Source organism: Musca autumnalis, unplaced genomic scaffold, assembly GCF_047663935.1.
Source record: "Musca autumnalis isolate F117 unplaced genomic scaffold, ASM4766393v1 scaffold_5, whole genome shotgun sequence".
In the NCBI taxonomy this organism is placed as follows: domain Eukaryota; kingdom Metazoa; phylum Arthropoda; class Insecta; order Diptera; family Muscidae; genus Musca; species Musca autumnalis.
Window position 1 is genome coordinate 196,406,183 of NW_027412088.1, and position 72,089 is coordinate 196,478,271.

The 72,089-nt window shown below is 35.5% G+C and overlaps 1 protein-coding gene and 1 long non-coding RNA gene across 3 annotated transcripts; one reads left to right on the forward strand and one right to left on the reverse strand.

The window, feature by feature from the left end:
* Positions 1 to 26,997: 26,997 nt before the first annotated feature.
* LOC141406565 (uncharacterized) lies at positions 26,998 to 34,982 on the reverse strand. Its single transcript, XR_012413432.1, has 3 exons — positions 31,804 to 34,982; positions 28,035 to 31,733; positions 26,998 to 27,967 (listed from the first exon to the last, which is right to left on the reverse strand). It is a non-coding gene; the product is annotated as an uncharacterized lncRNA (long non-coding RNA).
* A 17,466-nt stretch (positions 34,983 to 52,448) lies between these two features.
* Positions 52,449 to 62,316, forward strand: dila (centrosomal protein dilatory). Of its 2 annotated transcripts, none has more exons than XM_073989515.1 (9): positions 52,449 to 52,727; positions 52,783 to 54,777; positions 57,138 to 57,396; positions 57,560 to 57,980; positions 58,037 to 58,254; positions 58,579 to 59,016; positions 59,079 to 59,250; positions 61,912 to 62,033; positions 62,093 to 62,316. In XM_073989515.1, exons 2-9 carry the CDS (start codon positions 53,280 to 53,282, stop codon positions 62,223 to 62,225), a joined length of 3,261 nt encoding a protein of 1,086 aa, XP_073845616.1. In that variant the 5' UTR covers positions 52,449 to 52,727; positions 52,783 to 53,279; the 3' UTR covers positions 62,226 to 62,316. The 2 variants fall into 2 exon arrangements, with proteins under 2 accessions (XP_073845616.1, XP_073845615.1); XM_073989514.1 differs by having other exon boundaries at positions 52,462 to 52,727; positions 52,803 to 54,777.
* Positions 62,317 to 72,089: the final 9,773 nt, after the last annotated feature.

Below are 72,089 nucleotides of genomic sequence, written 5' to 3' on the forward strand. Positions count from 1 at the left end.
CGAAGACCTTTGGGAGTGTTTCGCCCATAAAATACCTTAAGGGAGTGTTGTTGCGAAAAATATATATTGATCGGATAATTTGTTTAATATCACATCTATGATAACTCCAATATATTACACTGTGCTACAGTGAAAATTTGCAGGGGTTCTAATGCATAAATTCGGTTTTGTGGGAGTCCACAGAATACGAAAATACCTTTGGTTTCTTTGGGTCACTTCGGTTTTTCATTTTATAACGATAAATGTAGTGAAAATGGGCTTTCTTGGATTTTCAACTTTAAACGGACATTACTTCTTTTTTCCACAACCGATTTGCATACACACTTATAAAGGGGAGAGTAATGCCTTTCGAACAAGCCATAGATTATTAAAATCGGTTACCAAATGGCTAAGTAATAGTGGTTTAAGTGTGACAAAAACGCATTAAAAAACAGCAAAATGTTTTTCCTTATGCTCTAGGCGGCGTAAACGACACCTAACAGTATAATTATTTACTGTTAACAAGTAGGAAATTTAGTTGGCTTTCCAAAATGGGGAAAACCAACGAAATCCGTTGAAAAATAAATGCGTTATGGCATTTTTTGTGTTTCAACTTTTTGGTTTTTTTCATATTTTCCTTTATAAAACATTTATACCTTGTGCGTAATTGATAAGCAGGATAACCACAATTAGAATCATACATGCTAAGATACCCATCTTTTATAAAGGAAAATATGAAAAAAACCAAAAAGTTGAAACACAAAAAATGCCATAACGCATTCATTTTTCAACCGATTTCGTTGGTTTTTCTCATTTTGGAAAGCCAACTAAATTTCCTACTTGTTTACAGTAAATAATTGTACTGTTAAGGCTCCCACTCATTAGTCAGTCACACTGCCAGCATTTATGGTAGTATGTGTAAATTTTTGAAATTTTGAGAATGTATGTGTGAGTTTTCCAAGACTGATGAAAATCAAAATAGTTTTGATTTCAAAATGAACCCCCATCAGTCTGGGTGAATTGTGTTTATTTTCAAATTGTCAATAAATAATTTTGAAAAACAGAAAATAATGTTGGTGTTGGAACACAAAAAACGTAGAATTCATTCATTTTTGGAGGAGAAATTCAAGATTTTTAGACTTGACTGATGGTACGTGCTACACACTTGTCAGTCACACATACATAAAGGGTTCATCGGACTGACGGCACAGACTGATAAATGAGTGGGGGCCTTTAGGTGTCGTTTACACAGCCTAGAGCACAAGGAAAAACACTTTACTGTTTTTTAATGCATTTTTGTCACACTTAAACCACTATTACTTAGCCATTTGTTAACCGATTTTAATAATCTATGGCTTGTTCGAAAGGTATTACTCTCCCCTTTATAATGAAAAATAGTGTGTGCAAATCGGTTGTGGAAAAAAGAAGTAATGTCCGTTTAAAGAAAGCCCATTTTTCACTACATTTATCGTTATAAAATGAAAAACCGAAGTGACCCAAAGAAACCAAAGGTATTTTTATCTTCTATGGACTCCCACAAAACCGATTTTTTGCATCAGAAATCCTGCAAAAAATTTTGTCCACTTTTGTATCACAGTGTTATCATTATCGTAATATCAACAATAATAAGTGGAGACACCAAAACGGAAGGATCTCAAGTTATAAGTCAAAAGTATGCTTAAACGAGATGGTAAGAAAACAACTGTTTTAATTTAATTTTTTATTAGAGAGGGGTTTATTTTTATTGTATAGTTGTATAGTTTTTTTGTAATACATACAATTTTAAAAACGATTTAAAAACAAAAAAAATGTTCTACAAAAAATAAAAATTTATTTCTACTTGAAGAATAGAGACGCTCCCAGTTTTATTATTATTATGTTTACTGTATATGAATATTATGTAATGAAAACATATTAATAAAATTTAAATTGGGAGATACAGACAATGTTTTATTTTTCTATACATTTAATGGGGCCTATTGCATTTTTATTGGAAATAGAGAGTCTCTAATAACTGGGAAACTGCTGGAAACCGCAGCAGAAGAAAAATCGATTTTAATTCCATGTCTTGAATGTGCGATTTATCAGTCTTTGCCAATCATATCATTCTTCCCATTCAAATCACAAAGCAATTCATTGAAAAGATGCCGTTGTTGAAATACTATTGGGCAGGGATCATCAGTTACATAAGATCATTTTTCAAAGTGCAGTTTCGGAGGAGATTTTTCAAATGATGGCTTTGGTAAATAGTAATCAAACGCAGCTTCTTGGATATGGAGTATAAGGACGCAGTTTAAGCTGAAAATTTAAAGTTACTTTCATGTTCCAAAAGACCATGTTGAACATATCAACATACATAAGTATGATTTAGAGGTCTACAATTAATTTTGTGACATACATACATATGTACATAGACATAATATTAATTACCTAAAACCTCCTTAAATTAATCATATAATTACTAGTGACCCTAGGTTAATGTAACCAGTTTTAAGCCATGGTGCAATAAACAGCTGTTTTTAATGAAACACCTTATTATTGCACCCTGAAAAGCCCAAATGGACATAATAATTGTTTGGTATAATAACTAAAATGTACATATGTAAATATGTAGACTGATTTTTCAGAAAAATTAGGAATTATTGCATCGTGATATGAAGCCATTTGAATCGCAGCTCCTATTTCTTATCAACCAATGTCACACTCGCGGATTTTCCACAATAAATCCTCAGTATATTCAGAAATCAATTAAAGGTGAAAGTTCCTTTTTTTGTTGCCTCCTAACAGAATTTCCGCCATTCTGATTGATTCGAGAAAAATATTCTGGAAATAAACTTTGTATTAAAGAACAAATTCTTGAGGATTAAAGAAAATATATTTCCATTGTTACCTTCCATAAAGAAGTTATAATCTCTTTACCAACGGACGAATTCAATAAAAAAATTTTAGGTCAGTTTTCTTCATCTTCAGAGATAATACAGTTGCCACGCTGCCTATATTCGCAGCCTAATTCCAAACGTCAGTTCCATTAAACTTTAGTTTTCTCAAATAAGTGTGTATATATCGCTGATCCTGATTGATGTTGAACGGTCGAATACCACACCAGTATAAGTAGGGTATAAATAACGCAAGCTTTGTGCACATGTTTGGGACGTTTATGCATTCTCTGGCGTTATTCCGCTTAGTTATTCAGATTGATTAGGCTTCATTATAACTTAGCAGGAGGAGGTGGACAATTGAGTTTGAAACATCGCTGGCTGGTAAACTGAAATACCAAATGCTATGTTGTCATAGGATATTTGAGTTACATACCGTATTCCACAAATGAATGCTAAATCACAAGATTTGTTCTGAAGGAATAAAAGAGTTCTGAACGTAGAATGGATCTTATCATTGAAACAGAAACTTTGAAAAGCATGGATAACCTGGTTTCCATATTTATGCTGGAAAACTTAGACAATTGGGGATAAATAAGCATTTTTTCGTGGATGTGTGAAGTTTCTTGAGGTGTTCCCCTTTATCTGTCTCTCCTGGTGGACTTTGAACATTTAATATATGGAAAATAACCTCTTGTATTGAATTAACGAAGACTGAAGATAATACTTTCATATGACTGCAAGGGACCCCTGCATTAGATTTGAATTTTGTAAACTAATGACCACTTCATTTCCTGTCGCCTGGTATAAATTTCAACAGACACCCTGTCGTTCCTAAAAATGTATTTTCCAATAATTTTTTCGAATAATCCTTGCAGATATCCAAATACTGAAAGGAAGTTTTGAAGATTATTTTCAATATTTTTGCCATTGAAAATCCTTTACTTCTTACCAAAAAAAAAAAAAAAAAAATATTGCAGTATTAAGGACCAATTTTCAAGTGTATATTAAGAAGTTTAATTGAAATGTCCTAGTGGTTCCAAGAATTTCGGAAAATTTCCAAATCGAAAGGAAAACTTCCTTGTAGCAGTTGTTTGATGTAATCCCTCCTGCTGAAGATTGCTTCCCAATGGGAGGTTTGAAGATATTTTAAAGTGGCGACAAACTTCCGACTGCACATCTTACCAAAGCTTTTGATTGACATACCAGTGGCCATCATAGAATTGCCATAAGAGATGTGATATAATCCAAAACAGAGAACTTTGTTTAGCATTTTCCACTGCTACACATATACGAACCAAAGTGGCGCCCAACGTGGCGCTAAGCAATGGATAACATCCAAAAGGGAAAATTATTTTTCGGAACTGATGATTTTTCGTGCCATCAGAGATGTGGCGCCCAACTTATGACTGCACGAAAGTTTTGCATTGATCTACCTATGGTCATAATAGATTGGTGAAGATTTTCCTGTGACCTCGTTTGTTGTTGAGTTGCAATTCCAATCCCCAAAAGAAAAGTAGAGATATCATCCAAAGTGGCGAAGTTTGTTTAACATCTGTTATATTTTGTAAAAAAATCTGTAATAAAGTGGGACCCAGCCTGGTGCTTAGCAATGGACATCATTACGAAAATTATTTTTTGGAACTGTTGAAAAGTAAATATTAGTTTTGGGAACACTGCGCATTTTCCGCTCAAGTCTCACACTCCAGTGGACATCATTTCGTTCATCTCACACAGATGATTGTTTGTGGAAACTGCAGTTGTTGAAGATGGGACAATGTGGCAGCCAATCTAAGATATGAAATCTTGGTATATTAGCTGAATTTTCACAAGTTTATTGCAACCAGAATCGGAAGGATGATATAACGTTAGCTTTTCGGAACACCACGCTTCTCCCGCTTAAGTCTCATCACACTCCAATTGATATATTTCTGTTCATTCAACTCTGAGGATTGTTTGTGAGATCTTCAGTTATTGAAGAAAAAATTGTTGAGAGTCCGAAAGTTGATATAAAATTAGCTTTGGGAACACCACGGCACCCTTAATGAAGACTCACGTTAAGACGTAGACCAATTAGCACTGCAGCCTTAGACTCTATGCTTCACATACAACGGCTTGTGTTAAAATAGCTGGCAGGTAATGCACCTTTCTATTCGAGGCACCCCGTTCGTCTGAAAATTGTTTGTGTTTTGTTACATACCAAATATTTCAATACTCCGATCCCGATACAACGTTGGAGGTAGATGTGTTAAAATAAGCTTCATCATACAGAATAATTATCCAAAATTTCAATTGGGCGCCATTTACCTATTGATTTAAGGTTATGGAGCATTTGTGAGACAACATTTATTCTCTGATAATTTTCTGAAAATTTAACTGTTTTTATGTTCCAAAAATGTTGTTTCGTTACATACCAAAGAGTTGGAAAAAATTTAGAATTCAATCTTCTATTTCACGGACAGGTCGTTGTTGAAGGGTGTAATGAGGAACCACATAAATTCCAATGCATTACATGCATTGATATATGAATTTGAAAGAATAGCTGCGTTGAATTTTCCAATATTTTTAAGTATTTTCTCGAACAGTCACTGCTTTGATTATTAGGTTTTTAAACTACCCATGCTTGGTGCTCCATTTCAGCTGAAAGTTTCAATACCGTGAAGTTATGGAAAGTTTTCTTTACATACCAAAAAATTGGAGGATGTTTCCGAACATTGTAGCTCAATTTAATGTTGCCTAGTTACCCTTAGTTCACTTGCAACGTGCGTGCATGCAATTCTTGACCAGAAACCAACGAGAATCAAAGTGATTTGAAAATATATCCAATTTTGTGCTATTTAATTGGAGGTTACAACATTGATATCCTTTTCTTTAATATGCGAAATCTATTGTTTCATCCTATACTTATCCTTAACGGGAAATTTGTATTTAATCGGTTTTGCTGTTTAAGGCAGTTGAATAACTGGCGAGTGGGCATTCAAAAATCTCCAAAGAAGTTATCAATTTGCCATTTGCATTCGCATTCACAGGATCCAATTCAATGCAAAATCTCTTAAACTTCTCAGGCTTTATTCTTCATCTGAAATTTCAAGACATAATAAAAAGTCTTTCTTACATACCCAAAAACCATTTAACTCCTTCGGAAAAATTTAGCTCAACTTGTTGATCCAAAAACTGTATTCAGCCTCGGTAGCTGCTATATGAGTACGGTGGTTAAACGCAATCGGTTCGTTAAGCATCGCGTTACCACCAACCACATGAACACTTTAAGGAAAAACTTGTCATCACTTGAGATACTTTCTTGTGTTTCATTGTATTAATGGGTTAACGCGACGCTTAATGGAGCGATTGTGGTTGGCACTTTCGCGATTCAAATCTTTGATATATTATGGGAGCGATTTTAAAGTCTTCATGTCCAAGGGAAGTGCATTGCAGATCCGTGAGTTGTAAGAAAATCCAACCTTCTATCCAATCCTAGCCTTTATTGGCATTTATTCTTGATCTGATCACTTCCGCACTGCTTACAGTTCCAATTTGACTTGGCAGTTTAACAAGGCATTAACAGCTAAATCGGAAATTTAAATCGGGTTACGGGATATAAAGAAGTTGTTTGCAGCAAAAGATTGCTTTCAAGACATCCACATCATAAACTGCGATATTTAGGGTCTCAACTGCAACTTGATTCACGAGACTTCATAAACCTTTCCCAGCTTTGGATGTTGCTCATTGAATCCCAGGCGAGGAAATGTAGGCAATAAACCGCCAGTTGAACCAACACATAGACATATTAAAATCACCCGATTGCCATAAGTGTGCAAATCATTACAAGAGAGGGAAGCCCAGTTATATCCACTAGCAGGGAGCCTTCATGTCGAACCACATTTTCAATTCTAAAAATATTTAAATTTTTCGCAATTTAATATCAAAACTTTATTGTAATGTTTTAAAAGGTATCGATACCTGTGTTCTATTCCAAACAAAACATGATCCGTTTAAGTAAGCAACTTTGCGGAAAGAGGGCACAGAAAGCCCAGAAAGTCCAACATAAAAAACCACAAATATTAAGGATTTTAATTTATTTGGGAGTGTTCAATCAGCTTCTTCTTGATGCCTGAGAACGCTTCTCTCACTGCCATTTTGTATTGGAAAAAGCTGCAGTTTGTTCCATGAAAGCTACCAAAAAGTTGATTTCGAATTGAATGCTGAAGCCCGTAAGATAAATGCTTTTGAAGAATTTCCTAAGCAACTGGTTAGGAACTGAGGGTTGCATACAACATCATGGAAGTTGTGACCTCTACCAGCTTCTTCTTGCCTGGGATGCGTTTTTGTCACTGTCATTTATATTGGAAAAATTCCTGGGAACCATAAGCCATTGCTTTTGAAGAAATTTCAAAGGGGCTGGACAGGAATTCAAACCAGACATACATAATGGAATAATGGAAACTGCAGTGCCCAAGTTGAACTAAGATCTACTTTGTCTCTTTTATATTTACCAAGAATGCCAAGTATGTCTCCGCCTTCGTGGTTGCCTAAGTCACCATAGTCATTGTGATGTTAATCTGCATCCCAAGTTGTTATCAAGTAACAGTTTTAAAAGAACTGCGGCTGCACCGATAATACCCATACTTCCGAAAAATGTCCAAAGTTGATGGCCAAGAATTAAGTGTTGCATACGGCACCGCGGAATTTGTGACCCTCTATCAGCTTCCAAAGAAAAATGGTGCCAGTCCATACACCCATACTTCTGAAAACAAATCAGAATGGCTGGCCAGAAAGTCATGGCTACATATGGTACCATGGAAGTTTCGTCCTCTAAGATGCTTCCCTGAAACATGGCGGCAGTTGTTAGATCCACGCTTTTGAATAATATCCCAAGCGACTGGCCAGGAACTGATGGTTGCGTTGGGTGCCAGAAAGATATTGAGTTTCCGCCACAAGCATTTTATTTATGATATCTTCTTTTTGATAATTGGAACCTGTGGGATGTTATGAATCTTCAAACCTTTTTTCTTTGGATAGTTGGAACCTGTGGAATGTTGTGAACATTCAAAAATTCAATGAAATATGTTGTCCACTAAATGCAGGCTCTATAGGTGGAAGCTGGTGATAGTCCGAACGGCTGGCTAGAAAGGCATGGCACCATGGAAATTGTGACCTATAAAAGCTTCCCCAAAAGTTGGCGGCAGTACTAAGATTCATACTTCCGAAAAATAGCCAAAGCGACTAGCCAGGAACTGATGGTTGTGTTGGGCGCCAGCAGGATGCTAAGTTTCTTACACAACCATTTTATTATGATATCTTCTTTTTTATATTTGGAACTTGTAGGATGTTGTGAACCTTAAAAAATTCAAAGAAAGATATTGTCCACCAAATGCAGGCTCTATAGGTGGATGCTGGTGATAGTCCGAACGGCTGGCTAGGAAGGCATGGCACCATGTAAGTTGTGACCTATAAAAGCATCCCCAAAAGATGGCTGCATTACTTAGATTTATACTTCCGAAAAATATCCAAAGCGACTGGCCAGGAACTGATGGCTGTGTTGGGCGCCAGCAGGATGCTAAGTTTCTTAAACAACCATTTTATTATGATATCTTCTTTTTTTGATATTTGGAACTTGTAGGATGTTGTAAACCTTCAAAAATTCAAAGAAAGATGTTGTCCACCAAATGCAGGCTCTAAAGGTGGAAGCTGGTGATAGTCAAGTGTTTTCCAAGAACTCCTTTAAGGTGCCATCACTTTTGAAAAACAGATCCAAGCATGAGGTTGTAGTAACGCTGATATTGGTAGCCATATTAAGTCACACAAGTAATCGGTTACTGGGAAGTCACACGACGAAATATTTTATAAGCAATTCTTGAGAGAGAGAGAGGAGATAAGGAAGCTCATGTCTCTCCGTATGTCAGTAGTCACACGCACATAGTTTATCGTGAAGAAAATTGAGATTTTTGTGAGACAGCGGAGAGAAAAGAGCTACTCCATACTCGTTGCTATCCGCTCTCACCTAAAAACTAAATTTTCTATAGGTAAACTGCTGACTTATGTTGGTGGTCAGGTATACGTGAATTATGAATTTAAAGGTTAGAAGGGAGCCGAACGAGGAAACTTTCACTTTCTGCCAAGAGTAGCGTATCGCCATGTTGATACCAGCTGCATCTGATCATAGTAAAAACTATAAAATTGCTTATGAAATATTTCACCGTCTGACTACGGAGTAGTTCAGCAAAATATACGTGGATTTGAAGTTGATGTTCTTTCTTCGATTTCCATTTCAATGGTCGGTATTTTTTCCAGGAATCTTCGTGGGGCTGAAATTTTCAAATTTCGAATAGTAAATGATTTTCATTTTTGGTTACATACCAATGCAGGTCCAGTCCAAAATCCAAGACAAATTTCTAGAAATGTCGGGTTAATAGCATGATCATTATCCGCATGAATAAATCCCAAGCTAAAGGCACTGAATTTAGAATTCGATCTATAAATTAATCTGATGTGATTTATTCAGAATACGAAGAATGGGAACGAAAGGGGTTTCAGCGACTTCATAGTATTGCGGTGCCTCCTATCAGACAGGGAGCCAATGCTGGCCTGGTTCTTAAGTACCAAAATCTGCATCACAATTTTGGAAGTAGGCCTTTTGATGTTCTCTTTGTGATTTCTCCATTCAAGGAAGTAAGAATCCAATTCTAGCTTTCGCCAGGCAATTTAAGTTGCATATCAACCAAGGGAAAAGGTTTCCGTGGTAGTAAAATGAAAGCCAGCCTGGATAAGATACCCAAAACCTCCATGGCATATTTAGAATTGTTTCCTTTGTTGTTTTCCGTGAAAATGTCTCCATTAAAAGACTATCTGGGAATTTTATGTAACGACCTTTGGCGACCTAAATGAGATTATGAATTTATTTCATAACAGGATCATTACCTTTTAATGGATGGACTCCATAGTGACATCATTCATTTCTTCGGAATATCCCACTTCAATAAAGGAATTATTATGATTTTAGTAGAATGATTGAAGGTCGCATTCTTAACGTTGACCTTATTTTCAGCAAAGGTGTTGAAGATATATAATTTTCGGATATGTTATTGGATCCACCACATCACAAAGTATACTCCGGACAGGCCAACGTATTCATATTTAATAGCCCTTTGTGTGTTTCCGTACACAAAAAAGTTGGTTCATTTTTTCAAATTGACTACTAATGGAGATTTTATTGTACTGACTAATATCTGAAATTAAAATGTTTTTATTTGGAAAATTCGGGACATCTTTTATTATTCCAAGTCTTCCTTCGTCCATATGTTTTTTTCAGTTGCCATACACTGGTATATACATTGGCGCCCCTAGACTTCTTTTCGTTAATGCTGCGGTTGAATAGGAAACCATTCACAGATGTTCCTTAACTTAAAACATAGACACTCAAAATTAGGCATCGTCACGTAGGACCAACATATTTATTCATTTTCACGCACTAACACGGTGATTTTGAAAAGAGGCGCGATCGCTCATGCTCGTGGCACGCATGTGTACTTTAGTTTTACACAAAAGTGCAATTAAATACCCAAGAATCTTTTGGCACACGTGAACCGTATCATAAATTTTTATTAAGATGGCACGACACGCACTACTCACGACATGACACGCTCGTCATCCAATATTGGTTTTTAAGGTTTTCTGTCTTCATCATTGAGCAATCATTGCTGAGATTCACAAAAGCTGGACAGACCTCCAAATTTCCTTCACTTGGCCCTCAAGTTTGAAAATCCACAGTTAGATTGAATGAAATCCATTGTCAGATCTATGAATTAGAAGCATCCATTGCTTCGCACAACGAAGCATCATTTCATCTACTGCTGTATTTCAAGGTATTTAGTCTCCATTCACAAAAGCCACATGATTTCAATATGAAAGGCTGGACAAATATCCAAATTTCCTTCACTTGACCCTCAAGTTCGAAAATCCATCGACGGATTGGTTGAAATCCATTGTCAGATCAATGAATTAGGAGTATCCGTTGCTATGAATAATGGAAGTGCTTAGTGAGAATTTCTCTTCTCACAACAAGGCTACTTTTCCACCCATGACTGAGTTCCAAGGGGTTTCAGTTCTCCATCATTGTGGAGATTCAAAAAGGCCAGGTGTTTTCGATGTTAAAGGGTTTGGCAGGCATATCTTCATGTCTCCCAATCTCCATTGTTTGACCCTCAGATTTGTCCAAGATTGCCTGCCTAACATTGCCAGATCCAAGAGTTAGACGTCCTTTCATCCCAAAACCTTGTCCTGCTGGACGAAATTTTTGATAATTTTTTTTTACACCACGATGTTAACACGATCACGACAAAACACAAACTGATGAAGATTGTGAAAATCGTCTTCTTATTTATACTCAAAAATTGTCTTTGTAGTGGTCTCAATTTTTTTCACAAAATACAAATGTAAACATCCCTTAATTAGCACAGCTGTTATTTAGGCGCGCCTTTTAGGTTAGGGTGAGTAGGTAGAGAAACGAGGTTTTGTTTTTCTTTGAAATTTCAAGATTATAAATTGTCTGTTTTTATTTAAAGAACAAATGTCTGAAAGAAGGAAGCAAGAAAATCTGAAGGCAATTGGTGCTCAGGTAAAAATATGTAACTTAAAATATTCTTAGGGATCGTAAAATGCACTTAGTACATATGCCTACATTTGTATGTTCATGTTTTGATAAACACATAAAATGTATGTATGTATACTCACATCCGTGCATCTATACAAATAAATGGGTATTTAATGATTTACGGTTCTAATTTGTACCTAAACTACATATTCGCGACAAAACATGATAAGAAGTCTTTAAAAAATATTGAACAATTAAAAAAAATGAAATTGTTTAGAAAATCTCAGATGGACTCCCTTTTCTCTATTCAAAAAAGGAAAAGGGCAAATTTGATTCGGTCATTCTTTTGCCAGACATGACTTAAGCAAGAATTCCGAGGCCTTAAGTACCGAGACCTTTAGTCTTAACGTCTTTAAAATAAATTTATTTTAAATCAAGGCTTTGCTGCTAATTCCACGATTTTTTATTGAAATCACCCGAGAACGGATTTTCATGAGTTATTCACCAAAATATGTCGTTCAAATTTAACCCTACAATCACAGTTTCCGTATGAGGCAGATCTTTGGCTAGAAATTGAGACTTTCATCTATCGATTACCGGTTAAAGAGCCGAAATCTTTTTTGCCATAAATTATTTGTTTATGGGTATGTATTTCAGAATTTTGTAACCTTGTTTCAGGAAGTATGAACTTGCTAAAAAATGGTGGCATGTCATAACGTCCAGGGTCATAATGTCCATGGACGCTATGACACCAAAAAAAGTGTCATATCGTCCATGGACAATGCGACGCTTTTGCAAAGGTCATAATGTCCATGGACGATATGACACTTTAAAAATAAAAAAATATGGTATAAAAGTTTTATTCGTAATTCATCATTTTATTGATAAATTTTTAAATTTGTTTCAACAATTTGTCTGCAATAAGGGCAAAGCAAAGGTGATCGATTTGTTTTGGACTTTGCATCTAACTTTTCAAAACAATACGAACAAATCTTGAAATGTTTACATGGTTGAAGCAAAATATTTCTCGGTTCCTGCACACAATTAACACATTTAAGGACCTCTGTAGGTTGACTCGGAGATGTTTCTGCATCCTCCTGAGTCTCCGATTCAGAAATATCCTGGCTATCAGCATCCTCTATGATGTCATTATTAACAATGTTGTTTTCCTTGTTTATAATAGTTTCGAAGAACTGAGATAGAGTCATAACGCCTTTGTTGAGTTTTTCGGCAAGACAACTGATCTTACAGTTTTTACTATCTTGAATTCGTCGTTTTTTCGGCAAAACACTCAAATTACCCGCCGAAGCTTGCGCCAAAGAAACAGAATATGAGAAATCCTCATCGCGAATAATATCGAGGAACTTTAAAAATTGACCGTGTTTTTCCAATTTCATTGATAATTTCGAGTTATAGCCTTCGAGCGCACTAGTAGTCCTCACATGCTCAAGACTGACAGAAAATCCATAAGGTGTAACTTAAATAATTTAAGAAGAAGGTTAATGCAATTTTTCATTCTCTTTGTTTATGACGAATAAAGACGGACGACACTGATGAAGCAAGCTCCACATCCTTTAAACACTCTTCATCAAAAATGTCCCGTACACCTTTTCTTTATTTGCAGCTCTCTTTCCGCATTCAGCTTTCACTTGGTTCATCATTTTGAACTTTTTAATTAAGTCCTCAGGCGGGGCATGGTTATGGTGGGTGTCAACACTCAGCTGCTCAGAAATATTATTTTTTAATGCCACAGTCACGCTGCATTTTTCAAAATAACATTTATAGCGAGTATAACTTGTGTATACATTTTTTTGCCTAAAAATTTGATTTTCGTCAGTTAGTACAAGTAATTTGGAATTCTTGCGAAATCCCGACATGAATTCGAACTTCAAATTTAATTTTTCAACTTCCATTTCTTTTTTTATTTTTTTTACCAATTTTCTACCGCACTATTCAATTGACACTTTCAGAATGAATCTCCAATTCAATAGCACATCACAAAACTTTTTTTGGTGTCATAGCGTCCATGGACATTATGACCCTGGACGTTATGACATACCACCTAAAAAATAAACGACTTTTTGAAGCTCTTGGAATTTTTTTCTTGACAATTGGGGAAGTTTCGAATAAATGTGGACCATTGCCAATAGATTTGATAGGGATATTTTATGTCCATATGAATAACTAAGACCTTTAGATACGATTCTATAGGCGATTATATCAAATAGCAGCAATATTTGGATGAATTTTATTTTAAACCACCACTGGGCTAATGTCACATCTGTTGTGATACATACACTCATGTACGGTACATACAAACATCTTCTCAATGCGTGACTTTATATTTGTTTTCAATTTCATTTCAAGGGAGGGCGCATGCATACCCTTCAAAAGAATTGTATTTCGAAAATTGTGCGACTTAAAATATCACGAAGTTCTTTGTTTTTCCTTCCTATTTCACAAACGATAGACATAAAAGATAAGAAAACTGGAAATATTTACACCCTATTGTCATCAAACAACGCATCACATGTGAACAACTGTTCAAATATAAGGGTAATATCCCAAAGGAAAGCTACAATTAAATTCTCTTATTTGAAGTGGGTACGTGAGAAATGCAGCATAAAACTATGATATGAACGTTAATTAAGTGAACTTGAAAATTGTGATGACAAAAAATGTCCTATTTCTTATGGAAACTTCCATCCAGCCATTTCATATAGAAATTTTCATTTAGCCAAGCTGAATTGAATGAAGATTTAAATGGAATAGAAGACCTAATTAAAAACTTGTGTAGATAGAAAAATCTTCTGAAGATAGAAGGCCTCAAAAATGTCTTTTATTTATAGAGAACCCCCTAACGATCTTTTACAAATAGAAGAACTCATAAAAAGATAAATGCTCTGTTCCAGAACCTGCAAGAAGCTACTACTTTTTACTGCGATAGCATTTATTTCTTTATGTTATCGAAAAAATAAAATTAGTAGATTCTTGCAGTACTGGAACAGACCAAAAGGTGTTCCATGAATTGAATACCTCCTAAAGGTATCCTATAGATAGAAAACCTCCTGGAATAAAGATCTTTTAAACATCTTCCATGGATAAAAGACCTTCTAATGGTCTTCTTCCTGCAAGAGCTACTACATACTTTTTAGTACGATAACATTTTCCTATTTCTTAGGGAAACTTCCATCCAGCCATTTCATATAGAAATTTTCATTCAGCCAAGCTGAATTGAATGAAGATTTAAATGGAATAGAAGACCTAATTAAAAACTTGTGTAGATAGAAAAATCTTCTGAAGACAGAAGGCCTTATACATGTCATTTATTTATAGAGGACCCCCAAACGATCTTTTACAAATAGAAGAACTCATAAAAAGATAAATACTCTGTTCCAGAACCTGCAAGAAGCTACTACTTTTTACTATGATAACATTTTTTCCTTTATGTTATCGAAAAAAAATTAAATTAGTAGATTCTTGCAGTACTGGAACAGACCTAAAGGTGTTCCATTAATTGAATACCTCCTAAAGGTATCCTATAGATAGAAAACCTGCTGGAATAAAGATCTTCTAAAGATCTTCCATGGATAAAATACCTTCTAAATGTCTTCTATAAGTTGGAAACCTCTTAAAGGATTTCTATGGATGGAAGACCTCCCAAAGGCCTTTTATATTTAGAAGGCCTCACAATATATAATAGATAACATACCACCTTAAGGTCTTCTACATATAGAAGACCTCCTTAAAGTTGTTCATAAATAGAAGAGCACCATAGGACTTCTATACATGGAAGCCTTCCTTTTTCTAGATAGAAGACCTCTTAAAAGACTTTTTTAGAAAGAAGATCTTCTAGAGGTCGTCCCTTAATATAAATCCAAAATTACATTCATAGAAAGAACACCTCCCTATGATCTTGTAAAGATAGAAAACGTCATAAAGGTTTCTACAGAAAAAATACCTCCTAAAAGTAATCTACAGAAAGAACACCTCGTATTAGTTTTCTAAAAATAGAAACAAGTAAAAAGGTATCAGACGGCTTTGCCGACAGAGATATACACTCAGCCTATGTGAACTGAAACTTTAATCTAGGGACAGATCGAATGTATTTAGCTTTTTTTCAGAATTTTGTGACCCTTTTTGGACATTTGAACTTGCCGACAAAAATGTGGACTAGGATTAAAGTTCAAAAGTCTTGCGGAGGAGGTACTTGAATGATTGGACCTGAATCTTATTTTCATCATTTCTTTTCGATACATATCGCGCCCACTAGTCATTTCAGTGGGTCATCGTATAACTTTTGAACCATTATGCTAGGAAACATGGACTTGTCCACGGAAAATATAATATCGTTGTAAACAGGGCCACAATGAACAGCATCGGTTACATTTTCGGGCTGCTTTCTCAAGAAGTATGGCAAGTACATACTTGAAAAAACTTTTACCGTCGTAATGGAGGCAGCGAATGCAAGTTGCTTGAACAAAAATCAAAGTGATTCGAGAGCAGGTCTTAAAGTGAACTTATCCGAAATTTTGTGTGGGATGTAGCCGAAGGAGTGGACAAATGTAGTCCAAATTCGAACCTAATCTATATCTGTTAGATATATTAGGAGGTGTAAACATATTTTAAGCTTTTGTGGGGGAGGTACCTGAAAGAGTGGACCGATATGGCTTATTTTCAAAATTAAACTAAGTTTGGAAAAAATATTACGAAGGCCAAATTTTGGATCGATTCGGCAGATCCGTTCGAGAGGCATCTTGCGCACCAACCACTACACACGGTGTCATAGGGGTTTCTGCACCTTTCAGGTTACTTTCTCCGAAAGTATGGACTTCCTCTTGATAAAACAGAAAATAGAAGTTGTTACAACAAAAATCAAAGCGATTCGAGAGCAGGGCCCTATTCCACGAAACAACTTATCGTTTTTCACTTTGCACTTATCAAAAAGTAGCTATTTTGAAAAGTGATAATTTTTTTGGTTCCACAAAATTACTTTTCAGTTTCTCTTTGTACTTACCAAGTTTGACTATAACTGTTTTCTTTCGCAAAGTGGTTGTGCTCTCTTTTTTATTTTTTCCGCCATCTTGCTAAGCCTCTCCGTTCTCTTGCAAAGTGTGGATGCTATTTGTTCCACAGAACATTTTATTATCTTTGCATTATTTTCTACTTGGGGATGATAAATAAGACATGTAAAAATGGGACGCGAGAACAAGAATGAAAAGAAACTGGTGTTATTAAAAGTGAGTAATGAAAAAAATAAAATAAATATATTAATAAAATAAAAATTAAATAAAATAAAAATAAAATAAAATAAAATAAAATAAAATAAAATAAAATAAAATAAAATAAAATAAAATAAAATAAAATAAAATAAAATAAAATAAAATAAAATAAAATAAAATAAAATAAAATAAAATAAAATAAAATAAAATAAAATAAAATAAAATAAAATAAAATAAAATAAAATAAAATAAAATAAAATAAAATAAAAATAAAAATAAATTAAATAAAATAAAATAAAATAAAATAAAATAAAATAAAATAAAATGAAACAAAATAAAAATAAGCATAAAATAAAAGTAAAATGAAAATGAAAGAAAAATAAAATAAAATAAAAATAAAATGAAATAAAATAAAAATAAAATAAAATAAATGAAATAAAAATAAAGAAAAAATAAAATAAAATAAAATAAAATAAAATAAAATAAAATAAAATAAAATAAAAATAAAAATAAAATAAAATGAAAATGAAAATAAAAATAAAAATAAAAATAAAATAAACAGAAAATAAAAGTAAAATAAAAATAAAATAAAAAAAAATTAAAACTAAATAAAATAAAATATAAATAAAATAAAATAAAAATAAAAATTAAATAAAATAAAATAAAATAAAAATAAAAATAAAATAAAATAAAATAAAGATAAAATAAAAATAAAATAAAATAAAATAAAATAAAATAAAAATAAAAATAAAAATAAAAATAAAAATAAAAATAAAAATAAAATAAAATAAAATAAAATAAAATAAAATAAAATAAAATAAAATAAAAATAAAAATAAAAATAAAAATAAAAATAAAAATAAAAATAAAAATAAAAATAAAAATAAAAATAAAAATAAAAATAAAAATAAAAATAAAAATAAAAATAAAAATAAAAATAAAAATAAAATAAAAATAAAATAAAAATAAAAATAAAAATAAAAATAAAAATAAAAATAAAATAAAAATAAAATAAAAATAAAAATAAAATAAAATAAAATAAAAATAAAATAAAATAAAATAAAAATAAAATAAAATAAAATAAAATAAAATAAAATAAAATAAAATAAAATAAAATAAAATAAAATAAAATAAAATAAAATAAAATAAAATAAAATAAAAATAAAATAAAAATAAAATAAAAGTAAAATGAAAATAATGATACCCTACACCACTGTGAATATGTAAAATATAAATCGGAGCTATATCCAGATCTAAACCGATTTTGATATAACTTGGCACATTTATTTCCAGACCGAATTCAGTCACACATTCCAAATATCATTGAAATCCGACTTACATAGCGTGTTTGGAGCAGCAAATACGAGAAATAGGCCGAAAATATATATGGGTGCTATATCCAAATCTGAACCGATTTCGATATAATTTGGCACATTTATTTCTAGACTGAATTCAGTCACACATTCCAAATTTCATCGAAATCGGAAATATATAGCGTGTTTGGTACAGAAATAACGTGAAATCGGCCGAAAATATATATGGGAGCTATATCCAAATCTGAACCGATTTCTATATAATTTGGCACACTTATTTATATACCAAATTCAGTCAAACATTCCAAATTTCATTAAAATCGGACGTATATAGCGTGATTGGTACATCGCATACGTGAAATCGGGCGAACATATATATGGGATCTATATCCAAATCTGAACCGATTTCGATATAATTTGGCACATTTATTTTTAGACCAAATTCAGTCACACATTCCAAATTTCATCGAAATCGGACATATATAGCGTGTGTGTTACAGAAAATACGTGAAATCGGCCGAAAATATACATATATGGGGGCTATACCAAAACTTGGACCGATATAGCCCATCTTCGAACTTGATCTTCCGACGGCTAAAAAAATGGTATTCCCCAATTTTCAGCGAAATCGGTCAACAAATGCGACCTGTATGTTGCGAACGGACGGACGGACGGACGGACATGCATAAATCGATTCAGAAAGTAATTCTATGTATATCCCTAGAAGGAACTATAGGTCTATCTGCTTCCTTTTGTATGTTACATACAAATGCACTAACACAAAATACCCCTTACCACATAGTGGTGTAGGGTATAATAAAAGAAAAATAAAATAAAATAAAATAAAATAAAATGAAATAAAAATAAAATAAACAAGTTAGCAAAGGCTATAGTCGGGACGGGGCCGACCATGTGATACCCTACACCACTACCCCTGTGCTTAAGCTTTTCACTGGTAAACATTTCTTTTTGGGAATATAAACCGACTACCACCAAAAATAATATGCCTCTTTGTCCCTGGGACCCCCATAAGCAACCAAAATTTCGTGACCATCCCATCAAAATTACAACCTGTAGCTTGATTGCAAAAAAGGAAGAGTTGGATGCATAACCGGCTATTGTGATACCTCCCTTGTTTGATCACCTTCGCCAACCTGCTTTACACCAATGTAAAGGTAATATTTTCTTCTTCCATTTACAGGCTTTGTCGTTGGAATACCCCTACTAGAAGCCAATATATTCACAAAGAATAAAACTTTGAATTTGTCTCCAAATGAGTTTTTCCCCATTCCGACTCCTAAATATTATCCGGCTATCACCAAAATCAATAGGCTTCTTCCTATGTGGGACCCGCATCAACTCCCAAAAAAATCGTGACGATCCGATTAAAATTGCGACCTGTAGCGTGATTACAAACAAATCGGAAAATGGGATGCATTACCGACTATTGCGATATCTCTGTTGTTTGAGCAGCTACGACAACCTACTTTACATCGTTGTAAAGGTGATATTTTCTACTTTCCTTGCCAGGTTCTGCTTTTGATATACCTCTTAAAAAACAGAGATATTGGCTTTGAAATAAAACGTTGACCTTTCTCCAAATAAGTGTTTGCCCACTTCGACCCCTGAATATTATCCGACCATCATCAAAATCAATAGGCTTCTTTCTTTTTGGGACCCCCATTAACCCCCAAAATTTCGTGACCATCCGATCAAAATTGCGACCTGTAGCGTGATTACAAAAAAATCGGAAAATGGGATGCATTATCGGCTATTGCCATATCTTTGCTATTTGACCACCTACGACAACCTGTTTTACACCGTTGTAAAGGTTATATTTTCTACTTTCCTTTCCAGGTTTTGCTTTTGATATACCTCTTAATGAAACAGAGATATTGGCTTTGAAATAAAATGTTGACTTTTCTCCAAATAAGTGTTTGCCCATTCCGACCCCTAAATATTATCCGACCATCACCAAAATCAATATGCTTCTTCATCTGTGAGACCCCCATTAACCCTGAAATTTTCGTGACGATCCGATCAATATTGCGACCTGTAGCGTGATTTCCAAAAAATAGAAAAATGGAATGTATTACCGACTATTGCGATATCTACGTTATTTGGTTACCTACACCGAACTAGTTTGCATCATTGTAAAGACGGGATCTTCTACTTTCATAGTCAGGCTTTGCTTTTGGAAAATTTTCAACCAAAGCTGTGATATTCGTCAATATAATTAAAATCGCAAAAATGAAAATTGGGGTTTTATTTGCTACTATTACGATATCTTCGTTGTTTGATCACCTACGAGCACCTACTTTACATCATTAGAAAGGTGATATTTTCTGGTTTCATTGTCAGGTTTTGCTTTTGGTATACCCCATATAGAAGCTGAGATATTCGCTTTGGAAAAAAACGTTGTCTTTTTATCCACCTAAGTTTTTTGCCCTTTCCGACCTTTAAATATTATCCGACCATCACCAAAATCAATAGGCTTCTTCCCCTCCGGGACCCCCATCAACATCCAAAATTTCGTGACGATCCGATCAAAATTGCGGCCTGTAGCGTGATTACAAGGTTTAGATGGACAGACGGACAGACGGACAGACGGACGGACGGACGGACGGACACACATAGCCAGATCGACTCAGCTCGTCGAGACATTCATTTTGAGATATATAAATATGGGTCTACGACCATTATTTCGATGCGTTACAAACTTTTTGGCCAAAACCAACTTATAATACCCTCCCCACATAGTGGTGTAGGGTATAAAAATGAAATAAAATAAAAAACTCTAAAATAGAGTTTAGTCTAAGTGATTTGTGAGGTGGTTCGGAGGTTGAATGTTCGGAATGGAGTGGTTCGCAGGGTGGAAGTTCAGAAGGGTGTGGTTCGCAGGGTGGAAGTTCTGTGGGTGGTAGTTGGGGGAGAGAAGTTCAGAGGGGATGGAGTTTAGTCTAAGTGATTTGTGGGGTAGTTCGGAGGTCGAATGTTCGGAATGGAGTGGTTCGCAGGGTCGAAGTTCGGAGGGTGGAAGTTTGGAATGTCGTGGTTCGGAGGTTGGAAGTTCGGAATGGGGTTGGTCGCAGGGTGTGGTTCGTATGGTGGAAGTTGGGAGAGGGATGTTCAGAAGGGGTGGATCCTTATAATTTCTTTTCATTACCATATTTTCAATATTTCCGGACAAAATCTCCCTTCGTAACGTTTTAAAAACTCTACTTATTTTAACAATGTACATTGACAAAGAGAACGTTTACCCCGCAAATTTTAGGCAAACTTATCAAAATTTGGTCTGCAAAAACAAATTGCTAAGTTTTCTGTGGAACGAAAGAGCAACATTTTTTGCAAAATCTTAGCAGAATACACTTTGTAGTTACAACTTATCACTTAGCAGAAGATGACGTTTGTGGAACAGAAATAAAAAAGAGAGCAACATTTTTTTTGTTGAAAACTTAGCAAACTCAACTTATCCTTAGCAACTTATCACTTATCAAAAAAAGGGTTCTGTAGAAGGAAAAATTTGCGAATTGTCTAAAATACATATGTATCGCTAAGTGCAAAATGAAATTTTGATAAGTTGTTTCGTGGAATAGGGCCCAGGTCCTAAACTAAACTTACCCGAAATTGTGTGTGTGGGGGGTACCCGAAGGAATGGGCCGATAAAGTCCATATTGGAATAGCATCTATGTCTGATAGAAATTTCACGTTGTGTAAAGTATGGACCAAATCGGTTACTACCTTTAAGAGTTATCGTGCGCACAATTTTTCCGAACATTTTAGAAGTTTTGTGGGGGAGGTACCTGAAGGAGTGGCCCGATATGGCCCATATTCGAACTTAAACGATGTTTGGACAAAATATTACGAAAGCCAAATTTTGGACCAAACCGGTTGATCCGTTCGAGCGTTATCGTGCGCACCAGCCACCCAGGCAGATGGACAGACGGACGAACATTGCTAAATCGACTCCAAATTGTCTGAAACGGATTTCGTCCAAACAAACTTGGGGTCTAAAAACATTATTTCTCGTATGAAAATGTATATCCCCTCGTTAGCAGACCCCCTAAAATTCCTAAAAATATATTACGGGTTTCTATAAAATCAAGACCCCCAAAAGGTCATCCAAAGAAAGTAGACCTCTTAAAGGTCTTCTATGATTGAAAGGGTTTCATAGTTAGTGAACTTCCTAAATGTCTTCTAAGGATAGAAAAATACCCTGTGCAACACTGAAAATGCAAACAACTTATAATGGACATTTTCTTAAAGTACTGATTAAGACTACAAAAACCCCATTGTTAGATCGGGTTTGGATTTTACAGCCTTAGGCTAAAACGATCCCTTTTCCACTTATCGGGGCTTTATCTCAGAAACTAATAAGAAATTTCCTTTGTGGTCTTCAGCAATATTATAGCCCTAAAGTAGTAGAACTTAATTGTCAAACAGATGAACTAGGAAAAACTGCATCTAGCCGGTGAAAATCGATAAAATATATGAATGTCTACATAATTTCTGGAACTCTGGTCAGTAGCAGCTAAACTATTGGGAGTCGAAACAGGTTTGGAGTTTACAGCCTTAGGCTAAAACGATCCTTTTTTTCCATTTATCGGGCTTAATCTCAGAAACTAATAAGAAATTTCCTTTGTGGTCTTCAATTGTCAAACAGATGAACTAGGAAAACTGCAACTACCCAGCAAAAATTCGGATCCAGTAGTCATTGCGTAACCCATTACAAAGTGATGTAAACAAGCTTCTTTTCCCATTACAAGTAATCTGAAAAGTAATGGGATACTTCTTAAAAAAATTACAAGGCAAACCTACTTACTTTGCTCCTCACTAAGTAATGAGAACGGTGGCACAGTGAGTGTGTGTCTGGCTATAAATCCTAGGGTTGTGTGTTCAACGCTCACTGTCGGCACGCGAGTTTTTTTTACTTAAAAAATAACAGTTCGTGGTGCACATGTGTACCGCACATTTAAGTTCTTAAGCAACCCTTAATGTTCGTGTGCGTGGCATAGTATGTAGTGACTTTGGCTAGAAATCAGAGGGTTCGTGTGTTCAACTCGCACAGCAAGCGAAATAAAATAAAATAAAAGTAAAGAAGTGTGATGAAATTAAAAAAAAATCTCTACATCAACTGTTCTAAAAATAGAATTTTTTTCAACTTACTTTTCAACTTCTAGTGGCCAAAGAATAACTAGTTATTCTAGTGGTCATAAGATATCTACAAACTGAGTGCGACATGCCCTTGTAGAAATAATGGGGAAGAAAGGGGGTTTGCGAGTAGTTACGGCTGCCAAAAATCCCTTACAAAACCCATGATTTTGGGAGGACTTTTTTGCTGCGTAGCGGGTGAAAATCGGTAAAATATATGAATGTCTACATAATTTCTGGAACTCTGGTCAGTAGCAGCTAAACTATTGGGAGTCGAACCAAGTAACCTTTCGCCAAAATTTTCCAAATAATGTGCTCAGCATTTCTTCAGAACATTCTGAAACTCTAAAATGATTATTTCATGTTGTTTAGTCGGTATTTCATAATATACTTTCAACAAAATATAATTTAAACAATGTTCACACTGTCTGTTTATTTTCATATTTGGGATTTCAATGCAATGTTGGTAAATTTCTCAAATTGTATTTGAAAAATATGCTAGAAACGGCTTGATCGAGGCATTTTACAAGAATGGAATGTTCTAAAGACTTGCGAATAACATTCCAGTGGCTAATTTTTCCAAAGAGAAGTCAACGAATAATGTAACAGTTTTGGAGATATGGTGCGAAATGTAGAAAATAATGGAGTTGTCAGATATATCATGCATTTTGAGGCAATAAATGAAGTTTTTCGAATTGATTATTTCTCTAAATATTTTCCTCATTCTCTTATCTACAATTTGCTTCAGAGGTTTAAACAAGATTCGAATTTGTTTCAGAGATATTACATCGATTTGCTGTAAAAAGTCAATATTTAGCCATGTTTAGACGAGACCATAAAATCTAAACCCGATCTAACAACACAAAACCCAAATATGGTTTTTGTCGACTGCGTCTGTACTTTCATAAACTCCGCATTAGAAATTGTCTGTACACAATTATCTCGAAAATGTTGCACAGTGATATCCTAAATATATTCTGTGCATAAGACCTCTTGAAGGTATTCTTCAGATATAACTGGAGGTCTTTATCCATAAAATACCATTAGGAGCTCTTTTCTCTACAGAAGTCCTTTGGGAGTTTTTCGTCCATAAAATATCTTTAGGAAGCCCTGTTCCGAAAAAAACATATCTTGATCTCTGTACACAAAGCTCGTGTTATCTGTTTAATATCACTACTAAGATAACTCCAATATATTATCATTGTCATATTACACTGTGCAACAAAATTCAATTTTTTTTCAAAATGATGGGAAAACCCGAGTACACTATGAAAGTAGAGCTAAAAATATGAGACACGTGTATCGGCGTTTTTAAAGTTTACGTCGGAAAGTAACCAAAATAGGCGGGGCAAGTTCCGCCCATTTTAAAATTTTTCGAAATATTCGAGTTTAGATATCTTGTCAATTTTTAAGGTTTATTCCGTAAATGCCACCAAAGTAGGAGTGAGTCCCATCATTGTAGTTTTTTTGGACCACACCAAATTGTGCATGTGCGAGCCCATATGACACCTATATTTTCACTGGACCATAGCCGTAGACCTCTATTGTATTTTCGCATGCAATATAAGTAACCAGTGGCTTATCCTAACCACGGAATTTATGTTGAAAGTATTAAAAAAGATATTTATATTCTTCAATCACAACGACAATCTGTATGAAAATTGGAAAATATGGCCCAAAAACCTATATATCAAAAACAAGTGCTCCTAAGAATGTTATAGTTATGGTTACAGATTTCTTTTATTCAGATACTCATAATGAAATTTCATTTGGAACATTTCTTTCTTTAACAATATTCCCAAAAAGTAAAGGATTTTTTCTAGTTTTTGATCCAGTATTGAATTATGTCAAATTAACAGTCCAAAATTAAAACATATAATTTCATCCTAATATATGTATATGGTAACATGGGGCGCCTTCGCCACTGGGGCGGGTACGCCATCTCGCAAAATACAAGTGCTAGAAAAAATCCGTTAAAGGCAAAATTGTTTAATGAAGATCTATCATCTCCCAAAAGTTGGCAGTTGTGTCGTAAGTATGATAGCGGACGCACCCGGTTTTGTGTTTTGATGGTATTGGGAAAAATAATTATGGTAGATGTTTTTTGTGATATCTTCTTTACCTTTTGTGATATCAAAAACATATTTTATACCGTTAGAAGACAACTTCTGAAGAATAGAAATCCCAATAATTTGCATGGAAAAACCAATTACAAATGCCAAAATATTCATATTATGAGATATGTTGGGGGTGGGGCGCCTACGCCATGATAGGGGTGTGGTGGGTTAATGTCAGAAATTTGTCATGTTTAACTTCAATTCTTTATGCCATAGATATGCCACACTATAATGTGAAGTTAAAATCAAATAGTATCATAAACGTATCTTGTTTTGGTTATATTATGATTTTTGTACCTGAATTCAAGGAACCTTTTTCAATTAACCGCTAGAATCGGTTACTATTTGTGAATTTTAGAATCATTTTTGGTTATTCAATAGAAAACATGTTCCTTTTTCGCATAATGTTGATATTTAAGGAAAAAGTATGGTAAATTACAGTTTTAGAGTCCGTTGGAAAATGTTCAATATAGATGGCGAAGCTGCCCCATGGGTGGGGAGGCTTCGCCACTTTTTAGACATTTTGTAAATTCTCAAAAATAATATTTTAAAAACAAAATTATAACCACTTATATATAAAAACTTATAGTCAAGATACGCTTATATTTGTACGAAAAATAATATTTTAAAAAACTTTAACGGTGTCGGTATGAGAACATTTTGAACAAAAACGTGGCGAAGACGCCCCATGTTACCATATACATTTGTAATCTAATTTTTTAAGCAAATAATGTACATAGATGTATGGTTTATTTTGAAACTCATAGTGGAATTTTGTGTAGAATTTTTCATCCTTTAACACTTTTCACCTATAACCAAGTTTTATATTACTTCCATGTACCAACTAGAAAAAAGAAGGAAAAAATTGTCATTAAAAAATTGGGAAATATTTGCATGTTTTTCAGCAAAATTGATACTGATATTTTAATGCTATAGAATGTAAATAGACATTTCATTTCTTTGGTGACCCGTGGTGAAATTTTACGAAGAATATTTTTGTCTCTGACATCATCTCTCTAAAATTATGTTTTGTGGGACAATTTTGAATAAACACAGATGAAGTCCGACATTAACCCAATAACGTGTTTTTCATTTTTAGAGATTCCTGGCGATTAGACAAGAGTTACAGATTTGGTGTATTCTGGGACCTATAGTAAAATTTTATGGCAAAGAATTTTGTAGAGTATTCGGATTTGATACGATCTCATTTTTAATGAGTTTTTGAAAGATTTTCGAAAAAAGGACAAAAAAGACCCCTTTGTTGAAACGCATGAGGGTTAAAATTTTTAACAAAAATATTTCCCACACCCTCCTTAGTAAAGTTGCCAAAGACACTATATACCTGAAATGCAAGGATTCCAAGATATCTAAACTCGAATATTTCGAAAAATTTTAAATTGGGGGGAACTTGCCCCGCCTATTTTGGTTACTTTCCGACGTAAACTTTAAAAACGCCGATACACGTGTCTCATATTTTTAGCTCTACTTTCATAATCTGATCGATTTTCCTTGTCATTTTTTTTGTTGTCGCACAGTGTTATCAACATTAATAAGTGGAGACACCAAAACAGAAGGGTCCCAAGTTATAAGTCAAAAGTATGCTTAAATGAGATGGTAATAAAACAACTGTTTTAATTTAATTTTTTATTAGAGAGGGTTTTATTTTTATTGTATATTTGTATAGTTTTTTTGTAATACATAAAATTTTAAAAACAATTAAACAAATGTTTTACAAAAAATAAAAATTTATTTTTTTTTATTATTACAATGTTTACTGTATATGTATATTTATATAATGAAAAAATATTAATCAAATTTACGATTGAATCAACTCGATACAAATTGGAAGATACAGACAATGTTTTATTTTTCATATACATTTAATGGGGCCTATTGCATTTTTATTGGATATAAAGAGTCTCTAATAATTGGCAACATACATCATCTTGTCGATGCAAACCACAGCAGAAGAAAAAATCGATTTTAATTCCATGTTTTGAATGTGCGATTTATCAGCCTTCGCCAATCATATCATTCTTCACATTTAAATCACAAAAGAAAAGATTCCGTTGTTGAAATACCATTGGGGAGGGGTCATCAGTTACATAAGATCATTTTTCAAAGTGTAGCTTCGGAAGAGATTGTTCAAATGATGGCATTGGTAAATAGTAATCAAACGCAGCTTCTTGGATATGCTGAATTTGTGGGCTATAAGGACGCAGTTTAAGCTGAAAATTTAAAGTTCCTTTCTTGTTCCACAGGAATATGTTAAACATATCAACATACATAAGTATGATTTAGAGGTCTACAATACATTTTGCCACATAGGGCTAGGAATAATATAAATTACCTTAAATCTCCTTAAATTAATCATATAATTACTAGTGACCCTAGGTTAATGTGACCAGTTTTAAGCCATGGTACAATAATAATATTATTGCACCATGTTAAAGCCCATAATGGACATAATAATTGTTTGGTCTAATAACTAAAATGTGTGTAAATATGTAAACTGATTTTTCAGAAAAATTAGGAATTATTGCATCGTGATATGAAGCCATTTGAATCGCAGCTCCTATTTCTTATCAACCAATGTCACACTCGCGGATTTTCCACAATAAATCCTCAGTATATTCAGAAATCAATTAAAGGTGAAAGTTCCTTTTTTTGTTGCCTCCTAATAGAATTTCCGCCATTCTGATTGGTTCGAGAAGAAGATTCTGGAAATAAACTGTGTATTAAAGAACAAATTCTTGAGTATTAAGGAAATTATATTTCCATTGTTACCTTCCATAAAGAAATTATAGTTTCTTTATCAACGGACGAATTCAATAAAAAATTTGATGTAATTTTTCTTCATCTTTAGAGATAATACACTTGTCACGCTGCCTATATACGCAGCCTAATTCCAAACGTCAGTTCCATTAAACTTTAGTTTTCTCAAATAAGTGTGTATATATCGCTGATCCTGATTGATGTTGAACGGTCGAATACCACACCAGTATAAGTAGGGTATAAATAATGCGAGCTTTGTGCATATGTTTGGGACGTTTATGCATTCTCTGGCGTTATTCCGCTTAGTTATTTAGATTGATTAGGCTTCATTATAACTTAGCAGGAGGAGGTGGACAATTGAGTTTGAAACATCGCTGGCTGGTAAACTGAAATACCAAATGCTATGTTGTCTTAGGATATTTGAGTTACATACCGTATTCCACAAATGAACACTAAATCACATGATTTGTTCTGAAGACATAAAAGAGTTCTGAACATAGAAAGAATCTTCTCATTGAAACAGAAACTTTGAAAAACATGGATAACTTGGTTTCCATATTTACGTTGGAATATTTAGAAAATTGGGGATAAATATGCATTTTTTCGTGGATGCCTGAAATTTCTTGAGGTGTTCCCCTTTATCTGTCTCTCCTGGTGGACTTTGAATATATAATATATGGAAGATAGCCTCTTGTATTGAATTAACGAATATTGAAGATAATACTTTCATATGTCTGCAAGTGACCCCTGCATTAGATTTGAATTTTGTAAACTAATGACCACTTCATTTCCTGTCGCCTGGTATGGATTTCAACAGACACCCTGTCGTTCCTAAAAATGTATTTTCCAATACATTTTTTCGAATAATGCTTGCAGATATCCAAATACTGAAAGAAAGCTTTTGATTGACATACCAATGGCCATCATAGAATTGCCATAAGAGATGTGATATAATCCAAAACAGAGAACTTTGTTTAGTATTTTCCACTGCTAAACACATATGTAAAAAAGTGGCGCCCAACCTGGCGCTAAGCAATGGATAACTTCCAAAAGGGAAAATTATTTTTCGGAACTGATGATTTTTTGGGCAATTTCGAGATGTGGCGCCCAACGTGGCGCTTAGCAATGGATAACATCCAAAAGGGAAAATTATATTTCGGAACTGATGATTTTTCTTGCAATCAGAGATGTGGCGCCCAACTTATGACTGCACATCTTACCAAAGTTTTGCATTGATCTACCAATGGTCATAACAGATTGGGGAAGATTTTCCTGTCACCTCCTTAGTTCTTGCGTTGCAATTCCAATCCTCAAAACAAAAGTAGTGATATCATCGAAAGTGATGAAGTTTGTTTAACATCTGTTATTTTTTGTAAAAAATCTGTAATAAAGTGAGATCCAGCCTAGTGCTTAGCAATGGACATCATTACGAAAATTTTGTTTTGGAACTGCTGAAAAGTAAATATTAGTTTTGGAAACACTGCGCATTTTCCGCTTAAGTCTCACACTCCAGTGGACATCATTTTGTTCATCTCACGCAGAAGATTGTTTGTGGAAACTGCAGTTGTTGAAGATGGGAAAATGTGGCAGCCAATCTAAAATTTGAAATCTTGGAATATCAGCTGAATTTTCACAAGTTTATTGCAACCAGAATCGGAAGGATGATATAACATTAGCTTTTCGGAACACCACGCTTCTCCCGCTTAAGTCTCAGCACACTCCAATTGATATATTTTTGTTCATTCAACTCTGTGGATTGTTTGTGAGATCTTCAGTTATTGAAGAAAAAAATGTTGAGACGAGAGTCCGAAAGTTGATATAACATTAGCTTTGGGAATACCACGGCACCCTTAGTGAAGACTCACGTTAAAATGTATATAAATTAGCACTGCTGCCTTAGACTCTATGCTTCACACACAACGGCTTGCGTTAAAATACCTGGCAGGTAATACACCTTTCTATTTGAGGGACCCTGTTCGGCAGAAGATTGTTTGTGTTTTGTTACATACCAAATATTTCAATACTCCGATCGCGATACAACGTTGGTGGTAGATGTGTTAAAATAAGCTTCATCATACAGAACAATTATACAAAATTTCAATTGGGCGCCATTTACTTATTGATTTGAGGTTATGGAGCATTAGTGAGACAACATTTAATCTCTGATAATTTTCTGAAAATTTAATTGTTTTTATGCTCCAAGAATTTCGTTTCGTTACATACCAAAGAGCTGGAAACAATTTAGAATTCAATCTTCTATTTCACGGACAGGTCGTTGTTGAAGGGTGTAATGAGGAACCACATAAATTCCAATGCATTCCATGCATTGATAAGTGAATTTGAAAGGATAGCTGCGTTGAATTTTCCAATATATTTAAGTATTTTCTCGAACAGTCACTGCTTTGAATATGAGGTCTTTGAACTTCCCATACTTGGTGCTCCATTTCAGCTGAAAGTTTCAATACCGTGAAGTTATGGAAAGTTTTCTTTACATACCAAAAAATTGGTGGATGCTTCCGAACATTGCAGCCCAATTTAATGTTGCCAAGTTGCCAAGTCAGTTAACGTTACAAGCTATGCAATTCTTGACCAGAAACCAACGAGAATCAAAGTGATTTGAAAACATATCCAATTTTGTACTATTTAATTGGAGGTTACAATATTGATATCTTTTTCTTTAATATGCGAAATTTCCCAGTTGTAGAAATCTATTGTTTCATCCAATTGTTATCCTTAACGGGAAATTTGCATTTAAACGGTTTTGCTGTTTAAGGCAGTTGAATAACTTGCGAGTGGGCATTCAAAAATCTCCAAAGAAGTTTTCAATTTGCCACTTGCATTTGCATTCACAGGATCCAAATCATCTCAAAATCTTCTCAGGCTTTATTCTTCATCTGAAACTTCAAGACATAATAAAAAGTCTTTCTTACATACCCAAAAACCATTTAACTGCTTCGGAAAAATTTAACTCAACTTGTTGATCCAAAAACTGTATTCAGCCTCGGTAGCTGCTATATGAGTACGGTGGTTAAACGCAATCGGTTCGTTAAGCATCGCGTTACCACCAACCACATGAACACTTCAAGGAAAAACTTGTCATCACTTGAGATACTTTCTTGTGTTTCATTGTATTAATGGGTTAATGCGACGCTTAATGGAGCGATTGTGGTTGGCACTTTCACGATTCAAATCTTTGGTATATTATGGGAGCGATTTTAAAGTCTTCGTGTCCAAGGGAAGTGCATTGCAGATCCGTGAGTTGTAAGAAAATCCAACCTTCTATCCAATCCTAGCCTTTATCGGCACACCGATTCTTGATCTTATCACTTCCGCACTGTTTACAGTTCCAATTTGACTTGGCAGTTCCATTGACAAGGCATTACCAGCTAAATCGGAAATTTAAATCGTTTACAGCGTATAAAGATGTCGTTTGCAGCAAAAGATTGCTTTAAAGATTTCCACATCATAAACTGTGATATTTAGGGTCTTAACTGCAACCTTATTCACGGGACTTCATAAAGCTTTCAAAGCTATGGATGTTGATCATTGTATGCCAGGGGAGAAAATGTAGGCAATAAACCGCCAGTTGAACCAACACAAAGACATATTCAAACCTCCCGATTTGCCATAAGTGTGAAAATCTTTACAAGAGATGGAAGCCCAGTTATATCCACTAGCAGGGAGCCTTCATGTCGAACCACATTTTCAAATCTAAAAATATTTGAGTTTTTCGCAATTTAATATCAAAACTTTATTGTAATGTTTTATAAGGTATCGATACCTGTGTTCTATTCCAAACAAAAATGATCCGTTTTAGTAAGCAACTTTGCGGAAAGAGAGCACAGAAAGCCCAGAAAGTCCAACATAAAAATCCACAAATATTAAGGATTTTAATTTATTTGGCAGTGTTCAATCAGCTTCTTCTTCTTGATGCCTAAGAACGCTTCTCTCACTGCCATTTTGTATTGGAAAAAGCTGCAGTCGTTTGTTCCATGAAAGTTACCAAAAAAGTTGATTTCGAATTGAATGCTGAAGCCCATAAGACAAAAACTTTTGATGAATTTCCTAAGCGACTGATTATGAACTTAGGGTTGCATACGACATCATGGAAGTTATGAAATCTACCAGCTTCTTCCTTCCTGGGGTGCGTTTTTGCCACTGCCATTTATATTGGAAAAATGCCTGGGAACCATAAGCCATTGCTTTTGAAGAAATTTCAAAGGGGCTGGACAGGAATTCAAACCAGACATACATAATGGAATAATGGAAACTGCAGTGTCCAAGTTGAACTATGATCCACTTTGCTTCTTATATATTTACCAAGAATGCCATGCAACTTATATGTCTCCGCCTTTGTGGTTGCATAAGTCACCATAGACATTGTGATCTTAATCTGCATCCCAAGTTGTTATCAAGTAACAGCTTTAAAAGAAATGCGGCTGCACTGAGAACACCCATACTCCCGAAAAATGTCCAAAGTGGATGGCCAAGAATTAAGTGTTGCATACGGCACCGCGGAAATTGTGACCTCTATCAGCTTCCAAAGAAAAGTGGTGACAGCCCATACACCCATACTTCTGAAAACAAATCAGAATGGCTGGCCAGAAAGTCATGGCTATATAGGGTACTTTGAAAGTTTCGACCTCTAAAATACTTCCCTAAAACGTGGCGGCAGTTCTTAGATCCACACTTTTAAAAAATATCCAAAGCGACTGGCCAGGAACTAATGGTTGCGTTGGGAGCCAGAAGGATATTATTTCTGCCACAAGCATTTTATTTATGATAATTTATAATTGGAACCTGTGGGATGTTATGAACCTTCAAACCGTTTTTTCTTTGGATAGTTGGAACTTGTGGAATGTTGTGAACCTTCAAAAATTCAAAGAAAGATGTTGTGCACTAAATGCAGGCTCTATAGGTGGAAGCTGGTGATAGTCCGAACGGCAGGCTAGAAAGGCATGGCACCATGGAAGTTGTGACATATAAAAGCTGACCCAAAAGTTGGCGGCAGTATTTAGATTCATACTTCCGAAAAATATCCAAAGCGACTGGCCAGGAACAGATGGTTGTGTTGGGCGCCAGCAGGATGCTAAGTTTCTTACACAACCATTTTAGTATGATATCTTCTTTTTTGATATTTGGAACTTGTGGGATGTTGTGAACCTTCAAAAATTCAAAGAAAGATGTTGTCCACCAAATGCAGGCTCTATAGGTGGAAGCTGGTGATAGTCAAGTGTCTTCCACGCACTCCTTTAAGTCATAGTCATACGGTGAAATATTTTATAAGCAATTATTGAGAGTGAGAGAGCGGAGATAAAGTAAGTCACTTCTCTCCATATGTCAGAAATCACACACACAAAGTTCGAGGGTTTTGTGCATTGGTGTCCAAACTTAATGAGAGAGAATTGATGGGAGAGTAATGTCCCTTTTTTAAACAACGGCTGAAGTAGCTCTCATTTGAATTCGTTATTCTCTGTTGTTAGGACAACGTACAGGCTTGACATCAATGGGTTTGTGCGACAGCGGGGAGAAAAGGACTACTCCATACTCTTTGCTCTTCGCTCTCACCTAAAATACGACTACATGTGACTATCGACTTATGTCGATGGCCAGACATAAGCGAATTACGAGCTTATTTTTACCAAGTGTTGCTTATCGCCATGTCGGATCGAATATCTATCTCTTGTGCCAGACACTGAAAATAACACATGAAAATATTTTAGCTTCTAAGAGAGTGCGGAGGTGAAGGAGCTCCCTTTCTCCCTTCTTACCCATAAACTCAAAACATTTTCATGAAAATTTTCATTGTCTGGCACAAGACTATCAAAAATTATATAAAATTGCTTATGAAATATTTCACTGTCTGACTCAGTTGAGTTTCTTTCTTCAATTTCCATGTCAATGGTTCTCTTTTTCCATGAATTTTCGTGGGGCTGAAATTTTCAAATTTCGAATAGTAAACAACTTTATTTGGTTACATACCCGTACAGGTCCAGTCTAAAATTCAAGACAAATTTCTAGAAGCTTCTAACCCGAAGCTTCTAGAAATTTGTCTTGAATTTTAGACTGGACCTGTACGGGTATGTACGTGATAATTATCCGGATGAATAAATCCCATTTTAAAGGCGAGGTATTTATATTTCGAACTATAAATTCATCCGATATGATTTATTCACCATAGGAATAATGCAATCGAAAGGGGTTTCCAGCGGCTTCATAGTATTGTGGTGCCCCATAGGAGGAGGGAAACTAATGCTGGCCTGGATTTTTAGCAGCCAAACCTGGCTCACACATTTTAAAGTGGGTGTTCTCCTTGTGATTTCTCCATAAGTAAGAATCCAATTCTAGTCTTCGACAGGCAATTTAAGGTGCATATGAACCAAGGCAGTAAAACGAAAGCCAACCTGGATAAAATACCCACAACTATCATCACAATTTCAGAAGTGTGCCCGTTCTTGTTCTCAGTGAAAGTTCTCCACCCAAAGACGTAAAAATCCAATTCAAGTTTTCGACAAGGAATTTTATGTATCAACCTTTGCGTACCTAAATGAGAACATTAATTTATTTCATAATAGGACCGTTACCTTTTAATGGAAGAAATCCACAGTGACAGCATTAATTTCTCCACTTCGTTAACATAATTATTACGATTTCTGTAGAATGATTGAAAGTTCCAAACGTTGACATTATGACCAAAACCAAACATCTTTTCAGCAAAGGTCTGGAGGATATATAATTTCCAGATATGTTATTGGGATCACCTATCACAAAGTATACTCCGAAGAGGCCAAAACATTTCATTTCATATTTCTTTGTGGAATTCCGTACAAAAAAGTTTGTACACATATTTAGAATCTGAATTCCTGAGGTTGCTGGAATAGAGTTTTTATTATCCGGGTCGCAACTAAGGAATGTTCGAGACTCATCAGTTATCCCAAGTCTTCTTGAAGACGTTGCTGTTTGATTCAATCCATCTCTTACAAAATGTACCCACAGGAGATCAAGATATTCAATTTCCGTACAAAAAAGTTTGTACATTCTTGCAGATTCTGGAATGAAGCTTTCATTTTCTGGGCTGAAACTAAAGTAAAATGTGTTCATTTGGATAGTTCGAAGAATCTTTTGTTATCCAAAGTCTTCCTGGTGCTGTTGCTGATTTATTGGCAAAATTTACTCTAAAGAGGCCAAATTATTATAATTCACATCTTTTTGTGTGTTACTGGACAAAGAAGTTTGTACAGTTTTTCAAATTGAATACTAGTGCAGATTCTGTAATAAGGATTTTATTATTAGCGGCACGAATGTCTGATAGTAAAATTTGTTTATTTGGAAAGTTCGAGGTATATTTTGTCACTCCAGGTCTTCCTGGCTTTTTGGCTCCCTTTTGTACTGAACAATGATTCCTGGAAATTGTAAAATTTTCAAACCTTGGTAAAAGAAGCTAAAAGTATCTTTAGATGTTTCAAATCTTTATTGTAATATTATACAATGTGATGTGGCAACCGCTTCTTTGGATAATCGGCAAATACATTGGGGTCCTCTATACTTCTTTGCATCTATGCTGCGGTTGAATACGAAACCATTGAACGATGTTTAACTTAAAACATTCAACAATAGACACTAAAATGTTAGGCACGGGCATGCAGGAACACGTACCAAAATATTTATGCATTTTCACGCACTAACATGGCGATTTTGAAAGAGGCACGATCGCTCACGCTCGTGACACGCATGTTTTGTGCGGGTATTTAAATTTTACACAAAATTATGAGTACGTGACCAAAATTTTTTGGCACGAGTGAACCGAATGACGGGTTTTTATTGAAAAGGTACGACATGACACGATCGCCTCTCTAATCTAGTCTCCATTACATCCATGATAGAGGTTGCCATTTACCATTGCTGAGATTCCACATAGACCACATGCCTTCAATTTACTTCAGTTGACCCTCAAGATTGGAAATTCATCGACAGATTGGTTGAAATCCAAAGTCAGATCTTTGAATTAAGAGTCTTCATTGCTATGAATGATGGAAGTGCAAATTCTCTCTCTCTCTACAAGGCTTCATTGAAATCATGGCTGCTTTCAGGGGGTTTCAATCTCTATTACTGACCTCCATTGATGGGATTCACAAAGGCCACATATTTTTGATGTGGCATGCAGAACGAACATATCTTCATGTTCCCAATCTCCATTTCTTGGCCCTCAGATTCGTCCAAGATGGTTTGCCAACTATAGCCAGATCCATGAGTTAGGCTTCCTCTCAGCCCAAAACCTTGACAATTTGTTGATAATTTTCTTACACCACGATGTTAGCACGGTCACGACAAAACACAAACTGATGAGGATTGTGGAAACGTCTTCTTATTTATACTTAAAAACGTTTCTTTGTAGTAGTGCCCATTCTACAAAAAATACAAATGTAAACATCCCTTAATTAACACAGCTGTTGTTTAGGCGCGCATTTAAGTCCCGGAGATAAGGGTGTGCAGTGATAGGAACGTGTTTTTCTTTTCTTTGAAATTTCAAGATTAAAAATTGTCAGTGTTTTTATTTGAAGAACGTGTTTGGCCACCCAAGGCATTAGGTAGCTGATAGGAAGAAGAAAGAAAATCTGAAGGCAATTGGTGCCCAGGTAAAAAATAACTTAAAATCTACTTAGGGATCGTAAAAATGCACTTAAAATAATATCTACACAATATGTATTTTGATAAACACATAAACTGTGTGTGTATGTATACTCTTATTCATGAGTCTATATAAGTAAATGTGTATTTTTTAATGATGTATGGCTCTATCTAATTGTTACCAAAACTACGTATACATACATATGTATATTCCCGACAAGACATGATAAGAAGTTTGTAAAACGAAATAAATTAAGTTATAAATATTGAACAATTATAAAATTTAAATTTTCTGTAAACTCTCTGGTGGACTCTCACCTTTCCCTATACGAGTAGAAAAGGTTTAAAAAGTTTAAGTCGGTTTTTCAGGAACACAGTCCAAAATTCGCTCGGGTATTCCTTCTTCTTTTGCCAGAAATTAATTAAGCAAGAATGCTCCTGAAGTACCGAGATCTCTAGTCTTGACATCTTTAACATATCGCTCAAATACTTAAAGAGTGGCATAACACAAAAAATGCATTTTCTGAGTTAGCAATTTCTATTTTTTCTACGACTATAACTTTATCTTGTGTCAAATTTTGTCTTTATTCAACAAAAAATGAAATTATGCAACACTAAAACACTTCAAATCATGCCCGATCTTGCCCAGAAATGTGGCACTGATATCTGGCTAGCTGTTTGCAAAATATGATCCAAGTAGTTATTTAAGTTTTTGGGTAATAATATTTCTAAGTTTGGAAGTCAAATTTCAATCGTCAACTTAAAACGCATTTTTCTCAACATCCTTCACTCACACTTTCCGTATGAGGCAGATATTCCGCTAGAAATTGATACTTTCATATACATACTATGGGCAGATCGAATACTGGCTAAACAGCCAAAATCCTTTTTACACAAAACTTATATGCTAAGGGATTTTTAGAATTTTGTTTTTTAGGAAGTATGAAATTGCCGAAAATTATACGGCTTTTTGGACCTATTGGGACTTTAACATTGACAATTGTGGACATTCCGAATAAATGTGGACATGGAAAGCATAAGGGCATCAACATTCAAATTATGCGGAATTTGATTGGAAAAAGTGCCTATGTTTTTTTAATAATTAAAACCGCTAAACACGGTTATATAGGCGGTGATCTCAAACAGCAAAAATATTTGGATGAATTTAATTTTAAGCCACCACTGGGGGTTATCGTCACATCTGTATGTACGCACACACATGTAATCAGTGCATGATTTTGCATTTGTTTTCAATTTCATTTCAAGGGCGGGCTGCATGTATTCCCTTCAAAGGAATAGAATTTCTAAAATTGTGCGACTTAAAATGCCATGAAATTCTTTGTTCTTTCTCCCTATTTCACTGACGATAGTCATAAAAGATAAGAAAATTGGAAATTTGAGTACCCAATTGTTGTCAAATACGCATCAAATGTAAACAGCTGTTCAAATATAAGAAGGGTAAAACTTTCCAAAAGGAAGGCTAAAAATAAATTCTCTTATTTGAAGAGGGTGCGTGAGAAATGTAGTGTAAAACTATAATAATACGAGTATGTACGAGTACATTAACTGAACTTGAAAATTGTGACGACTGCATCTTGTTTTTGCGGTAACTTGCCGCCGTTTTTTTAAGTTCATAGGAAAAATCAAAACTTCCATACTATGTAGAATTTTTTTCGATATTCCGTGGCTGAATTGAAGATCACCCAAGCTGAATTGAACATGAAAGATCTCATAAGGGTCTTTTATTAATAGAAGGCCTCCTAAAAACCTCCTAAATACAGAAAACCTGCTAAAGGTCTTCGAAATAAAGAAAAACACCTAAAGGTCGTTTATGATTAGAAGATCTCCTTCCTTCTAAAGATAGAAGACCTCCTAAAGGTATTTTATAGATAAAAGACCTCCTATAGATGAAGAACTCTTAAAAGCATTTTAGTGATAGAAGTCCTCCTAAAGGTTATTTTTTAGAATGAATACCTCCTAAAGGTCTCCTACAGATAGAAGACCTCCTAAAAGTCTTATATGTATATAGAAGAACTCCTAAAGGTCTTTTATAGATAGAAGACCCCCTTAATGTCCTTTATAGATAGAAGATCTCCTAAAGTATTTGTCGATAGCAAACTTCTAAAAGGTCTTTTTTAGATTGAAGTCATCCTAAGGAAGAACTCCTGAAGGTATGTTATTTATAGAAGACCTCCTAAATGTCTTCTTAGGATAGATTAACCCCTAAAGGCCTTTTTTAGATAAAGGTCTTTTAAAGATTCACGTCTGTATAAGGTGTTCTAAAGATACAAGTTTTTTGAAAATAGAAGACCTCCTAAAGGTCTTTTTTAGATAAAAGACTTCCTAAAAGTCTTCAGGAGTCTTTCTATAGATAAAACATCTCCTAAAGGTATTTTATAGAAAAGGGTTTTTATAGATACAAGGCCTTTCAAAAGTCTTCTAAAGTTACAAGACCACGTAAAAGTCTCTTATAGATATAAGACTCCTAACTGTATTCTAAGGATAGAAGACCTCCGAAAGGTCTTCTGACGATGTAGGACCTCTTAAAGGTCTTCTAGAAATTGCTCCCGTGACTCAAAATATCATTAAGAAAGCAAAAAGTTTTGGCAAGAATTCAATTTGGATAAAATCGGTTCCTGGATTCCATGCATGAGGAGTCGCAGGGTAAAAATAAGGGAGAGGGTAGCCTAACAAAACATGGCAGCCTGGATGATTCATTTGAAAAGTTCACTCGTGAAACTTTAGAAGCCATGGATGCTGATGATGAGGATGAGGAGGAAGATAAGAATTCTTTGAAGTCTTTGGATCATTCTCAGGATGACTCGACCTATGTGGAAATTGTATCGGTCATAAAGGAAATGGATGAGATAGTCAAAATATATCAAAGAAAAAATTCATAGGGCTGCGAAAATCTATTCAGCAGCCCGAGAAAAAATTACTTCTATAGATAATCTCTCCTCAGTGAAGCTGACTAAAATTTTCTATGGAAAATTTCACTGAGGAATTTTTTTTATAGAATATCTCTCCTCAGTGAAGCTGAGAACAAATTTTCTATAGAAAATCTCTCCTCAGTGAAGCTGAAGACAAATTTTCTATAGAAAATCTCTCCTCAGTGAAGCTGAGGACAAATCTTCTATAGAAAATCTCTCCTCAGTGAAGCTGAGGACAAATCTTCTATAGAAAATCTCTCCTCAGTGAAGCTGAGGACAAATTTTCTATAGAAAATTTCTGCTCAGTGAAGCTGAGGACAAATTTTCTATAGAAAATCTCTCCTCAGTGAAGCTGAGGACAAATTTTCTATAGAAAATCTCTCCTCAGTGAAGCTGAGGACAAATTTTTTATTGGAAATCTCTCCTCAGTGAAGCTGAGGACAAATTTTCTATAGAAAATCTCTCCTCAGTGAAGCTGAGGACAAATTTTCTATAGAAAATCTCTCCTCAGTGAAGCTGAGGACAAATTTTCTATAGAAAATCTCTCCTCGGTGAAGTTGAGGACAAATTTTCTATAGAAAATCTCTCCTCGGTGAAGCTGAGGACAAATTTTCTATAGAAAATCTCTCCTCGGTGAAGCTGAGGACAAATTTTCTATAGAAAATCTCTCCTCGGTGAAGCTGAGGACAAATTTTCTATAGAAAATCTCTCCTCGGTGAAGCTGAGGACAAATTTTCTATAGAAAATCTCTCCCTTCGTGAAGCTGAGGACAAATTTTCTATAGAAAATCTCTCCTCAGTGAAGCTGAGGCCACAATTTTCTATAGAAAATCTCTCCTCAGTGAAGCTGAGGCCACAATTTTCTATAGAAAATCTCTCCTCAGTGAAGTTGAGGACAAATTTTCTATAGAAAATCTCTGCTCAGTGAAGCGGAGGCCATAATTTTCTATAGACAATCTCTGATCAGTGAAGCTGAGGACAAATTTTCTATAGAAAATCTCTCCTCAGGGAAGTTGAGGACACATTTTCTATAGAAAATCTCTGCTCAGTGAAGCTGAGGACAAATTTTCTATAGAAAATCTCTCCTCAGTGAAGTTGAGGACACATTTTCTATAGAAAATTTCTGCTCAGTGAAGCTGAGGACAAATTTTCTATAGAAAATCTCTCCTCGGTGAAGCTGAGGACAAATTTTCTATAGAAAATCTCTCCTCAGGGGAGTTGAGGACACATTTTCTATAGAAAATCTCTGCTCAGTGAAGCTGAGGGCAAATTTTCTATAGAAAATCGCTCCTCAGTGAAGTTGAGGACACATTTTCTATAGAAAATCTCTGCTCAGTGAAGCTGAGGACAAATTTTCTATAGAAAATCTCTGCTCAGTGAAGCTGAGGCCATAATTTTCTATAGACAATCTCTGCTCAGTGAAGCTGAGGCCACAATTTTCTATAGAAAATCTCTGCTCAGTGAAGCTGATTTTCTATAGAAAATCTCTGCTCAGTGAAGCTGAGGACAAATTTTCTATAGAAAATCTCTCCTCAGTGAAGCTGAGGACAAATTTTCTATAGAAAATCTCTCCTCGGTGAAGCTGAGGACAAATTTTCTATAGAAAATCTCTCCTCGGTGAAGCTGAGGACAAATTTTCTATAGAAAATCTCTCCTCGGTGAAGCTGAGGACAAATTTTCTATAGAAAATCTCTCCTCGGTGAAGCTGAGGACAAATTTTCTATAGAAAATCTCTCCTCGGTGAAGCTGAGGACAAATTTTCTATAGAAAATCTCTCCTCGGTGAAGCTGAGGACAAATTTTCTATCGAAAATCTCTCCCTTCGTGAAGCTGAGGCCACAATTTTCTATAGAAAATCTCTCCTCAGTGAAGCTGAGGACAAATTTTCTATAGAAAATCTCTCCTCAGGGAAGTTGAGGACACATTTTCTATAGAAAATCTCTGCTCAGTGAAGCTGAGGACAAATTTTTTATAGAAAATCTCTCCTCAGTGAAGTTGAGGACACATTTTCTATAGAAAATCTCTGCTCAGTGAAACTGAGGACAAATTTTCTATAGAAAATCTCTGCTCAGTGAAGCTGAGGCCATAATTTTCTATAGACAATCTCTGCTCAGTGAAACTGAGGCCACAATTTTCTATAGAAAATCTCTGCTCAGTGAAGCTGATTTTCTATAGAAAATCTCTGCTCAGTGAAGCTGAGGACAAATTTTCTATAGAAAATCTCTCCTCGGTGAAGCTGAGGACAAATTTTCTATAGAAAATCTCTCCTCGGTGAAGCTGAGGACAAATTTTCTATAGAAAATCTCTCCTCTGTGAAGCTGAGGAAAAATTTTCTATAGAAAGTCTCTCCCTTCGTGAAGCTGAGGCCACAATTTTCTATAGAAAATCTCTCCTCAGTGAAGCTGAGGACAAATTTTCTATAGAAAATCTCTCCTCAGGGAAGTTGAGGACACATTTTCTATAGAAAATCTCTGCTCAGTGAAGCTGAGGACAAATTTTCTATAGAAAATCTCTCCTCAGTGAAGTTGAGGACACATTTTCTATAGAAAATCTCTGCTCAGTGAAGCTGAGGACAAATTTTCTATAGAAAATCTCTGCTCAGTGAAGCTGAGGCCATAATTTTCTATAGACAATCTCTGCTCAGTGAAGCTGAGGCCACAATTTTCTATAGAAAATCTCTGCTCAGTGAAGCTGATTTTCTATAGAAAATCTCTGCTCAGTGAAGCTGATTTTCTATAGAAAATCTCTGCTCAGTGAAGCTGAGGACAAATTTTCTATAGAAAATCTCTCCTCGGTGAAGTTGAGGACACATTTTCTATAGAAAATCTCTGCTCAGTGAAGCTGAAGACAAATTTTCTATAGAAAATCTCTCTTCAGTGAAGCTGAGGCCACAATTTTCTATAGAAAATCTCTCCTCAGTGAAGCTGAGGCCACAATTTTCTATAGAAAATCTCGCCTCAGTGAAGCTGAGGACAAATTTTCTATAGAAAATCTCTGCTCAGTGAAGCTGAGGCCATAATTTTCTATAGAAAATCTCTGCTCAGTGAAGCTGAGGCCATAATTTTCTATAGACAATCTCTGCTCAGTGAAGCTGAGGCCATAATTTTCTATAGAAAATCCCTGCTCAGTGAAGCTGAGGCCACAATTTTCTATAGAAAATCTCTGCTCAGTGAAGCTGATTTTCTATAGAAAATCTCTGCTCAGTGAAGCTGAGGACAAATTTTCTATAGAAAATCTCTCCTCAGTGAAGCTGAGAACAAATTTTCTATAGAAAATCTCTCCTCAGTGAAGCTGAGGAGAAATTTTCTATAGAAAATCTCTCCTCGGTGAAGCTGAGGACAAATTTTCTATAGAAAATCTCTCCTCGGTGAAGCTGAGGACAAATTTTCTATAGAAAATCTCTCCTCAGTGAAGCTGAGGACAAATTTTCTATAGAAAATCTCTCCTCAGTGAAGCTGAGGACAAATTTTCTATAGAAAATCTCTCCTCAGTGAAGCTGAGGACAAATTTTCTATATAAAATCTCATCTCAGTGAAGCTGAGGCCACAACTTTCTATAGAAAATCTCTGCTCAGTGAAGCTGAGGCCACAATTTTCTATAGAAAATCTCTGCTCAGTGAACCTGAGGCCACAATTTTCTATAGAAAATCTCTGCTCAGTGAAGCTGAGGACAAATTTTCTATAGAAAATCTCTCCTCGGTGAAGCTGAGGACAAATTTTCTATAGAAAATCTCTCCTCAGTGAAGCTGAGGACAAATTTTCTATATAAAATCTCATCTCAGTGAAGCTGAGGCCACAACTTTCTATAGAAAATCTCATCTCAGTGAAGCTGAGGACAAATTTTCTATAGAAAATCTCTCCTCAGTGAAGTTGAGAACAAATTTTCTATAGAAAATATCTCCTCAGTGAAGCTGAGGACAAATTTTCTATAGAAAATCTCTCCTCAGTGAAGCTGAGGACAAATTTTCTATAGAAAATCTCTCCTCAGTAAAGCTGAGGACAAATTTTCTATAGAAAATCTCTCCTCGTTGAAGCTGAGGACAAATTTTCTATAGAAAATCTCTCCTCGGTGAAGCTGAGGACAAATTTTCTATAGAAAATCTCTCCTCGGTGAAGCTGAGGACAAATTTTCTATAGAAAATCTCTCCTCGGTGAAGCTGAGGACAAATTTTCTATAGAAAATCTCTCCTTTCGTGAAGCTGAGGACAAATTTTCTATAGAAAATCTCTCCTCGGTGAAGCTGAGGACAAATTTTCTACAGAAAATCTCATCTCAGTGAAGCTGAGGCCACAATTTTCTATAGAAAATCTCTGCTCAGTGAAGCTGAGGACAAATTTTCTATAGAAAATCTCTCCCTTCGTGAAGCTGAGGACAAATTTTCTATAGAAAATCTCTGCCCAGTGAAGCTGAGGCCAAAATTTTCTATAGACAATCTCTGCTCAGTGAAGCTGAGGCCATAATTTTCTATAGAAAATCCCTGCTCAGTGAAGCTGAGGCCACAATTTTCTATAGAAAATCTCTGCTCAGTGAAGCTGATTTTCTATAGAAAATCTCTGCTCAGTGAAGCTGAGGACAAATTTTCTATAGAAAATCTCTCCTCAGTGAAGCTGAGGACAAATTTTCTATAGAAAATCTCTCCTCGGTGAAGCTGAGGACAAATTTTCTATAGAAAATCTCTCCTTGGTGAAGCTGAGGACAAATTTTCTATAGAAAATCTCTCCTCGGTGAAGCTGAGGACAAATTTTCTATAGAAAATCTCTCCTCAGTGAAGCTGAGGACAAATTTTCTATAGAAAATCTCTCCTCAGTAAAGCTGAGGACAAATTTTCTATAGAAAATCTCTCCTCGGTGAAGCTGAGGACAAATTTTCTATAGAAAATCTCTCCTCGGTGAAGCTGAGGACAAATTTTCTATAGAAAATCTCTCCTCGGTGAAGCTGAGGACAAATTTTCTATAGAAAACCTCTCCTCGGTGAAGCTGAGGACAAATTTTCTATAGAAAATCTCTCCCTTCGTGAAGCTGAGGACAAATTTTCTATAGAAAATCTCTCCTCGGTGAAGCTGAGGACGAATTTTCTACAGAAAATCTCATCTCAGTGAAGCTGAGGCCACAATTTTCTATAGAAAATCTCTGCTCAGTGAAGCTGAGGCCACAATTTTCTATAGAAAATCTCTGCTCAGTGAAGCTGAGGACAAATTTTCTATAGAAAATCTCTCCTCGGTGAAGCTGAGGACAAATTTTCTATAGAAAATCTCTCCCTTCGTGATGCTGAGGACAAATTTTCTATATAAAATCTCATCTCAGTGAAGCTGAGGCCACAACTTTCTATAGAAAATCTCTGCTCAGTGAAGCTGAGGACAAATTTTCTATAGAAAATCTCTCCTCAGTGAAGTTGAGAACAAATTTTCTATAGAAAATATCTCCTCAGTGAAGCTGAGGACAAATTTTCTATAGAAAATCTCTCCTCAGTGAAGCTGAGGACAAATTTTCTATAGAAAATCTCTCCTCGGTGAAGCTGAGGACGAATTTTCTACAGAAAATCTCATCTCAGTGAAGCTGAGGCCACAATTTTCTATAGAAAATCTCTGCTCAGTGAAGCTGAGGCCACAATTTTCTATAGAAAATCTCTGCTCAGTGAAGCTGAGGACAAATTTTCTATAGAAAATCTCTCCTCGGTGAAGCTGAGGACAAATTTTCTATAGAAAATCTCTCCTCAGTGAAGCTGAGGACAAATTTTCTATATAATATCTCATCTCAGTGAAGCTGAGGCCACAACTTTCTATAGAAAATCTCATCTCAGTGAAGCTGAGGACAAATTTTCTATAGAAAATCTCTCCTCAGTGAAGTTGAGAACAAATTTTCTATAGAAAATATCTCCTCAGTGAAGCTGAGGACAAATTTTCTATAGAAAATCTCTCCTCAGTGAAGCTGAGGACAAATTTTCTATAGAAAATCTCTCCTCAGTAAAGCTGAGGACAAATTTTCTATAGAAAATCTCTCCTCGTTGAAGCTGAGGACAAATTTTCTATAGAAAATCTCTCCTCGGTGAAGCTGAGGACAAATTTTCTATAGAAAATCTCTCCTCGGTGAAGCTGAGGACAAATTTTCTATAGAAAATCTCTCCTCGGTGAAGCTGAGGACAAATTTTCTATAGAAAATCTCTCCTTTCGTGAAGCTGAGGACAAATTTTCTATAGAAAATCTCTCCTCGGTGAAGCTGAGGACAAATTTTCTACAGAAAATCTCATCTCAGTGAAGCTGAGGCCACAATTTTCTATAGAAAATCTCTGCTCAGTGAAGCTGAGGACAAATTTTCTATAGAAAATCTCTCCCTTCGTGAAGCTGAGGACAAATTTTCTATAGAAAATCTCTGCCCAGTGAAGCTGAGGCCAAAATTTTCTATAGACAATCTCTGCTCAGTGAAGCTGAGGCCATAATTTTCTATAGAAAATCCCTGCTCAGTGAAGCTGAGGCCACAATTTTCTATAGAAAATCTCTGCTCAGTGAAGCTGATTTTCTATAGAAAATCTCTGCTCAGCGAAGCTGAGGACAAATTTTCTATAGAAAATCTCTCCTCAGTGAAGCTGAGGACAAATTTTCTATAGAAAATCTCTCCTCGGTGAAGCTGAGGACAAATTTTCTATAGAAAATCTCTCCTCGGTGAAGCTGAGGACAAATTTTCTATAGAAAATCTCTCCTCGGTGAAGCTGAGGACAAATTTTCTATAGAAAATCTCTCCTCAGTGAAGCTGAGGACAAATTTTCTATAGAAAATCTCTCCTCAGTAAAGCTGAGGACAAATTTTCTATAGAAAATCTCTCCTCGGTGAAGCTGAGGACAAATTTTCTATAGAAAATCTCTCCTCGGTGAAGCTGAGGACAAATTTTCTATAGAAAATCTCTCCTCGGTGAAGCTGAGGACAAATTTTCTATAGAAAACCTCTCCTCGGTGAAGCTGAGGACAAATTTTCTATAGAAAATCTCTCCCTTCGTGAAGCTGAGGACAAATTTTCTATAGAAAATCTCTCCTCGGTGAAGCTGAGGACGAATTTTCTACAGAAAATCTCATCTCAGTGAAGCTGAGGCCACAATTTTCTATAGAAAATCTCTGCTCAGTGAAGCTGAGGCCACAATTTTCTATAGAAAATCTCTGCTCAGTGAAGCTGAGGACAAATTTTCTATAGAAAATCTCTCCTCGGTGAAGCTGAGGACAAATTTTCTATAGAAAATCTCTCCCTTCGTGATGCTGAGGACAAATTTTCTATAGAAAATCTCTGCTCAGTGAAGCTGAGGCTACAATTTTCTATAGAAAATCTCTGCTCAGTGAAGCTGAGGACAAATTTTCTATAGAAAATCTCTCCTCAGTGAAGCTGAGGGCAAATTTTCTATAGAAAATCTCTCCTCAGTGAAGCTGAGGACAAATTTTCTATAGAAAATCTCTCCTCGGTGAAGCTGAGGACAAATTTTCTATAGAAAATCTCTCCCTTCGTGATGCTGAGGACAAATTTTCTATAGAAAAACTCTCTTTAGTGAAGCTGAGGACAAATTTTCTGTAGAAAATCTCTCCTCAGTGAAGCTGAGGACAAATTTTCTATAGAAAATCTCTCCTCAGTGAAGCTGAGGGCAAATTTTCTATAGAAAATCTCTCCTCAGTGAAGCTGAGGACAAATTTTCTATAGAAAATCTCTCCTCAGTGAAGCTGAGGACAAATTTTCTATAGAAAATCTCTCCTCAGTGAAGCTGAGGACAAATTTTCTATAGAAAATCTCTCCTCAGTGAAGCTGAGGACAAATTTTCTATAGAAAATCTCTCCTCAGTGAAGCTGAGGACAAATTTTCTATAGAAAATCTCTCCTCAGTGAAGCTGAGGACAAATTTTCTATAGAAAATCTCTCCTCAGTGAAGCTGAGGACAAATTTTCTGTAGAAAATCTCTCCTCAGTGAAGCTGAGGACAAATTTTCTATAGAAAATCTCTCCTCAGTGAAGCTGAGGACAAATTTTCTATAGAAAATCTCTCCTCAGTGAAGCTGAGGACAAATTTTCTATAGAAAATCTCATCTCAGTGAAGCTGAGGCCACAATTTTCTATAGAAAATCTCTGCTCAGTGAAGCTGATGCCACAATTTTCTATAGAAAATCTCTGCTCAGTGAAGCTGAGGACAAATTTTCTATAGAAAATCTCTCCTCAGTGAAGCTGAGGACAAATTTTCTATAGAAAAACTCTCTTCAGTGAAGCTGAGGACAAATTTTCTGTAGAAAATCTCTCCTCAGTGAAGCTGAGGACAAATTTTCTATAGAAAATCTCTCCTCAGTGAAGCTGAGGACAAATTTTCTATAGAAAATCTCTCCCCAGTGAAGCTGAGGACAAATTTTCTATAGAAAATCTCTCCCCAGTGAAGCTGAGGACAAATTTTCTATAGAAAATCTCTCCTCAGTGAAGCTGAGGACAAATTTTCTATAGAAAATCTCTCCTCAGTGAAGCTGAGGACAAATTTTCTATAGAAAATCTCTCCTCAGTGAAGCTGAGGACAAATTTTCTATAGAAAATCTCTCCTCAGTGAAGCTGAGGACAAATTTTCTATAGAAAATCTCTCCTCAGTGAAGCTGAGGACAAATTTTCTATAGAAAATCTCTCCTCAGTGAAGCTGAGGACAAATTTTCTATAGAAAATCTCTCCTCAGTGAAGCTGAGGACAAATTTTCTATAGAAAATCTCTCCTCAGTGAAGCTGAGGACAAATTTTCTATAGAAAATCTCTCCTCAGTGAAGCTGAGGACAAATTTTCTATAGAAAATCTCTCCTCAGTGAAGCTGAGGACAAATTTTCTATAGAAAATCTCTCCTCAGTGAAGCTGAGGACAAATTTTCTATAGAAAAACTCTCTTCAGTGAAGCTGAGGACAAATTTTCTGTAGAAAATCTCTCCTCAGTGAAGCTGAGGACAAATTTTCTATAGAAAATCTCTCCTCAGTGAAGCTGAGGACAAATTTTCTATAGCAAATCTCTCCTCAGTGAAGCTGAGGACAAATTTTCTATAGAAAATCTCTCCTCGGTGAAGCTGAGGACAAATTTTCTCCCTCAGTGAAGCTGAGGACAAATTTTCTATAGAAAAGCTCTCTTCAGTGAAGCTGAGGACAAATTTTCTGTAGAAAATCTCTCCTCAGTGAAGCTGAGGACAAATTTTCTATAGAAAATCTCTCCTCAGTGAAGCTGAGGACAAATTTTCTATAGAAAATCTCTCCTCAGTGAAGCTGAGGACAAATTTTCTATAGAAAATCTCTCCTCGGTGAAGCTGAGGACAAATTTTCTATAGAAAATCTCTCCTCGGTGAAGCTGAGGACAAATTTTCTATAGAAAACCTCTCCTCGGTGAAGCTGAGGACAAATTTTCTATAGAAAATCTCTCCCTTCGTGAAGCTGAGGACAAATATTCTATAGAAAATCTCTCCTCGGTGAAGCTGAGGACGAATTTTCTACAGAAAATCTCATCTCAGTGAAGCTGAGGCCACAATTTTCTATAGAAAATCTCTGCTCAGTGAAGCTGAGGCCACAATTTTCTATAGAAAATCTCTGCTCAGTGAAGCTGAGGACAAATTTTTTATAGAGAATCTCTCCTCGGTGAAGCTGAGGACAAATTTTCTATAGAAAATCTCTCCTCGGTGAAGCTGAGGACAATTTTTCTATAGAAAATCTCTGCTCAGTGAAGCTGAGGCCACAATTTTCTATAGAAAATCTCTGCTCAGTGAAGCTGAGGCCACAATTTTCTATAGAAAATCTCTGCTCAGTGAAGCTGAGGACAAATTTTCTATAGAAAAACTCTCTTCAGTGAAGCTGAGGACAAATTTTCTGTAGAAAATCTCTCCTCAGTGAAGCTGAGGACAAATTTTCTATAGAAAATCTCTCCTCAGTGAAGCTGAGGACAAATTTTCTATAGAAAATCTCTCCTCAGTGAAGCTGAGGACAAATTTTCTATAGAAAATCTCTCCTCAGTGAAGCTGAGGACAAATTTTCTGTAGAAAATCTCTCCTCAGTGAAGCTGAGGACAAATTTTCTATAGAAAATCTCTGCTCAGTGAAGCTGAGGACAAATTTTCTATAGAAAATCTCTGCTCAGTGAAGCTGAGGACAAATTTTCTATAGAAAATCTCTCCTCGGTGAAGCTGAGGACAAATTTTCTATAGAAAATCTCTCCTCGGTGAAGCTGAGGACAAATTTTCTACAGAAAATCTCATCTCAGTGAAGCTGAGGCCACAATTTTCTATAGAAAATCTCTGCTCAGTGAAGCTGAGGCCACAATTTTCTATAGAAAATCTCTGCTCAGTGAAGCTGAGGACAAATTTTCTATAGAAAATCTCTCCTCAGTGAAGCTGAGGACAAATTTTCTATAGAAAATCTCTCCTCAGTGAAGCTGAGGACAAATTTTCTATAGAAAATCTCTCCTCAGTGAAGCTGAGGACAAATTTTCTATAGAAAATCTCTCCTCAGTGAAGCTGAGGACAAATTTCGTATAGAAAATCTCTCCTCAGTGAAGCTGAGGACAAATTTCGTATAGAAAATCTCTCCTCAGTGAAGCTGAGGACAAATTTTCTATAGAAAATCTCTCCTCAGTGAAGCTGAGGACAAATTTTCTATAGAAAATCTCTCCTCAGTTAAGCTGAGGACAAATTTTCTATAGAAAATCTCTCCTCAGTGAAGCTGAGGACAAATTTTCTATAGAAAATCTCTCCCCAGTGAAGTTGAGGACAAATTTTCTATAGAGAATCTCTCCTCAGTGAAGCTGAGGACAAATTTTCTATAGAGAATCTCTCCTCAGTGAAGCTGAGGACAAATTTTCTATAGAAAATCTCTCCTCAGTGAAGCTGAGGACAAATTTTCTATAGAAAACTTCTCCTCTGTGAAGCTGAGGCCACAATTTTCTATAGAAAATCTCACTTCAGTGAAGCTGAGGCCACAATTTTCTATAGAAAATCTCTCCTCAGTGAAGCTGAGGCCACAATTTTCTATAGAAAATCTCTCCTCAGTGAAGCTGAGGCCACAATTTTCTATAGAAAATCTCTGCTCAGTGAAGCTGAGGCCACAATTTTTATAGAAAATCTCTCCTCAGTGAAGCTGAGGCCACAATTTTCTATAGAAAATCTCTCCTCAGTGAAGCTGAGGCCACAATTTTCTATAGAAAATCTCACTTCAGTGAAGCTGAGGCCACAATTTTCTATAGAAAATCTCTCCTCAGTGAAGCTGAGGCCACAATTTTCTATAGAAAATCTCTCCTCAGTGAAGCTGAGGCCACAATTTTCTATAGAAAATCTCTGCTCAGTGAAGCTGAGGCCACAATTTTTATAGAAAATCTCTCCTCAGTGAAGCTGAGGCCACAATTTTCTATAGAAAATCTCTCCTCAGTGAAGCTGAGGCCACAATTTTCTATAGAAAATCTCTCCTCAGTGAAGCTGAGGCCACAATTTTCTATAGAAAATCTCTCCTCAGTGAAGCTGAGGCCACAATTTTCTATTGAAAATCTCTCCTCAGTGAAGCTGAGGCCACAATTTTCTATAGAAAATCTCTCCTCAGTGAAGCTGAGGCCACAATTTTCTATAGAAAATCTCTCTTCAGTGAAGCTGAGGCCACAATTTTCTATAGAAAATCTCTCCTCAGTGAAGCTGAGGCCACAATTTTCTATAGAAAATCTCTCCTCAGTGAATCTGAGGCCACAATTTTCTATAGAAAAATCTCTCCTCAGTGAAGCTGAGGCCACAATTTTCTATAGAAAATCTCTCCTCAGTGAAGCTGAGGCCACAATTTTCTATAGAAAATCTCTCCTCAGTGAAGCTGAGGCCACAATTTTCTATAGAAAATCTCTCCTCAGTGAAGCTGAGGCCACAATTTTCTATAGAAAATCTTTCCTCAGTGAAGCTGAGGGATTTGAGATTTTCTCCTCATTTTCTCTGAGGACAGAATTTTAGAAAATTTTTTGTCCTCAGCTTTGTCCACGGTTTTTGAAGAGAGAATTTTCTACATAATATTTTTTTGTCCTTAGTTTCTTAGGACAGAATTTTCTATAGAAAATGTTTTGTCCTCAGCTTTCTGAGGACGGAATTTTCTATAAAAAATGTTTTGTCCTCAGTTTTCTGAGGACGGAATTTTCTACAGAAAATGTTTGTGAATTTTCTGTAGACAATTTTTCCTCAATTTCTCTGTGGACATAATTTTCTATAGAAAATTGTTCCTCAGTTTCTCTGAGGACAGAATTTTCTATAGAAAATTGTTCCTTAGTTTCTGAGGACAGGATTTTTTATAGAAATTTTGTTGTCCTCAGTTTCTGAGGACAGCTTTACTGAGGACGGAAATTTCTATAGAAAATTTTTCTTTAGCTTCACTGAGGACGGAATTTTCTATTCTATTTATTTATTAAGACTAGGCTCATTACTTTGATATGTTCTAAAACGTTTACATGTTTCTCTCTCTTAAATAAACAATAAAACGCTTTTCTCTTAACTTCTTACCGGCAAGTTCTCGTGTTGTATTCTTTATGGGTTAACACAAAAACACCTGTCGTTTCAATAACAAATGAATGTTTACAAACAAAAAGCATAGCAACATAAGCCGTGCAGGATACCCTATATCCGGTAATGTTATTTATGTTTGTCAAGGTCTAACGAGGGTAGCTTTGCCGCTAACTCAAACTCTAACACAGAAGAGGTTGGTTGGCACGCTTTCACCTAAGGAAAGAGGGTGGCTAGTAACTGTTGTTAACCAAAAAAAAACCCTTGCCCAAGAAATACACCTTGCTTGACCATTAAAACACATGGCACATTGAGCGGAATGTGACCAAAGAGAGAAAGAGGGGGTTTCATTCAAATCGATATGAATATTACCCTGGTGACGACATACAGGCTATGCGTATTGTTCGTGGCAAATGGCCAAGACAAAAGTTCAATAAAAGTCCAAGCGAGTGGACGTGTGTTTGGCGAAGAAAATTGAAAATGTTGTAGAAGTTTTGGAAGAAAAGTTTTTTGTGTTGTTGGATTACAGCAAAGTGGGACATGACAAATATGTAAAAGGAAAATATTGGAAAAGTTTTAAAAATTGCAAAAGAAAGAAAAAAAAATAAACAAAAAGGACTAATTATTTAACTTAGTATGGATTTAAGCCTCAGAGGTTCACAGGTAAGTTATCTCATGCCCCGCTAAGTGGAACAGACAAATGCAAAAATTTACAAAGCTTGCGAACTTTTGTTGCAGATAAATTTGGTGAGTCGTCAGAAGCCTAAACCGAAATTTAGTTCCCAAAGTAACATCTTGAGAAGTACAGCTACGTTGCAAAGACCCAGTTCCCAGCTGAGGCCCCGTTCTGCCAGTTTCTTTGATAGACGTTGCCAAAACTCACCATTTGCCTTTCGCCCACAATCAGCAGATCCAAAATTTGGCAGAAATTTCCAAAGCCCCTGTGGTTCGTTTAGCACCAACACAGATTCGGAGTTTTCCAATTTGAATTTAAACAAAAGACAGCAGCACAGATACCAATCGGTGTCCTCTTCAAATTTGCTGAAATTGTTACTGGATGAGCCCATCAAAAGGCCATGGTTGTGTAAGGACAATTCATCGACAACGCACAGTGATGGTGATGCCTCAAGTCGTGACAACCAATCAGAATTAAGTTCTTATCGTCGCAGTGGCAGCTGCTCCAGCCTGCACAAACCTCTGAATAACGAAAAGTTTATGACCACCTTGAGGAATCCCATGCGCAAAGTTACTACCTCACAATCTATGCAGCACACCAGCAAGGTCAGCGGAACTTCCACAAGTAACACATTTTATAATCCTTTGGGAGCTTTGAAAGCGGACAAACCTGATTTACCGGGTAGGGTGTCGTTTTCCAAACCTTCGTCGGAGCCACAAAGTGACAACGATTCCAGTGATTATGAAAATCCCTACTTTCACAAGCCCCACATAACATCGAAACAAGAAAGTATATCAGCCCCGGGTCCCGTGAAGCCGGAAGACTATAATTTTACATCGAAAACTGAAGTTGGTCTGACCAAAGAACTCTCTTCACTTAGTCTCAAAAAGTCCGTGCATTTTGGTTCTCCAGCCAATGGTGAGGAAGTTGTGGCGGAAACCTTTGAATATCCCAAGTGCCCTTCGGAAAATTGTTCCTGCAGCACAAGGTCTTCTTCGTCAAGTAGTCTTCAAGATCCGCTCAGTCCAAAGTGTTATTGTAACCAACCCAACTGTAAATTTTACTCGGAATCCACAAGCAACAAAAAGGAGTCAGCTATGGATAAAATCCCCTCCAACAGCTCCTCGCCATCCCACAAAATTTCCCGGGACCTCAAAGAACCTGAGGAGTCTCAGGTTATTCGAGACTATAAAAATGCCGTGGGAGAACAATTGGAGAATTCTGTGGTCAAAAACATCCTCGATGAGGGGTCCATCAACAAATCCCCAAGCACCAATAATGGCCTCAAAAACTTCGAATTGCCTTCCTATCTTTCCAAATATTCCCTGAACTCCCAAACTTCCTCGGATGTCCTTCTTGACAAACCCAATAACATTGCCGAAAAGAATAACACACTCCACACCTTTAAATCCGAAATGGCCAAAAAGGATATCCTGAAAATGGACAATAAATTGGAAACTTCCAGTCCAGGAGGGAAGAAGAGCACCACTGAATCGGTCATCAATAATTATCTCAAGGTGGCTGCCTCCTCGGCCAACATAATAAAGAAAAAGGAAAACAACAATACCAAGAACTCAGAGAATGACAACAACAAATCTCCAGCATCCACAGCAATAATTTCTCAAAATCCATTGCCTGGGAAAAACAATAAAATCAAAGCTTCTCCAAACACCTCAGGTTCCTCCTCCACCATTGCTCCTCTGACTCAAAACAACATTAAGAAGGCCAAAAGTTTTGGAAATTTACGCGACGATTCCAATTTACAAGAATTCAATTTGGATAAAATCGACTCCTGGATGTCCATGCATGAGGAGTCACAGGGTAAAAATAAGGGAGAGGGTGGCCTAACAAAACATGGTAGCCTGGATGATTCATTTGAAAAGTTCACTCGTGAAACTTTAGAAGCCATGGATGCTGATGGTGAGGATGAGGAGGAAGATAAGAATTCTTTGAAGTCTTTGGATCATTCACAGGATGACTCGACTTATGAGGAGATTGTATCGGTGATAAAGGAAATCGAAGAGGATAAAAAGAAGGGTGAGTTATCTCAAAGATAATCAAAATATTTCGAAGAAAAATGTATAGGCCTGGGAAAATCTATACCTCATCCCGAGGAACAATTTTATAAAGAAAATCTATGCTAAGTGAAGCTGAGGACAAACTTTCAATAGAAAACCTCTCCTCAGTAAAGCTGAGGACAAATCTTCTATAGCAAATCTCGCCTCAATGAAGCTGAGGACAAACCTCGCCTCACATAAAACTGAGTACAAATTTTCTATAGAAAATTTCACTTCAGTGAAGCTGAGAACAAATTTTCTATCGAAAATTCTGTCCTCAGTGAAGTTGAGGAAAAATTTTCTATAGAAAATTCTGTCCTCAGTGAAGCTGAGGAACAATTTCTATAAAAAAATCTATCCTCAGTGAAGCTGAGGAAAATTTTTCTATAGAAAATTCTGTCTTCAGTGAAGTTGAGGAAAATTTTTCTATGAAAAATTCTGTCCTCAGAGAAGCTGAGGAAAATTTTTTTATCGAAAATTCTGTCCTTTGTGAAGCTGAGGAAAAATTTTCTATAGAAAATTCTGTCCTCAGTGAAGCTGAGGAAAAATTTCTATAAAAAAATCTATCCTCAGTGAAGCTGAGGAAAAATTTTCTATAGAAAATTTCACCTCAGTGAAGCTGAGGACAAATTTTCTATAGAAAATTTCACCTCAGTGAAGCTGAGGACAAATTTTCTATAGAAAATTTCACCTCAGTGAAGCTGAGGACAAATTTTCTATAGAAAATTTCACCTCAGTGAAGCTGAGGACAAATTTTCTATAGAAAATTTCACCTCAGTGAAGCTGAGGACAAATTTTCTATAGAAAATTTCACCTCAGTGAAGCTGAGGACAAATTTTCTATAGAAAATTTCACCTCAGTGAAGCTGAGGACAAATTTTCTATAGAAAATTTCACCTCAGTGAAGCTGAGGACAAATTTTCTATAGAAAATTTCACCTCAATGAAGCTGAGGACAAATTTTCTATAGAAAATTTCACCTCAGTGAAGCTGAGGACAAATTTTCTATAGAAAATTTCACCTCAGTGAAGCTGAGGACAAATTTTCTATAGAAAATTCTGTCCTCAGTGAAGCTGAGGACAAATTTTCTATAGAAAATTCTGTCCTCAGTGAAGCTGAGGACAAATTATCTATAAAAAATTCTGTCCTCAGTGAAGCTGAGGACAAATTTTCTATAGAAAATTCTGTCCTCAGTGAAGCTGAGGAAAAATTTTCTCAGTGAAGCTGAGGAAAAGTTTTCTATGGAAAATATCTCCTCAGTGAAGCTGAGAAAACATTTTCTATACAAAATTCTGTCCTCAGTGAAGCTGAGGAAAAATTTTCTATAGAAAATCTCTCCTCGGTGAAGCTGAAGTCAAATTTTCTGTAGAAAATCTCTCCTCAGTGAAGTTGAGGACAAATTTTCTATAGAAAATCTCTCCTCAGTGAAGCTGGGGACAAATTTTCAATAGAAAAGCTCTCCTCAGTGATGCTGAGGGCAGGGGTCGGCTATCTATATCAAGAAGACCATTAGGAGGTCTATGTTTCTAGAAGACCTTCACTAGGTAGTCTACCCGTAGCAGATCCTTACGACGTCTACTATCTTTAAAGGACTTTTAAAGGTTTCTTTGTATAAAAAACCGTCAGTAGGTCTTCTATCTCTAGATGGCCTTTTTGAGGTCTTCTATCTCTAGAAGGCCTTTTTAAGGTCTTCTACTCTAGAAGACTTCCATAGAACATTTTTCCTTAGCACCTGAGGAGGTCTTTTCCATAGAAAAATGTTCCTCAAATTCTGAGATGAGATTTTTTACAGAAAAAATTTCCTGGGCTACTGTGAGAAGAGATTTTCTATAGAACATTTGCCCTTAGCTTCACTGATCTCCTAAAGGCCTGTTAGCTAAAGAAGACCGCCTAACGGTCCTAAAAGTCCTCTTTAGACCCAAAGGAAAGACCTTGAAGACATCCTAAAGGTCTTCCAGAGATAGAAAACCTCCCAAAAGTATTCTTTAGATATACTACGCCCAAAAAACTTTTAGAGGTAGAAGATCTCCCAAAGGAGACATTTCAAAGGTCATCTGTAGATAAACGACTTCCCAAAGTTCTTCTGTAGGTAAAATACCTCCCAAAGGTCTTCCATGAAAGACATTCTGAAGGCCTTCTATAGGTAGAAGACCTTTTATAGGTCTTATATAATTAGGAGATTTCCCACAAAATGTTTAGAAAATTTGTCCTCAGCTACTCTCAGGAGAGATTTTCTATAGAACATTTGTCCTCAACTACTCTGAGGAGGGGTTTTATATATAAAATTTGTTTAGGAGGTTTCCTATCTTTTCTATAATACCCTATTAAATCTTATTTTCTAGATAACTTAGCTGAACGCATGAATTCCGAAATGGATTTGAAGCTGAGTATCACACCCAGCGTGGGAACGCCGCATCCAACTACTGAATCTGAAAAACCTCCCAAATCTCCGGATAAATTTAGAGATATACTCAGTTATTTGGATAATGTGGAAGATAGCTGCGAGAAGACATTGCTGGAGACCCGACGATCAATGCCGGATAGCAATAGGACAGAAGTGGAATTTGTGGTGGAACCAGATATTGCAGAAGATGTTCCAAAGTAAGTAAAAATTATAAAAAAACATCATTGTTTTTCCCAACGAAATTATTCGACTTCGATATTGAAAATTCTAAAAGACGACAATATGAGACCAACAATTTCTCTCTGTCTGCCTGTAAATAGGAATATTCCGATAATATTAAAATTGTATATTTTTCTTCAGGCTCTCCGATCTATTGATGCTCCCAAATCACCAATTGGCTCGCCGGGTCATTGCCTTAAGCCTGAGAGCCAATGAATTGGCCAATGCTGTGCACCTATCCAAGGAACATATTATGAAAATACGCACGGAGAAACAGAAAACCATACGAGCGGAAAAAGCAAATTCCGCAAATCGTATGAAAGAGCAGAAGAAACACTACGAAACCATAGTTAAGAGGCATCAAGGATTCATTGAACAACTACTCAAAGACAAAGGTTCTCTATGTGAAAAGGTGGCTGCATTGACTCGGCGTTTAGAAAGTCAAAATCAAGCCTGGGAACATAAGTTGGAAACGGAGGTGGCCAGAGTCAAAGAGACCACTTTAGCTGGGGAGAAGATTAGACGTGAGAGATGGGTTCGGGAAAATACCAAAAAGATAAAGGTAGGAAGGGTGAATATTTAAAAAAAGATTTAGGGATTAATAAAGAATTTTTCCAGGAATTAACGGTCAAAGGCCTGGAGGCTGAAATAAACAAAATGAATTGTAACCATCAGCAACAAATCACAGAGCTGAAGAGAGCCCATCAGCAGCAGTTATTGGATGCCTTGGAAGAGGCGCGCTTGAAGCATGAACAAATTGAAAATAGTATCCGTGAATCATGTGCCCAGGATAGAGAGTCGATTATCAGCAAGGAGAGAAATGCTATAAGGGAAAGGTAAGGGGTTTCGAAGAGAAGGCTGAGGTGGTGGCAAGAAATTACCTTTCATACAAAAAAAAAAAACAAAACTGTTTTAGAAAAGAAATCTAATGGGTTCGATTTGTACGAAGGAAAACATTATTGAGCATCCTGATCAATTTAGGAGGATGCTCAGACCACAGGACTTATAAAAATTATTTCTCAGTTGTGATGATCAGTTAATTTTATGGAAAAGTCGACGGTCCTCTCGGCAGATTTATTCCTAAAGGACGAATCCTCTGACCCTAAAGTTAAATTTCTACTTTGAGATTAATTTTTATTTTTGTCCCTTTTTACCATCAGATTTGAACGCCAACTGGAAGAGGAACGTAAGTCCTTCGATGAACAAAAACAAAAACTCGCCGATGATTTTAATAACGAAAAAGAACGTCTACAAAACGAATTAAAATCCAAAGAAGTAGAACTTCAAACCAAACGTTCCGAATGGCAACGTGAAAAAGAATCTGAACTGGATCAAGCCATATCCGAGTTGCAGGAAAAAATGTCAAAGCAGGAAGAAAAATTCCTAAATCGTATCAACACCATTGAAAAACAATATGAAGCCGATTTTGAGTTGTGGAAAAAAGAATACGAATCGAATTGTAAGGCCCAACAGGCCGAGAAGGAGAATTCTATACGTCAGCATTATCGTGCCGAGAGGGATAGGCAAATTGATGCCATTGTCCAGAGGATGGATGCTGAGGCATTGAAAAATAATGAAGAATTTGAAAATAAAATGAGGTATGGGCTTAAAATGTGGAAATTTAATGGTCGAATTTAAGACAGTTTTCGATATTTTCCAGCCGTCTCCGTGAAAAATACGAGAAAGATTTACAGGAACTGGAGAATCTCGAGAAATCGGTTAGAGATAAGTATAATGATACTCGATCCAAACTAGCTGAGTCGGATGCCCAGGTCCGCAACTTCCAGGCCGAAGTTAAACAGCTACAAATTGAATTGGATCATAGTAAGAAGGTAAGTTTTACAACATTTTGGCTCTACTCCAAAAATCTTAACCTCCATTTTGACAATCAAACTACTACTACTAAATTTTTCCTCAGCTTCACTGAGGAGAGATTTTCTATAGATAATTTGTCCTCAGCTTCACTGAGGATAGATTTTCTATAGAACATTTTACCTCAGCTTTACTGAGGAGAGATTTTCTATAGAAAATTTTTCCTCAGCTTCACTGAGGAAAGATTATCTATAGATAATTTGTCCTCAGCTTCACTTAGGAGAGATTTTCTATAGAAAATTTGTCCTCTGCTTAACTGAGGAGAGATTTTCTATAGAAAATTTGTCCTCAGCTTCACTGAGGAGAGAATTTCTACAGAAAATTTGTCCTCAACTTCATTGAGGAGAGATTTTCTATAGAAAATTTGTCCTCAGCTTCACTGAGGAGAGATTTTCTATAGAAAATGTGTCCTCAGTTCACCTGAGGAGAGATTTTCTATAGAAAATTTGTCCTCAGCTTCACGGAGGAGAGATTTTCTATAGAAAATGTGTCCTCAGTTCACCTGAGGAGAGATTTTCTATAGAAAATGTGTCCTCAGTTCACCTGAGGAGAGTTTTTCTATAGAAAATGTGTCCTCAGTTCACCTGAAGAGAGATTTTCTATAGAAAATGTGTCCTCAGTTCTCCTGAGGAGAGATTTTTTATAGAAAATGTTTCCTCAGCTTCACAGAGGAGAGATTTTCTATAGGAAATTTATCCTCAGCTTCACTGAGGATAGATTTTCTATAGAACATTTTACCTCAGCTTTACTGAGGAGAGATTTTCTATAGAAAATTTTTCCTCAGCTTCACTGAGGAAAGATTATCTATAGATAATTTGTCCTCAGCTTCACTTAGGAGAGATTTTCTATAGAAAATTTGTCCTCTGCTTAACTGAGGAGAGATTTTCTATAGAAAATTTGTCCTCAGCTTCACTGAGGAGAGAATTTCTACAGAAAATTTGTCCTCAACTTCATTGAGGAGAGATTTTCTATAGAAAATTTGTCCTCAGCTTCACTGAGGAGAGATTTTCTATAGAAAATGTGTCCTCAGTTCACCTGAGGAGAGATTTTCTATAGAAAATTTGTCCTCAGCTTCACGGAGGAGAGATTTTCTATAGAAAATGTGTCCTCAGTTCACCATGCGGAGAGATTTTCTATAGAAAATGTGTCCTCAGTTCACCTGAGGAGAGTTTTTCTATAGAAAATGTGTCCTCAGTTCACCTGAAGAGAGATTTTCTATAGAAAATGTGTCCTCAGTTCTCCTGAGGAGAGATTTTTTATAGAAAATGTTTCCTCAGCTTCACAGAGGAGAGATTTTCTATAGGAAATTTATCCTCAGCTTCCCTGAGGAGAGATTTTCTATAGAAAATTTGTCCTCAGTTACACTGAGGAGAGATTTTCTATAGAAAATTTGTCCTCAGTTACACTGAGGAGAGATTTTCTATAGAAAATTTGTCCTCAGTTACACTGAGGAGAGATTTTCTATAGAAAATTTGTCCTCAGTTACACTGAGGAGAGATTTTCTATAGAAAATTTGTCCTCAGTTACACTGAGGAGAGATTTTCTATAGAAAATTTGTCCTCAGTTACACTGAGGAGAGATTTTCTATAGAAAGTTTGTCCTCAGTTACACTGAGGAGAGATTTTCTATAGAAAATTTGTCCTCAGTTACACTGAGGTGAGATTTTCTATAGAAAATTTGTCCTCAGTTACACTGAGGAGAGATTTTCTATAGAAAATTTGTCCTCCGCTTTACTGAGGAGAGATTTTCTATAAAAAATTTGTCCTCAGCTTTACTGAGGAGAGATTTTCTATAGAAATTTTGTCCTCAGCTTTACTGAGGAGAGATTTTCTATAGAAATTTTGTCCTCAGCTTCACTGAGGAGAGATTTTCTATAGAAAATGTGTCCTCAGCTTCACTGAGGAGAGATTTTCTATAGAAAATTTGTCCTCAGCTTTACTGAGGAGAGATTTTCTATAGAAAATTTGTCCTCAGCTTTACTGAGGAGAGATTTTCTATAGAAATTTTGTCATCAGCTTCACTGAGGAGAGATTTTCTATAGAAAATGTGTCCTCAACTTCACTGAGGAGAGATTTTCTATAGAAAATTTTTCCTTAGGCCAACTGAGGAGAGATTTTCTATAGAAAATTTTTCCTCAGGCCCCTGAGGAGAGATTTTCTATAGAAAATTTTTCCTCAGCCCACCTGAGGAAAGATTTTCTATAGAAAATTTTTCTTCAGGCCACCTGAGGAGTGATTTTCCATAGAAAATTTTTCCTCAGGCCAACTGAGGATAATTTTCTATAAAAAATTTTTCCTTAGGCCAACTGAGGAGAGATCTTCTATAGAAAATTTGTGCTCAGCCAATGAGGAGAGATTTTCTAAAGAAAATGTGTCCTCAGCTTCACTGTGGAGAGATTTTCTATAGAAAATTTTTCTTCAGGCCCCCTGAGGAGAGATTTTCTATAGAAAAATTTTCTTTAGGCCCCCAGAGGAAAGATTTTCTATAGAAAATTTTTCCTCAGGCCCCCTATCTATCTACAGAGGACCTTTCGTAGGTCTTCTATCTAAAAGAATAAATCTTTATTTTAAAATTTTTCTGTTCAAAATCGGCTTACTTTTCTCATTACTTCCCCTTTCTAGATGTCCTCTGAATTGCTCATGGAACGTGATCAATTACGTGAGAATTTACGCAACGAAGTCCAGAGTGAGGTTCAAGCTTTGAAAATGGAACGTGACGAAGAAATTCAAAAGATTCACAAGAGGTGAGCCGTGTTTTCTCCGCAATATTTTCTCATTTAAAATTTTCTTTTTCTGCTCTTAGAGTTCAACAAGCCATTGAGAAAAAGGATGCCACCATTGATATTCTGCAAAAGGAAAATGGTTCGTTGAGAGAACGTTGCCTTAAACTGGAGGCAGTTATACGGCAACAACGTAAAGATTATTGTGTTAAGTAAAACTCTATCCGATGTAAACGATAACGAAAAATGTTAAAAGCATTTAAAAAACATGTGACTCAAATATAACGTAATAAGCTTAAGTGTGGAACTTGGCAGTTTTGGATTATTTAGAAGAGCAGGAATTCACAGAATTCGAAGCGAAAATATGAGTGGCTACAAGCAATGGTGCGACTTCAAGTTTATAGGAGAGGTATAAAGTAGTGAAATCAATGTACATGCTGTCCCCCTTTTCATGCGCAAAATAATAGTTCTGAACTTGAAAAAATTCAATGGGAGATGGGAACAGCTAGTCCAAGATCTATTTACCAGGTCACGTAAATAGCACAACAACAACTCTATTCTGGGAGAAAATTCTTCAAGATGTCAAAATGTTTGTTTACATTTTCATAAAATTTATTCACAATAACAAAAAAATTGTCAGAAACCACGACACTGGCGTTTTACGCCTCCTTATAATATTATCATGCGTTAGTCTGACCACTAACTTATCCTACATTAAAGTTGTAACATGATTCAAAAATGCTTATATTCCCGAGACAATCTATTACAAACGTTACCACAAACGTCAACAATCAGTATGAAGCACCCTGTGGTTTATGTCTTTACTACCATAAAATAAAAAATTTTTGAAATTATTTTAGAGATTCTATTCAAAAAGCCCACCTGTTTGTTGTCAAAAACATAATTGAGATTTGAAATACAAAGAAACTCAAATCACAATAATGTAAAATCTATTATGTTTGTTGTCAAATGTTGTTAACAGTACTCTGAATGGCCGACCTTCTGTAGGCCTTGATGTTTGTTGTCAAAAGTTGTTAACAGTTTTCTGAATAGCCGACTTCTGTAGGCCTTGCATTTCTCATCGTTTATGAATGTCACCAATTTCATGGTCCACTAAAAAGGTCATCCAACAAATCGGATTTATAACTTTAATTGTCTGTTCCTTTACTTTTAAAAATGGCAACAGTGGCAAAATATGGTAAAAGTGGTGAACTGCTCTCATATAAATTGTATGCTTTTAAAATTAAGGCAACTGGTAACCTCAGGCTTATACGACTTAAGTGTCAACAATAGCTTTGTTCCTTTACTTTTTAATAGTAAAAGTAGCAAAAGAGAGAACTGTCAAAATTGCACAAAAGTTAAGGGACGGAAAAATAGTAGATCTGCCAGCAATGTCAAAAAAACAAACATGGCTGCTTAAAAAACAACAACAAACAAAATAAATGTCACTGTATTTTATATTTTATTTCACTGGTTTACTTTTTTAATTATTTATATTTATTTTATTTATTTTTATTTTGATTTGACAATGCGCGTGGTTTTTTTTTTCTTTTGCCTTAATTGTCAAATCAGCAGTTTGACAGATTTTCCACTTTTTACACCACGAATTTTGTCGGGCAGAAAGTAATAAAAGAGAAAGCCATTTTGGCATACTTTCTATGAAATTTTGCTTCAAGTTTTACTATTTTTTGGGGTTAGGGAACGCTTTCCAATTTAAAATGGTAAAACTTTAAGAAACTAACGTCAAGGAACAACGCTATTTAGTATCTTTTCGTTTTCTTTTTGTAATGTCAATCACAATAGTGAATTCTGACAATTAAAATCATGAACTGTTCTTACTAGACAGTGTTTATTAGGCCCATGGCGGAATAAGAAGACATAAAAGCTTTTTTCCTTTAAGTTAAAGTTTCATAAAGTTTTACAGTCTATACAGTCGGACAATAAGCCCAGCTGATTGTTATGCTTGTTGTCAAAAACATTATTGTGATTTAAAATACAAAGAAACTTAAATCACAACAATGTAAAATCTGTTATGTTTGTTGTCAAAAGTTTTTAACAGAAATCTGAATGACCGACCTTCTGTAGGCCTTGGTTTTACCATTTTTAACTCGGAAAGCGTTCCTTAACCCTAACAAGTAGTAAAACTTGAAGCAAAATTTAAGAGAGGGTATGCCAAAATGGCTGTCTTTTTTACTACTTTCTCGACAAATTTCGTGGTGTAAAAAGTGGAAAATCTGTCAAACTGCTGATTCGACAATTAAGGCAAAAGAAAAAAGAAAACTACGCGCATTGTAAAAGCAAAATAAAAAGAAATAAAATAAATAATAAACTAGTAAGGAATGGATCAAAGTCGGGCGCGGTCGACTATATGATACCCCAGCAAAAATTTTGCCTCCAAAGAGGCAGTTTAATCATATGTACAAGTGATATGGAAGTGCATCAAATTATGCATTTTCACTCATGATTTTTACAAGAGCGTGACTACTGAAAGAGGCACTCCATTGCACTGTATTTTAACTGACCCTCTGGCACTGCATTTTAACTGACCCTCTGGCACTGCATTTTAACTAACCCTGTGGCACTGCATTTTAACTGAACCTTTGGCATTACATTTTAACCATTGGGTTAGAATAGGATGCAGTTCAAAGCACTTATTTTGATACAGGCATTCTGCGGAATGTGTGCAAGCCATTACAAAATATCCCAGAACAAATAAAAGGCATTTATTATTTGTGTAAAACAAAAATATTAAGAACCTTATTACATTACAACACAAATTATGAAAACTCTTCATTGAATTCAATCGCAACCATGCGTTGTTTTCTCCGAACTCCATTTAATCCAAGGTTCGACATGTACTCCAACAGCACTACATTGGGAAATTTCCTTCTCGTAAGTTACCGAAAAAATGTTCACAAATTAAATATTTTTTATTTTATATTAACAAATTTTTGGAAATGATCACATGCTTATCTCTTTTTAGAAAATGTGTGCCGCTGCCTGTAGAGATGTACAAACTGATTTATGTACTTGTAGGGATCTCTAACAACTGCTAATAAAATGTAGCGAACGGAGTGCTTTTTTCACGACTCCGTTTGGACTGCATCCGGATGCTGTTAAATTGTGAGGAATTGGAGGGATTTTTTTCACGACTCCTTTGAACTGCATCCGGATGCTGTTAAAATGTGACAAGTGGATGTGATTCTTTGGATTGCATCCAAATGCGGTTAAAATGTGGGGAATGGAGTGCCTTTTTCACGACTCCGTTTGAATTGCATCAAAACATGCCGTGAAAGAACTAGTCCACATTGCACTACTTCCAATTTATTTTGCTGGGACCCTACACCACTGTGAATAGATATATGGGAGCTAAATCCAAATGTGAACAGATAACGATATACAGTACCTTTTTCGTACATCTGGCAACCCTCCTGATTTAATTATTTGAAGGTAATATTTATTTTAGTTGATGACAATCCGTCGTAGTGAACTAAAGAAACTCATAAAACGTCTTAGTTATCAAATATTGCCGGTTTAAAACCTACGGGACCCTGTTTACATGGAATATGACCTGGTACTCCCTTGGTCCATATGGTAACCCTCCTAGTACGGAAATTCGATGACTAATATTGTTGATACTTGTTAGTAGTTACTCCCTGTTAAAAATAAAATTCATAAATTGTCCTGATTTTCAAGTATTTAACGAAAATATGGGGTATATTGGAACCTCCATTACATTTCGAAAACTTGCATTACATGTAGTTATTGCTTTTCGTTATTTTTGTTGGACTACGTGGGTTAATTTTTTATTTATACATCCTATCTTGTCTTAAATAAGTCGTCCAACTATTTTTTGCAAAAAACCCGACATTTTTATCACAATTATCAGTAATTTTTTCATTAATTAATACAGAAAAATGTTAGTTTTCTTGGTTCGAAAACAATTACTTGACAAACTGTAATTTGGCACATACATATATTTCTAGAGCAAACACCGTCACACATTCCAAATTTCATCAAAATTTGCGTATTTGGTGCATCAAATACCGTAAATCGGCCGAAAATTCCGTCACACATTCCATATTTCATTGAGATCGGACATATACAACATCTTTCGTGCACCAAATACCAAAAATCGCCAAAAATATATATGGGAGCTATATCCAAATCTGAACCGATTTTGATATAATTTGGCACATTTATCTATAGACCTAATTCCGTAACACATTCCAAATTTCATCAAAATTGGACAGATACAGCGTGGTTGGTGCCTCAAATACCTCAAATCGCCCGAAAATATATATGGGAGCTATATCCAAATCTGAACCGATTTTCACCAAAAGCAATAGCGTTCTTCATTAGGCTAAAAAAATGATCTTCCCCAATTTTCAGCCAAATCGAACAATAAATGCGTCCTGTACGTTGCGAACGGACGGACGCACAATGGTTCAAGAAATGATTTTCCTGCCAAAAATCACATTTTTTTTTTGTAACAGATATTTAATTTCTATATGGGATTCGATAGTTGACATATTGAAACTAAGGAAACCAAAAAATTAGGTCAAAATATTGGAAGGTGTGGGCGTGGGGTGCCCCTAAAGACGAACATTTTTCCCATATTTGAGAAATACGTAATTTTTGAAAACTTCTGGAGAAAGAAATAGCTATTTATCGGATACTGTAACATATATTGCGTTCGCTGTTTTTTTTGTTAGGCAGGTAGGATTGTGGCCTTTGAAAATAAGTTAAACGAATTACCGTAGCGTTTACACAACATGAGCTATTTTATTTTTCCTTAAGTACTAAATTTTATGAAATTCCAAATTTAGTGGACTAGAACTTTTGTGGAACAACATGGAACAATGTTCTGTTTCCACAGAAATATGCCCGAGAGTCTCCTTTTTCAGCCCATATATGCTTTTGTTCCCGTCCGTTCCGTCCGTTTAACACTTTTTTTAAATTTATTGAAATTACATGGGTAAAAATGTGTGTTTTTCTATACCATTTCCCATATGAATTACAGCATTTTTACACAAATTAACATTTTTTTTGACCATCTTTAATATATAAGAAGATATAAAAACACAAAAACACTGATATTTTGATGAAAAATAGTAAAAAAAAAATTCAAAAGTTTAACTTTGACATTGAATTCCTCTGCAACTACTAGACCGAATAATTCACCAGAAAGCTGACTGTGTTATCTGTCTAACAAAAAAAGAATTGTGAAAATATCTCTATCCGTTCAAAAGTTACAGAATTTTGAGCAGGAAAAAACCATTCTGAACCACTGTGGGACGGACATGCATAAATCGACTCAGAAAGTGATTCTATGCATGCCCCTGGAAGGAACTATGGGTCTATCTCTTTTCCTTAGGCATGTTACATACAAATTCACTAACACATAATACCGTAACCACAGGATGGTGTAGGGTATAAAAATTTAAAATTGTGAAATAAAATATAAGGGCGAAACCTATAGCTCTGCGTGTTGCGTGTGCGTTCAAAAATACAAAAAACAAAATACATGTATTTCAAATTGAAAACAACAACAAATACATGTATTTTGTTTTTGTATTTTTGAACGCAGATGAAATCGAGTGGACAGTTCTCTCTTTTGCTACTTTTACTATTAAAAAAGTAAAGGAACAAAGCTAAAGGTAGAAACAGAATCAATCATTGCTTGCTTCCCAAATGTCAAATTATAAAGGAATGCCAGAGCCTCTTTGCAATTTCCATGGCGCCCCCATATAATTGGACATTCGAAAGCAAGCAACGAGCTGATTCTGTAAAGGCCTTAAGAGTTTTTTTAATCATAATTTTCTCAGCTACATGGCGGTTCCCATGTAGTCTTATACTATGTTTACATTTACGAAATCCACTCGATTTCTTCTGTCAATTCCTTTGTAATACGTCAAATGAAAACTCATCTGAATGAAATTGATTGGATTTCATTTGAGCAATGGAACTGACAGTTGAAATCGAGTGGATTTCGTAAACGTAAACATAGTAAGTATTATGAGAATTTTTCTCATTCGTGGGAAAATAAATCGAAAATAAATGAGACACAACAATTTAAGTCTGTTTGAATTCATGTAATATAATGTTTTATTCTCGTAACCACAAAACTGTCATTACAACATTTCATCACAAGGATTAATTTAAGGACTCTCAAACATTGGCATGCATATGTTAAGTCGTCTGTTCAACCCCTAATTTTGTAAATGAAAACATAGCACTTAAATGGGATCATTTCAACTACCTATGTACATGCCACAGTGCGACACGTGTCGGGACACACGCACATCATTGGGAATGCCTCCTATTAATGATAATTGCATAGTGATAAAGGGAAACAAATATTTTGGTCGATTTTAGTTTAATAAAAAATTCCCACAAATTTTAAAATTTCTCACACAATTATTTCTTTCTCTTGGGAAAATTGTCTTATAGAAGAAGAATTCTCATGTTTAATGTAACTTATCCTGGGAATTTTTGAAGGAACGTGAGAATTTTCTGCAAGACATTGATGTTTTTCAAAATTTTGTAACAGGAGATCAGGAAAATTGGAAAGTTCTTGCTATTAATTTTCCCACATTTGTACAAAGCGTGAGAAAAACTCGCTTGGATGTGAGAACATAATACGATGAGTTTTCAAAGGAGAGCATTGGAAGAAGAAGTGGAAGATGGATGATGTGGTAATGTATCAGAGTGAGATTATTTTCCCTACACTTGTTGCGTGGGAAAATGTTGTGGCTTGGGTTTTTAAGGATTTGCAGTTAATTTTCAAATTGTCTCGTGCGAAAAAGAAAATGTGTGAGAAACACGATCATGGAGAAAAAATAGATACATACATACTTTGATGAGGATAGTAGAAAATGGAAAATTAGAAAAATGAAAATGGGTTTCGCGTATGTCATGATCGTTTTGAGGTTTCTCGTGGGAACATGTTGATCATTGTAACACGTTGCGATAGAAAAATATCAGGAGCGCAGAAAGTTTATTTGGATTTTCAAAACGGAGTACTATGATAAAAATATTAAAAATCTTCATGGATTTTGGAATGAAATGGAATTCGTCATAGTTATTTTTTAAAAAAAAGGGATAACAAATCGCTAAATAATCCTACAAATGTGTCAGATTTTTGAACTGGATTATGATTTTAACTTAAATCTAAGTTAATTCATAACTTCTCCCAAAAATCAGTCATTATACCAGTAAGGAAAGGAGCAAAGTCGGGCAGGGCCGACTATATGATACCCTACACCACTGTGAATATGTAAAATATATATGGAAGCTATATCCAAATTTAAACCGATTTCGATATAATTTGGCACACTTATTTCTAGACTGAATTTAGTCAAACATTCCGAATTTCATCAAAGTCAGACGTATATAGCGTGTTTGGTGCAGCAAATACGTGAAATCAGGCGAAAATATATATGGGAGCAATATCCAAATCTGAACCGATTTCGATGTAATTTTTCATATTTATTTCTAGACCGAATTCAGACACACATTCCAAATTTCATTGAAATCGGACATATATAGCGTGTTTGGTGCAACAAATACGTGAAATCGGGCGAAAATATTTATGGGAGCTATATCCAAATCTGAACCGATTTTCACCAAAAGCAATAGCGTTCTTCCTATGGCCAAAAAAATTTTAGTCCCCAATTTTCAGCTGAATCGGACAAAAATGCGACCTAATGTGGATTTTTCAATTCATAGATAACTTTCTATACCTATATATCCGATCCTCATAAAGCGTAATTCATCTTGAGTCTCTTTGAATTCATATAATAGGCACTCAGAAATTGAAGTAAGACTTTCTTCCAAAAACGTATTTTCCATCATGACCACAAAACTATCCGTACAACCACTCAGCATTAGAATTCGTTTAGGGGATTTAATCACTTGCATGCATACGTTCTATTGTCTGTCTGTTCATCCCCTAATTTTGTAAGTAAAAAAAAAACAAAACAAAACACTTTCTATATAATGCCTGCATACTGCGGCACGTGTTGAAACAACCGCACAACACAAACAAAACTGATAATAGCCCCTGTTTATGATAATCACATAGTGACGGAGATGACATTCACTGCAGTTTTTTTTTTTTTTTTAATTCTCACAGATTTAAAAAATTCTCACACAATTCTTTTGAAACTTCTTGAGAAAAACTAAAACTCCCACGTTTAATGTCTTATCCTGGGAATTTTCAAAGGGAACGTGAGAATATTCAGCTTCAAATTGATGATTTTCAAAACTTTCTAATGGGAGATCAGGAAAATTAGGAAGTTATCGTTGTTGATTTTCCCACGTTTAAATGAAGCGTGAGAACAAAACAGGGAATAATTTGATGGGAGATTTTGTGTTCAAAGATGACATCTACATGTTCATGGTATTGTTGACGTTTGAGAATTCCATTTCTGGCACTTGTTGCGTTGAAAAAATTGTGTGCTCGTCTTTTTCCAGAATCGTTTCTCAAAATAAGAGGTTCTTTTGTTGAAGGAATGCAAGATGTTTTCAAATTGTCTCGTGGGAAAGGCAGATGAGTGAGAAAAATAGTTTTTCGTTTTAAGGACCGATTTTTAAGAGGCATGAGAAAAGAAAACTCTAAAATGAGAAAATCCAATAGGTTTCAAAGGAAACTAGTAAAAAAGGAAAGATGAAAGAAATTATTTGCTTTTTAAGATATTTGTGGAAACAATAGAATCTTTACGTAGCCTCGTGGGAAAATATTGATATTTTGACTTATTCTTCTCACCAATGTTGCTAGCCTCGATCGTTCTGATATTTCTCGTGAGAACATTTTGATCATAGCACCCTGTCAAGCTAAAGAAATGCCAGGAGCCCACAAATTTTAGTAAGATTTCTAAAAGAAATTATTATGAAATCAATTAACAAATCTACCTGTGATTTGAAATTTACATTTTTGAAATACAAGAATGATTGTGAGATATTTTAGAGTAAGTGATATCGCATTCATACAAAAAATGGGTTTCGCGTGTTTGTTGCATGGGAATATTTATTTGGTTGCTTGGTTTTTTAATATTCCAAAATATTGTTTAATTACAAGCCAGAGAAGTTGTTGTCGTGGGAAAGTGTCGAGTTTTTTAATAATTCCCACGACATGATGAAGTTAGTCTTCTTGTGTGAGAATTTTTGGAACACTACATCACCAAAAGTTGACAAGGTAATAGGATCTCAGAAATTTGGCATGTGATATCACTATGCAACACTGAAAATGCAAACAACTTCTAGTATGGATTTTTTGAAAGTACATATTTAGACTACAAAAACCCTAGTTGGGTTTTGTCCTGTCAGATCCAGTTCGGATTTTATGGGCTCATCTAAACCGGGCTAAATCTACACTATTTTGCATTTATCAGGCCTTTATCTCAGAAACGAATAGGAATTTGACCTTGCTGTCTTCAACAGCATTGTAGCCCTGAACTAGTAGAACTTATCTTTGGAAGAAACCACATAAGAAAAACTCCATCTAGGGCATCAAAATCTATAAAATATAGAACATTTTACATAATTGCTGAAATTATGGTCTGTATCGGCTAAACTATTAGGAGTTTAACCAAGTAGCCTTTTGCAAACATCTTCCAAATAAAGTTCTCAACAATTCTTTAGAACATTCTGAAACTCTAAAATGCTTACTTCATGTTGTTTCATCGGTATTTTGCATCATATCTTTTACAACACGTATTTCAAACACAGTTCACACCAACAGTTTATTCACGCATTTCGAAAACAACGGGATAGAGGCATTTTACAACAATGACATGTTCTGAAGAGTTGTGTATTACATTCCGGGAATATTTTTCCAAAAGAAAATATTCAGAAAAAATTAACGGTTTTGGAGATACGGTGCGAAATGTATAAAAATTGTGGTATTTTTGCATATATGTATTTTGAAATGTTAGGCAATAAATGTAGTTTTTCGAGTTCATTATTTCTCCAAATATTTTATTCTTGTCCTTACCTACAAATTTGCTTCAGAGGTCAGAAGAAGATTCGCATTGGTTTCAGAGATATAGCCTCGTATTTCTTTAAAAACTCAATATT

What these genes read in the sequence shown, in the direction of transcription:
- dila (XM_073989514.1), top strand. Translation starts at nt 52,701, where the DNA reads ATGGATTTAAGCCTCAGAGGTTCACAG. An exon ending in TAAGCCTCAGAGGTTCACAG is followed by an intron (nt 52,728 to 52,802) that starts GTAAGTTATCTC and finishes CTTTTGTTGCAG; the next exon opens with ATAAATTTGGTGAGTCGTCA. An exon ending in AATTGGATCATAGTAAGAAG is followed by an intron (nt 59,251 to 61,911) that starts GTAAGTTTTACA and finishes TCCCCTTTCTAG; the next exon opens with ATGTCCTCTGAATTGCTCAT.